The sequence below is a fragment of the Felis catus genome, chromosome A2, assembly GCF_018350175.1.
Source record: "Felis catus isolate Fca126 chromosome A2, F.catus_Fca126_mat1.0, whole genome shotgun sequence".
NCBI lineage: Eukaryota > Metazoa > Chordata > Mammalia > Carnivora > Felidae > Felis > Felis catus.
In genome coordinates, this window is record NC_058369.1 from 72,839,503 (window position 1) to 72,911,591 (window position 72,089).

Below are 72,089 nucleotides of genomic sequence, written 5' to 3' on the forward strand. Positions count from 1 at the left end.
TAACACAAATTACTCTGCTAAGGACAGAAAGAAATGGGAGAGGGCTGTTAGTGGGGAGATAAAAGGCAGATAGATAGCAAGAGCAATCTGTTCTTTCAAGGAAAACAGAGAGTGCCTGCAAAAGAAAGACCAAGTGCAGTTTTCACACTTAGGAGAGACCAGCCCTTGTTTGTTAGCCGATGTCAAAGGGCTGACAGAGGACCGGCCAGATGCAAGATTTAAGGAAGGGAAAGAGAGTACAGTAATTAACAGGTTAAGGCAGCAGAGGAGGAAGTCCGTGGCACAGATAGAGGGCAGAGTTTTGGTTGAGAGGCAGCGTTTTCTTTCTTCAGGCAGCACAGAAATTGTTAAATGGGGGTATTGATCTGTGGCGGTCACAACACTGAGGGTGCCCACGTCTGAGATGTGGGAGGACAGTGCTGGACACTTGGGAAGGGTGACTTGGGATGACACAGGAAGGTGATCACGGAAGAGGACAGCTGAAGACTGCCGAGCCAACTGAGGCTGGGAGTCTGGATGTGGTAATGGCATCATCTGCCTAGGCTTATGAATTCCTAAGGCAACACTTAGCTGCTTCCCTGTGAGGGTCAGGAAGGCAGAGATTTTGACTATTCCAGCTTGGGTGAAAATCCTTTTGTCTCCGGGAACTCTGAAATTGGGGCACCAGGCACAGTCACTTAAACAAACATAGTGAGCTCTCATTACCCATTTGTAGGGCCCATAGATTTAAATACACGGAGACAACATTAGGTAAAGTGTGTAAACCAGAAGAAGTATGCATTGATGTCTTGACCCTATACAAGTTTAGAATGCCTTCACTCTATACAAGTGCCCATAGCCACCCTATATAAGTCAAAAGATAGAGAGGAAGAGAGACGCAGAGAGACAGAGAGACAGAGAAAGAGATCAGGTTCCAAAAGCAAACCACTAAATAACTTTAGCAGAAGGGTCCTACTTTTATATTTCATTGCACTTGTTAAAGTAAACAGATCACTTTAGGGATAGGCTAGATAGATAGCTAAGGAGGTGGCCAAGTGTTGCCTCAATTATCCTGAGGGACAGGGGTCTGGAAAACTGATGACTCATACTTGGTTTAGTAAATCAGCGAGCTCAGAAGCCTGGCTGTGAAGTCTCAGGGCAGTGATGTGTCTCTGTGTGTGTGCGTGCACACGCATGTAAAACAGCCAACAAGTAAGTTTCTCTGAGACCTATCCCTTTCATCGACTTAAGAGATTCTGCAGGAATCAATTAAGTCTTGCATGTTTTCCGCCAGAGATGAAAATCTGGCAAGTAATACCTTCTAGGCTTCTTTAAGAATAAAAAAAAAAAAAAAGAAAGAAAGAAAGAAAAAAAATACCCAGAGCTAGGATTCCATTTGCTGGTGTTCATTCACATCAGACTTTCCTTCTGAGGTAAACACCTTCCATGCTGGGTATTGGGCATTATGAGCCAAAAAAAAAAAAAAAAAAAGTGTTTTCTTGCCAACATGGCCTAGCAAGCCTGAAGAAAGTGCTAGAATGGAGTTCCTGATAATGAATACCCCCAAGACCACAGGGCCAAGTCAGTGGTCAGTAGTGGCTGGTTTTTGTTTTTGTTTTTGTTTTCTTAAATCTCCTCTATGATTCTGAAATATGGCATGTGACTATATTTCTTGAAGTTTAACAGATATTCTGCTTATTCATGAGTTACATACCTCTTTATTAGACTTTCTTGTTATGTGCCTTAAAATCTGACATAAAATCTCATCCACAGCATTTGAATTTGGGAGATAGAAAAACTCTGTGGTGCCTCAGACTTACAGTCATAAAATTAAGTGCCTGAAGGAAACTTTGAGATCTCCTAGACTAATGGTTCTCCATCACACTGACAAGACTCACTGTTGAGTCATGACTAAAACAGCAAAAAAGATAAACAGAGTGAAATATAAATATATTTTAAATGGTGCAAAAGAAACCATAAACAAAACTAAAATACAAACCATAAACTGAGAAAAATATTTTCAACACATATGGCAGATAAAGGATTTATGTCTATAATATACAAAGAACTCTTACAAACAACCCAAAAGTGAGCAAAGAACATGAATAGACTCTTTCCAAATAGCAAATCCGAAGGTCAATAAACATATGAAAAGATGCTCAACTTCACTGCAGGTCTAAAAAGCAGAAATTCAGAGTAACAATAAAATATTTCTCACTTGCAAATATGGCAAATATGAAAAAGCATGGGAACCCATTCTATCAGCTAGGATGAAACAATAAATAGAGAAATGAGTCCATTCATACGTTTGCTAGTGAATAGGCTAGCAATCTGGAAATGCCTATTAAGAGTAAAAGCACACAAAATCTTTCACCCGATAATACCAACCTTGGGAATGTATTCCATAGAAACTAGAGCAGATGTTAAAAATATGAGTACAAAGATGTTAATTGCAGGATCATGGGTAGTGCCCAAAGAACTGCAGAGTGAAGGCTTAAAGACAGGAGAATAAATAAATAAGTTGGGGGATGTTCATAGCATAGGATGTAATCAAGACATTAAGGTAAAATGAATGAGATTCTACCAGTTTATTTGGTAGCTTTTTATGCATTAAGTAAGAAAAAAGCAAGGAGCCAGGACATGGGCACCATACAATCCCATCTTGAAGAATAAAGGATCATTTGTACCTATATGTATAATGTATGTACTTTATTGCATGATTGCATGGGTATATAGAGAGATTTATAAGAGTATATATCAGGTTGATAACACTGATTACACTGAGGAGGAATAAGGAGAAGTCAGAGGGAAAAAAACCCTCAAATAATATCAATAACAGTAAAACTGCTTTCCTGGTATGATTTATTTTATGTAAAACGATTTTATTGTTAGAGAGAGAGAGAAAGAGGCAGAGAGAGAGAATCCCAAGCAGGCTCTGCACTGCTCTGTCAGTGCAGAGCCCGATGTGGGGCTTGAACCCACAAACTGTGAGACCATGACCTGAGCCGAAGTCAAGAGTTGGAAGTTCAACCAATGAGCCACCCAGGAGCATCTTTATTTTATTTTTATAATTATCATGGGAAGGATGCATACGCCTGAACCCCACACCAACCCAAAGAGGCAGAGTCTTTCAAGGTGAGGCCTGGTTATTCAAGCCCCCCCACCCCGCCAATGGATTCTCATGTACATTAAAATAGTTTGATAGCCAGTGATCCAACCCAAACTCTCAGCAGCTACAGAGCAGCCCTCAAGGGCCATCCTCACAGATGGTCTTCCAGTCTTCTTCTTGAAGGCTTTCAGAAGCGAGGCACTCACTACCTACCAGAGTAGCCCTTTTCCTTTTGGATCAGGTCCTACTGAGAGATTTTTTTTTCTCCTGATAATGAGCTGGAATCTATTTCGTATGACCCACTGATGTGATACTAGAGTGTCAGGGGTCTGAGACAGCTATCATGGTCAGGCCATGTTGTCTTCCTCCTGTGATAACCTTATCCAGAACACAGAGATTTGAGGACCTTGAGGAAAATCAGTGTGGTGACTAAGGACAGTGACCGTATTATTTATCGTTTGAAGTGGGACAACAGATAGGAAGTGGGACCGACCCAGGCAAACTGAGATGTCTGGGCACCCTATGACAAGTTTATTTGCTCCGTAAGGAATGTACAAATATACATCTGCTGATGTGTCTAACGTATTTCCTGCTTCTAGAAGCTGCATGTGGGTGGCTACAGAAAGCCAATCAAAAATGGAAAAATTAGCCAGTGGCAATCTCCGAACATTAAATACATTCAATTACAATAATTCACCCTTATTGGTGGCTCTTAAAGTGGTTAGTCGTTGCTAGGATAGCACTACTTTAATGTATTTCCATTATTGTCATCTTTTTTTTATGTTTGTGTGTATAACTTTCTACTTGAAGGTCAAGGACTATTTTTCTATCTTCTTTCTAATGAATATCTGAGAATTAGCTACAGTCTTAGGCTTCTATAACATAGTCTCCACCATGAGTGATAGCAAGCCCAGGGCGGGGAACTCTGGGAATTTACGAACTTAACACTTTATGGGCCTTTGTAACACAGAAGAGAGTAGAGACCCAGACATACACCAAATATTTAATCCATTCTTTATCGATCAGCATGCAAATCCCTTTGAACTGTGTCTTCCTTGTTTTCTCAGGGATCAAGCTATACTCCATTATATGGACAGAGCCTCAGGATGGATGGAAATAAGGTTAGAAAAGATGTTTAGACCCCATGGGGACATTGACATCACTGGTTGATTGTTTCCATTCTAAAAGTTGGTCAGACTCTGAAAAACAGCCAGTCACCAGCAACAACCGAGGGTTTTGTTTACACTTGCAAGGAGCTTCTGAGCACAGCAATGCCACTTCTTGCATTCTCTGGCTGTCCGTTTTATGGTATAAATTAATGGCCTTCTTGGTTTGGCCGAGACCAGTGAATTCCTCTTCACAGAGTCACTTTTCCTAGCAAGACAGTCATCTTCAACACATCTTCAGTCCTAGGCTGGCAAAAAATAAAGCAAAGAACATGAAAGCTCAGAGGCTTAGAGAAGAATCTCGTTCGGAGCCTCGGTCCCACCACTCATAAATATGACAAGTGTGAAACTGGTACCACGCTTGCAGACATGCTCCTCTGAGAGAAATTAATGCCAGCGGGCGAATGTGGGATTCAGGCTTGCCAGGTTCTCCCTTCTTTTCCATGTCTCTGGAATCTCTTTAGCTTGGGTTTATTGTGACCACCTGTCTTGCATTCCATGGTCTAGTCCCCAAAGTCAGTAATTGGACAATCATGTCCCCATATGCTGGCCCTCCCATTTCAGCTTCACCCACTCACATCATAGTATCCCAACACCAGCCTCACTTCAACATCCAGCCTTGGAATGCCAGTATCCCACTCATTCCACCTTGGCATTCCCAACTGAAATATCATATGAGAGCTTTATGTCAGATATGACTGGTATTTCTGTATCATGAAAAAAGCCGTCATGTCTACTGCTTTTCATGGCCACCTCTGGGCAACTTTTCCCCATTCATGTGGTAGACCTTGGAGGGACCTGAGTTTCATTTTTTTTCTATCCATTAGTCCCCCTCCCATCCTACTATGCCCCACTTATCACCTTCATAATTTTACTCACAACTCCTGAAAGATACTTCACCTCCTTTTTGTGACCAAGGAATCTAAACACTGACTCATTTCAGCTCAGATGTTTGACACAATTTATTATAGAATATTAGGTTATGAGTGAAAAAGCGAACTGAATTCTTTAGATGTTTGGAATTACTTAACAAAGGATATTAGTTTGGAATATTACGATATATATTTCAAAAGTTATATCTACTTCTGGCCTGGATTCTTCTTGATACCCAATATACTTGCAGTGGGTCAGGAAATACCTGCTAATTTCAACATAGGAGCAAATCAATAGAATATTAATAATGCATTCTAAATCAAGATAAAGCTGATTTTTCAAAAGTAAAATATCTACTTAAATATTTGCACCATTTGTCTTTTCTATTGCCTAAAAACCCAGAATTGTTTCTGCTTGATAAATCTTTAGCCACTATAATAAATATTTTTACCCTGTTTAACTAGAAACCAAATGAACGGGACTAAACATAAGCAGTTGTGACCCTGGGACATTCAGCAACACGGTTAGGGCATCTGATATGTGTTTAGTAGGGACGAGGAATCTTTCTTTGCAGAGTCTGCATCCTGGAAATCTCTGTCTTAAATTCTTAGAGGTACTTATCTCTGACTCTCCATTTTGCCTATTCCTTTTAGCAATACCTGGACAAATTTTCAGTTATCCAAAGTACGGAAGATTCTATGACTTTGCCAAAAGAGAGACAAAAGAAACTAGTCATCTAACCATTCATCTTCTTATTCATTCAAGATAAATTTATTGAGCAGTTTCTATGTTCCAGAATGTTAGTACCTGTGTGAACCATACTAACATCATCTTGGACAAATCCGCCATGATGACAGCTCTGTGACCTGAAGCCTTCTTGAGCACAGAATCCCCCCCACACACATTTTTTCTTTCTGTTTCACCATATCCTTAAATATACCTTCGAAGCATAATGTCCTTGACTTGCTCTGGAGATAGAACTCTGACACACACCTTTCTTGAACTTCTCCACCCAGGTGGTCCTCCAGCATGTGACTCCAGCCTCAAAGTCTTATGGGAGGTAGGTTTGTGAAGGTCTGGTCCTCCTGAGGCAACCTAAGACAGGTTTATGTCAGAAAGTCCCAATAATAAACCATTTCTTGTCAAGGTGGGCTTGTCAGCCTTTTTCTTTGGTCTTACAGATCTTTTGGAGATGCTTTTGCAGGTATTTCTCTTTCCTGGAACAGTTCTCAATACACAGAAATTCAAGACATGGTCCTTGTCCCGAAAAAGCTCACCATCATTCAAAGTTTGCTATATATGCTCAAATTTTCTCTTATGAACCAAAGCAGGGAAAGACCCACTTTTTAAAAATTGTTCTTTTTCCCTTTAGTAAGAGGAATCTCTGGCTTCAAACCCTGTTCACAAAAGGTCAGTGTGAGAATTACAGCTTTATGGTAATAGGGCAAGTTCAAGAGTGAAGCAGAGGCCTTGGAAAGATGCTCATCTGCTCTGTGAGTCCATGGCCTCTTGGTCCTCATGTTCCAGGTTTTTTTAAGGCTTTTCTTTGATTAACTGTTTTATTAGTTAACATACAGTGTCATCTTAGTTTCAGATGTGTGGTATAGTGATTCAACCATTCCACATCACTCAGATCATGTTCTCCACTTTCTACACGGGTATTTCAAATTTTCCTTACTCTGATAGAACTCCTTTAACATATTGCCCAAAATGAAATCCACCAAGGTCTGCCCCAGGCTCCATTTTTCCCCTTCTCCATTAGATGTGGCTATCCTTTGTCCTAGCCAAGGCCACTTACTCTATCTAGATGCTATCTGTAACTTCTACCTTGTGTTGTATATCCAGCTGTCCTTCTTGAATGGATTGTTTCTATTGACATGAAACATGCTTGGAATTTCCCCATATTAATTAGCTAATTAGTTAACTCTCCCTTGTCTATAATAATGGGTTACATTTCTTCACCCCACTCACTCCTCAATTCATTCTAATTTAGCTTTAACGCCAACACTGGTGAAAAAGCTCTTGCTGAGGACATCTATGATATCCATGTTCCTAATTCTGATAAAGGTATAATTATTTCAATTTATTGAAGAAATATTTTCTTAAAGCAATTCCTGTGTCTACTTTAAATGTCAGGCTGTATTACAAACCACTACCACCCATGTCTTCAGAATTTATAAGACATGGATTCGATACCTTCTAGTTTTTGCTGTGACTTCTGACTGGTACGGGCATCACTTTGATCCCTGGTACTTTGACTGTGACCTGCTTTTTCTTACCGTTTTCTTTTTTCCCTTCTCTCTGGAAGCTTTAAGATCTTCTTTTAATCCCTGTTGTTCTGAGTTTTCCCAAAAGATTGTAGTGTGGTTCTGTTTTCATTCATTTTGGTGGGCGTTTTTCAGTACTTTGAATTCAGAAACCCATGTTTGATTTCTGGGAATTTTTCTTATATTATTTTTGATAATTTTCTTCTATATTCTTTGTCTATATTCTCTCTGTATGAAACTCTCTGTATGAACTCCTGTGTGAGCTATGCCCTCAGCATCCTCCAGAGAAACAGCACGAAAGGATGTGCCTATGTATATGTATACATACACACACACACACACACACACACACACACATACACACACACACATACATTCATATATATGTATACATACACATATGTTTTAAAACTATATAACATATTATATATATAATTACATTATGTGTGTGTGTGTGTGTGTGTGTGTGTATTTTTTTTTTTAAAGAATTGGTTTATGTGACTGTGGATGGAGGCTGAGAAGTCTCGAGACCTGCAGTTGGAAAGCTGGAGACCCAAGACAGTGTAGTTCTAGTCTGAGTCCAGAGGCTTGAGAACAAGAAAAGCAGATAGTGGAAGTTCTAGTCTGAAAGCCAGAAGACTCAAGACCCAAAAAGAGCCAATGTTTCCATTGGAATCCAAAGGCAAGGAAATACCAATGTCCTAGTTCAAAGTAGTCATGCAGGAGGAGTTCCTTTCCCTCAACCGTTTTGTTCAATTCAGGTCTTTGGCTGGGAGGGAACCAGTCTTTACTTATTTCACAGATTCACATGTTAATTTCATCCAGAAATGTGCTCACAGACACACCCAAAATAATGTTTGACCAAATGGTATTCTGTGGCCCAGTTAGGCTGACACACAAAATTGACCATCACACCTATTTTTTCTTCTTCTCACCTACTCTCCATGTCTATTCTTTTGTTTTTATTTCTTAAAGATTTTCTCAATTTATCTCCTATACTTCCTTTAAATGTTTTAATGTCTATCATCATCATAGTTTTAAATCACAAGAGCTCTTTCTTGTTTTCACAATCTTTTTTCTCCTTTTTATTTTTGTTTATTTTTTTTAATGTTTATTTGTTTTTGAGAAAGAGAGAGAGAGAGAATATGAGCAGGGGACGGGCAGAGAGAGAGGGAGGCACAGAATTCAAGGAAGGCTCCAGGCTCTAAACTGTCAGCCCGGTGCAGGGTTCAAACTCGTGAACCGTGAGATCATGACCTGAGTTGAAGTTGGACGCTTAACAAACTGAACCACCCAGGTGCCCCATTTCTTCTTCTTTTTAAAAATAAATCCCTATTTGTTCAATGGATTCTACATCTTCTATAATGTTACTTTTTGAAGTTTTTTTCCTTAGTTTATCAATATATTCTACTCATCTTGTCTTCTGATAACCTATAAAGCTCTATATAATTGCTATCTATCTCCATGGCCAACACCCTCTCCAAACCATCATTTCTTTTCACCTAGACCCTTGTAACTGCTTATTATCAGTCAGTGGCTTATTCCACTGACCTTTCACACTGTCGATAGAGTGATCTTTCATGGTGTAAACATAGTCATCTCATCCTCCTGCTTCAAATCCCTAGATAGTTTCCCCTGTAAACTTCTCCAGCACCTTCTCATATCACCGTCTATTCCTCCTGTGACCTGTGGCCATATATTTCTATTCAGTTTCTTAGATTTGTCATTCTCTGTCTTCCATGTAAGGATTTTTCCCCATACCTCTCCTTTGTCTGGAAGTTCTCTTCACATACAGATATATATACCCTACATACTTTGCTTTGTATTTAAACTTTACTAGCTTTTTACTTGATTTATTTTTTTTTAATATTTATTTATTTATTTTAAGGAGGGGAGGGGCAGAGAGAGAAAGGGAGAGAGAGAATCCCAAGCAGGCTTCATGTTCAGCACTGAGCCCAATGGGAGGCTCCATCCCATGACCGTGAGATCATGACCTGAACTGAAATCAAGAGTTAGATGCTCAATAGACTGAGCCATCCAGGCACCCCTAAACTTCACTAGTCTTTTAGATTTCAACTTATTTGTTCTTCCATAGAAATATTTCTTAATGCTCTGTTCCATACAAGTTTGTTTTTATACATACTTACAGGATCAAGTTCTTTTTCTGGGACACTTATTTCAGTATATTATTCTGTATTCATTAATGTGGTTAGTCTTCCCCCAGGAGATATAAGCCTCTTGAAGACAGGGGTCATGTCTGTTTTGGTTTGCCATTATATCCTCACATTCAATAAATGGATGAATGGGTCTTTCATAGACTATCTTAGTTACTAACTCAATATTTATTGTTGTCTTGTTTCTTGGTTACAGAAACTCAGTTTTATTTGGTAGGCAATGTGTCCAGATAAACCATAACTTCCCTGAGTCCACTGTAGCTACAATATCCACATATCACAGATTTGGCCAATAAAGATGTAAGCTAAACTCTAATTGAGATCCTGGGAAAGTTTTTGCATTCTTGAAAAGGATTACTCATATTTTTAAGTTTTTATTTAAATTCCAGTTTCGTTAATATATAGTGTAATGTTATTTTTAAGTGTACAATATAGTCATTCTATACTTTCATACCATATCTGGTGTTCCTCACAACAAGTACACCCCTTAATCCCCATCACCTATTTAACCCATCCTGCCACCCACCTCCCTTCTGGTAACTATCAGTTTGTTCTTTAGAGTTAAGAGTCTATTTTCTGGTTTGCCCTTCTCTTATTCCCCCATGTTCATCTGTTTTGTTTCTTAAATTCCACACATGAATTAAATTGTATGGTATTTGTCTTTCTCTCATTGAGAGAAAGAATGAAATCCTATGGTATTTGTCTTTCATTGAGAAAGACAATATTCCACTTAGCATAAATTCTAGCTCCCTCCACATCATTGCAGATGGCAAAATTTCATTCTTTTATGTGGCTGAGTAATATTCCATTGCATATATATTCTTTATATTCTGTATCCATTCATCAGTCGATGGACATTCCTTTTTTATTTTATTTATTTCTTTTGAAGTGCAGATTTGAAGCTGCACATGGAGCCGTTGTCATGCAAACTTGTAGCCACCTCTGATCGTTGAGATTGAAATTAGTTTATCAGTGTCCTGGCAGGGCAGCTAATAGTATTAAAACTGCTATTTAAGTGAAATCTGGTGGTTTTTTTTTAACAGATAATTTCCATCAAAGAATAGGGTGCCCAAAAGTGGTTATCCATATTAATCAGAATAGAATGACTGGTATAGTAAATTCACAACCTTAATTCTTAACTCAATAAAAGCTTTAGTGTTTAATCTTAGTCCAATTGTGTGTCCAAAGAATGACCTTCCATATGGCCACTCAGAGGCTCTAGTAGCCTCCATCCCATGGTCTCGTGATCCAAGGGCACCCAGAATCCTCATCTGGGTCCTCTGCACATGACTGGTAAATAATAAGGGACACGAGAATGTGGAAGATCACACACAATGTCCTATGACTAGACTTGGAATTGTTGTACATCACTCTCTGTACATCACTGACCAAAATTCAGTCACTTTGTTCCACTTAGAGGCAAGGTGGGCTGAGGAATGAAGTCCACATGTGAAGTCAGGAGAGAAAGCAAATAGTTTGGTAAACACGTGGCATTGCCTTTCCTACGATATTAAAGCACACCTAGAAATGTTTGTCTCCATGTCTTTGCTGACATTATTTTCTCAGCACAGAATGCTCTTAACCCTGATTTTCACTAGCCAAATTGACCTGTTTTCCAGGAACAAATGAAGGGCCACTTTCTTCACCAAGTGTTATTAGTATACTTACTCCACTAGCTATGGGAAACCAAACCCCCATCTGTCCTGAAGATGTGTGCAATGAGGTTGAGAAAAAAAAGAAGGTCCTCACCAAATAGTTTAAATAATTATTCAGGGCAATAGTTGCTTATGAATGCAAATGAATGGCACAGATAATACGTTAGGTACCAACTGTGAGGCCTCCATCGTGCACTTTCTTGGTTTTAAATGAAGTTTATTCAGATACTTATTTATTGACTGTTTTCATTTTCTAAACAATAGATCATAGAGTCAGAAGGACCTTGTGAGGGGGCACCTGGGTGGCTCAGTTGGTTAAATTTCTGACTTTGCCTCAGGTCGTGATCTCACAGTTCATGGGCTCAAGCCCCATGTCGGGCTCTGTGCTAACAGCTCAAAGCCTGGAGCCTGCTTCAGCTTCTGTGTCTCCCTCTCTCTCTGCTCCTTCCCTGCTCACACTGTGTCTCACTCTAGCAAAAATAAATAAAGGAAAAAAAAAAAAAGAAGGACCTGTGAGGACAGAGATCAGCTTGTTTGCTCTTCAATGTATTCTTGAAGCCTGGCATGGAGGAGGCCCGCAGCAGATTTGTTGAGGAAAGGAATAAACAATTTAATTAACTAATGGAAGAGATGTTCAAGAAAGGAAGGAGCAATTGAGAAAAAAGAATGATGAGAGAGTAGAGCTTTAACATAAAAATATATCAAGATATATTTAGAGCTTTAACATAAAACACATTATGCTTTTGGTGGAAAAGAAGAGTCTCTATATGTTTAGATTCCATCTATTAAGTCAGTAGTTGTAAGCAAAGATATCTACCAAACAGAAGTCATGTTTCAATGAATAAGTGAATGAATGAATTCTTGCTAAATAAACATATGTGTGTAGCTAACACAGTACGTTCAAATGTAAGTACACTGTTTTGAACAGTTATTTCCAATTGTTTGAGGAGATGGCATATGCAATTTTGTGAGAAATGCGGGGAGGGTACAAAGATAAATTGGGCATGAGGCTCAACGTCTCACTCCCATCCCCTTTCCTCCCTTTTCTCTCCTTTTCCTGCTTCTTTAGGAAAGGTCTAGCTATTCTTCTCATTGTTTCATAATCAAATTATCAGCATCACTCTCTTACAATAGTTTGTGAGACTTCTGTACGTTTTAACTCACTTTAATATGTATTTTTGAGCCAGTATTGTTCACAGTATTGTATGAGGGTGCGAAGATGAGTAAGTCAACTTTCTCTTTCTCTCTTCTCTCTCCACCTTATTTGTTCAGTTACAGGCATTTAATTCTCCGTTATGAACATAACTGGTGCCAGGCTCTGGGAATACAAAAATAAATAGCATAGGTCATGCTCTTAAGGAAATCTGAGTCCTGGCTGGAGGGAGGCAGATGCATCAGTTAGCTAATGGCAGAATGAGACAAACTCGAGGACAGAGCCCAGAGAAGGGTGTCACAGGAGCAGAGGCACAGAGGAAGACAATACTGGCCAGAGAAGCACTGGAGAAAAGCTCCCTGGAGGAAATGATCCCTGAGTCACGAGTTCTAGATTCACCCATGGAGTTTGAAGTCCGGCTCCATCATTTACTCATTGTGTCACTGTAGGCAAATTAACTTTTCTGTGCTAAATTTCCTTTTAGTAAAATCAAGATGGTAGAACTTTTTACCTCAAAGATTGGGAAAGTTAAATGAGATGCATAGAGAACAGTGATTTGCACCCCATAAGCATTCATTAAATATTATTATTATTGTTATTATTATTAGTTATTGGAGAGAGCCTGGGAAACATAGTAGAAAATACCATTCCAGCTTGATGGATCAGGCTGTGGGGTGCAAGGAAACATGATAGCACTACAGGAGCTGGAAGGTTTGTGTGATAAGGTTGGGAGAATGGCAAACTAGGACAAGATGGTACCAGTGAGGGCCCCAGGAACACAAGGAATTCCAATGTCAGTCTGCAGGAGCCTCTACTTTAGGAAGGGAATGGCGTGATCAGATTTCCATTTAGAAAGGTCACTTTGATGGTAGAGGATGGACTGAAGGGTGAAAGAAAGCAAAGGCAGGGCAACAATTGGGAAATTGTTGTAAACATATGACCGCCTGGTGAAGAGGTATGAATGCTAGCAAAGTAGGTTGATACAGAGTTGTGACAGAAATAGAATCGAGAGGTCTTGAGATCCATTGGCTGTGGTAATGAAAGACTCCAACCTTGGGTTATAAAGTAATAGGATAAAGGTCATTGATGACTGATGATTAAGACATTAATAAAAGCCAGGAAGGTAGCTGGGCTTTTGCTTGTTTGTGTGGGTTTTTATTTTGCTTGTTTTGGTGGTTTGGGTTGAGAGGCAATGAGATCAGTTTTGGTTATTTTAAGTTTTAGTATCTTGTGTAACATCTATTTAGAGATATCAAGTGGGAAGGTGAACTTATAAATACAGAAAGAAGAGAGAGACCTGAACTAATAAAACATTGTGTGTCAACTATACTTCAGTAATACACACACACACACACACACACACACACACACACACACAGTTACTGCCTGGAAAAAGAAAAAAAGAAAAAGGAAGAGAGAAAGAGAGAGAGAGAGAAATATAGTACAGAGAAAGAGAGAGATCTAAGTTAGAAATAAAGATTGGGGAGACACAGTGGGCAGGTAGGAGTAGAAGTCATGTGTGAGCACGAAGGAGTTACTCCCAGAAGCACTGTGAACCAAAGACAAAGCTCAAGGCCATCCATTTTCAAACAGTTTGTCAAAGTGTGGCCCTTGGGTCTCTAGCATCACAATCAACTGGAACACTTGTTTAAAAAGCATGGTCCTGGGCAAACCTCCAAAGTTGTGTGGGTGTATTTATTCTTTCCAAATATACATCTGATTGTATATATAATGCTTACATTCATTTATATCCAGTAAGAGACTGAGGGAGATGTCAGGAATCTGCATGTTTTACAAGTACCCAGGTGATTCTGAAGTGCACCAGTGATTGAGGCCCCTTAAAGAGGGGATTTAAATCCACAGAGGGAATCAGGAAGGGGTGGCTAGAAGGATGAGGGGGAAACTGGGAGACCGTATGTCACAAAATAAGACCTTTCTCAAGGGAGTGGCCGGCAGGATGATGTGCCGCAAAGATGGCAACCCAGGCTAGAAATGAAAACCTTTCCTTGGACTCAGCAAGAGGAGAATTCACAGAGATGCTGGCCATGCTGACTCAGCTAAGTAGAGGGGCTGGGAGTGAGGGAGCAGAGAAGGGAAGCCTTTAGTGTTCTGACCATTTCAAGAAGCACAACTTAAAGAAAAGGGAGAGATAGGGTAAGAGCGGAACGGCTAGAGGGAACAGAAGGTTGAGACCAATGATTTTTGTTGTTTTTCAAAGAAAGGAGGTGAAGAAAGCAGTGTTCCCAAGAAGCTTTAAGTTTTAGAGTGAAGAGCACACAGGTAGAGGATTAGGTTGCACAGAAAGCACATCCCTTTCATAAAGACAAGAAGAAAGAAGGCAGGGAAGGATGCAGGTCTGCAAGATGGAGGGGAGAGGGGATGGGGCAAGAATAGGAGCAATTTCCTCCAATCTTCTGAAACCTTGGTGGAAAGAGCTTAGGGTCGGAGACTCAAAGGAAACAATGAAGTGAAGATATGCAGCAATTATTGCTAATTATTGCTATTTAAAGAATGTTCCTTGTTGTTCCTAGACCTGGAGCTAGGAGGCCCAGGAGCGTCTGTGAAGGAAAAGGAGAAGGCTGCATTTGGCTTCTTCCTCTACTCAGATGTTTTACTGAGAAGACTCCATTTTTATTAGTGATTATTTGTGGCCCAGAGTAAAAGGGGAAATGAAAAAGTGCTGTCTTAAGAGGGTGCTTTGGCGGTAGCCACTAGAACGCCATGTATCTAGTTAACTTCTTCATTCATCCGAGGGCCCTGAAGTGGTTAACGCAGCTTCCCAAAGTGCCCTGCTTCTAACTTGGGAATAGTTTTTACTCTAGGAGACTCTGACGCAAGGCTAAGTTCATGGAACATGTTGATTTTCATACCACTTCAAATGGAGCCTAAATCAGCTGTCAGATATTTACAGGCAATTTTCCTCATTACACAGAACTCTCTGTGATTATTATACTTGGGCAATGCTTGCATTTATTTGCACATAAGCATGTCAAGGTAGGGGAGAAGACGCCCTGAGCTGTGCCAGGAATATGTCAAGGCACTCCAGCATTACTCAAGATTGGATGGGATGAAATGTTGGGCTGTTCCCCAGAGCCTGTCATCACCCTTGCTCAGGTACCTCGGGTTACCGTTTCCCCCATAGACTTCCCTTTACATACCCCGTACCAAAAAGGCAGAATTCCACCCAGGCTATTTAATAACCTCCATGAGGTCTCAACTTTTACCAACGGTGCGTTTTTCAAGGGACTCTGGAAATTTCTGTGTTCAGGTGATAGGAATGCAAATGAAATGAACCGAAAAAAGACACCTCCCAATCTAAACACAGATGACCAGGGACACCAGACAGATGACTAACAGCCACAGAAAGAACGGGCCCTTAAAAGGTCTGTGTGAGTCCATCTTGAGGTCTTGGCAAATGAGTTCAATGAAAACAAAAGATGAAAATGTTTCCAACAGCTCATCTTTTATTTTGCGAATTGTGAAACAGGCTAGCCAAAGGGAGGGTGTGTTTACTAACCCATTTGGTGTGAATTTATGCCTTTCAATAGCAAAATTAATACATTTGAAGGTAATTTGAGTACAGAATGCAAGCAACATGACATGGTGTGAAAAGTTTCCCAGCTTTACAGCCAGACAGACGAGGGTTAAAAATCTTAGCTCTGCCACTCCCTGGCTACATGACCTTGAGCAAGTTTCTTAACCTTTGAATCTCAGCCTTTTATATCTACTGGAGAGGAACATACTCAACACATAGATAAGTTTAACAATAACGAGAAAATGTATGTATCGAGAGAGTAAAAATGGACACGTACTGTAGCTGGCTTAATACAGTCAACTCAACAAGTGACATGAGAATGGCAGGCACAGATTACAGAGGATAAGACTGCCAGCTCCGGACTCACATGGCCTGTCCCCGAAGGCTAGTGTGGCCAGCTTCCCAATCTTTAAAGAGGGGCAAGCAACGGTGCTATTGTAAGGGTTCAGTGAGATGATGCTTACAAAGAACTTGCTACAGTAACTCACATATGGTTAGTATCCAATACCTGGTAGCTGTTATCATCAGGGGATACCTCCCTTTATCACTTTCCTTTCCATCCAGTTAGCAGCGTCTCTGTCCATCTCATGAGCCCCAGGCACATTGAGGCCTTTCATCTGTTTTTCCAGCCTATCACAGTGCCTACATACTGGAATTTAGTGGGTCCTTAATAAAGTCTTGTTGCCTGTTAAGTGAATAAATATATAAAGTGCTCGTCACTTAGGAGATAGTAACATAAGTGCTTTTTCCTTTCTGACATCAGCTTCTCTTTCACTGATTTGAATGGCAGAAAATACCATCTCAGCTTGTCATATTTTTGGAGAAAGGAAAATGAACCACTTCCATGAACAGTGAAAGGGTTTAGTGAAAGAGAATTTAAAACCAACAATCTGGTCGATTCTGAGGGTATAAATTAAGCTAGTTAAGCAGCCTTAACCCAGGATATTGGCAAGATAACTATCAGACTCTGGCAGCTTCATTTCTTCATTCTTCTGTAAGGTTAGGGCATAAAATGTTAACCCAAGACATCAGAGGTTTAAAAAGAGCCCATGATAACAATAAAATAATTCTAAATAGTTCAGTGTGGATTGGAAACCAAGAACAGGGCAATGACTGTCAGCCACATCTAGGTCCTATATTGCTAACAGATGGTGAACATTTTCATGGACTTGGGACTAGTTTAGATCAGAGTGAGATTCCCTCCCTCCCCCCACAAGAGGCTCTAATTAGTAGATAGGACATTAGACCATGTTAAAATTCCAGGCTGACATCTTATTTGTTAGTTTTAGATTGAACTCATGCCTTAGGGTGACTGAATTTGCTTGTCGAAACACACACATGCTCACGCACACACTAAAAGAGTAACTCTAACTTTCTGTTCTATGGGGATCAAAATAAAGATTTTCAAAGTCCTCTAGAAAAGGGCTCCAAAGATTTGTTGGATATCAAATAGCTCCTTCAAGACAACATTTTGATGAGTTAAGTGTAAATGAATCAGAAACATATGGATTAAGTTTCCCTTGAAATACACAGGGGCTTAAAAATCAAAGAGGAAACAGTGCCTGGCCCAGGGTCTTGCAGGTTGTGCCAAACCCAACACATATGAGCTGCAGTTCAAGATATTTGAGGGATCCAAGGACGGGGCTGGCCTGACCCACGCCTAGTTCCTACCGTATTGAAATAAAGAACATAAGTCATGCCATTTATATTGCATTATTACTAAAAATTCCTCCTTCCTTGTGGTTTGAAAATTAACTAAACCAAGACTTACAAAAGAAAACCTTATAAATGGTGTCTGCAGCACAGAAAGCTCTCTAAAGGCTAAAAGAGCAAGTTCAAAATGTTCTCAGACAGTGTAGCTGTTATTGTCTGACGATGCAATAGAAGTTGGACATCAGCACAGCACCGAAGACCATTCGATGGTGGTGTAACTTCAGATTTGCTTTCCAGAAATTCTCCCCAATATTGCCAGAAATGATATGTTGGAATAAAGACTAATTATTTCTAAAGATAAGTCATACATTCATCAGCATTTCCAATCACTCCTCTTATTTGCTATAGATGGTGGATTTTAAAATCTTCTAATTGGTTAATCAGTAAATTGCTGATGTAGGAAACTTACATTTAAATCTCATCATAGAGACATATGCCCCAAATAAATTTGATCAGTTAAACACATAAATGCTATCTAATTTTAATTTAAGTAGCTCTTATAATTAGCTTGCTTTCATCACTTGGGATAAATAATTAAATCTTAACATAACCTACTTTGAAGATTTACCAATCTGGTGTTAACCAACCACATAACTAAATCCAGAAGTAAGCAAGGTGATACAGATTTATTGATCCACTTGGAAAATAGACATATAATTATTCATATTATCACGTTTGGTTTGTTTTAAACGTATCATTTAAAAAAATTATAGGTAATACATATTCAGAGAAAATTAAGAAAATACAGAGAAAGCTTAACATTGGGGAAGAGAATCACCATGAATCTTGCCATCAAGAAATAATTTTCTGGGTGCCTGGGTGGCTCAGCAAGTTAAGTGTCTAACTCTTGGTTTCAGCTCAGGACATGATCTTGCAGTTTCGTGAATTTGAGCCCTGCATCAGGCTCTGTGCTGGCAGTACAGAGCCTGCTTGGGATTTTCTCTCTCTCTTTCTCTATCTCTGTCCCTCCTCCACTCATGCTGTCTCTGTCTCTCTCAAAATAAATGAATAAACTTAAAAAAAAATTTTAAAAAGAAGTAACTTCCAACATTATGGTGCCTTTCTCTATAGATAGACAGATATAATATTGTAAATACATTTTGTGCCCCCAATTTTTCAGTTAATATATTGCAAACATATTTCCAAGTCAGTAAACATATTGCTACTACATCACTGCTTATAACATGAAATTTCAATGTATAAATCTACTCTGATTTATTTAACCAAGCATTCTTTAATGGTTTCCCATATTTAGCTACCAAACCCCCAAGTGAGATGAACATGTTTTATGACTAGTTGTTATCTGTGCCTTAGGGTAAGTTCCTAGAAGTGGAATTTTTTTTTCTTATCTGGGCCTTCAGGTAAGTTCCTAGAAGTAGAAAAGTATTTGCGTGTTATGAAGTTTATTGATATATGTATATTGATGAATTGTTCTCTGAGAGATGGCTTGGCACAGAGCTGATAACTGTAACTGTTTGGTAAATGATGAAATCACCCCTAGAAAGATGGTCCCTAGAAAGGACAGTAACAATGACCACTTTTTTGAGATAAGAAACAATCTCCAGCAAAATGAAGTATTACTGGTCTTTTTAATCTTCGCTCTTCAGAGTGTCAAAAAAGCATATTCCTTGATTTAATTTGCCTTTCCTGGACACTAGTGAATTTGAATGTGAGTCCTGTTTATTGGGCACTTGTATTTCTTCTTTTGTGACTTATTTTTATAAGGCTTGTGTTTGCCTTTTTTTTTTTCAGTTTTTTTTTTTTAATTTTTTTTTTCAACGTTTATTTATTTTTGGGACAGAGAGAGACAGAGCATGAACGGGGGAGGGGCAGAGAGAGAGGGAGACACAGAATCGGAAACAGGCTCCAGGCTCCGAGCCATCAGCCCAGAGCCTGACGCGGGGCTCAAACTCACGGACCGCGAGATCGTGACCTGGCTGAAGTCGGACGCTTAACCGACTGCGCCACCCAGGCGCCCCGTGTTTGCCTTTTTTTATTGATATGTTTACTTCTCATTGATTTGTAGGTGTCCTTTATATTTTAATATATTAACACTTTGTCACATAGATTGCAATGTTGTCTGTAGCATTTAGAGACGTTTACAATGTTTATTTAAATCCATCCATCAGTCTTTACATTATGTGTCCTAATTTTGCTGTTCATTTTTAACAGTCTTCCCAAACTCAACAATTATAAACTATCTTATTATATATTTAGTAGTTCTTTAAAGATTTTTATGTTTAACTTTTTATGTCATTTGTTTTGGTGAATGGTATATTAAGGATATATTTTTAGATCAATTACTTAATTCAGCAAAAACTTACTGAAGTGTTTGGCATTTAGTTGGGCACTGGCTATCCAAAATGAATTCCTGTAGCGCACTAGGACAGACCCTAAAGTGGTCCCCATCATCCCCACCTTCTGAGGGTCAGTTCTTTGTGTAATCCTGTCCCCTTAAGTACACCAGGACCTGTGACTTGCTTGTAACCAACAGAATATGACAAAGGTGATGGAATGTCACTCGCACAATTACCTGGCATTATGTAAGACTGTGTCATGCTAACCAATTCACTCCAGGGATTTTGTTGGCTTCATAAAATAAGCAGCCATCCTCAGAAAGCCCACATGGCATAGAACTGCCAGTAGCCTCTGGGGGCCATTGAGGAGCTAGGTCCCTCGGTTTTATAGCTACAAATAAATGAGTTCTGCCAACAACTTGAGTAAGCATGAAAGATCATTCTTTCCCAGTGAAGCCTCCATAGAACACAACCCAATCAAAAACCTTGATGACAACATTGTGAGACATCGACATTTCACTGGGCTAACCAGTGCCCAGACTCCTGATCTATGGAAACTGAGAGATAATAAACGTGTCTTGTTTTAAGCTGCTAAGTTTGTGGTACTTCGTTATGCAGCAATTAAAAACGAATACACTGGGCATTACTTATGGAAATCTGTTCTTTCTCTCTTGATTTTAGATACCATTTTTGGCACAAATAAAATGAATAAATTGGGAGTAATGCATCCGAGCTTGTAAACCCCAGAAACATTCAAACAACCCAACTGTTCTGGGTGATCATTTAATAGTTATTCATTTAAATATTATTCTAGTTTAGCATTTGTAGAATAAATTGTGTGGTGATGATGTCATCTGCTAAACTAAGCAGGACAGTTATTGTGGCCATGGTGGCCCATCAGCAAATGTGGACAAAGTGTGCTGATCCTAAGGGGACCCTAATCAGAACTTACTGATAAGCTATATGATACTATATAATAGTATCATATAGATGCTATAGATACATATAGCATCTATATGCTATAGATACACATAGAGTGTACATATAGAGTAGTTTCGTTACCCTAAAAGTTCCATTTGATTGGCCTATTCATCTCTGCTTCTCTCCAGAAATCACTGATATTTTTACTGTCTCCATAGTTTCACCTTTTCCAGAATGTCATATAGTTAGAATCATACAGATTTTTTAGATTGACTTCTTTCAGGTAGTAATATTCATTTAAGGTTTCTTTATACATTTCCATTACTTGATAGATCATTATTTTTCCTGCTGAATAGTATTTTATTGTCTAGATGTACCTCTGTTTATCCATTCACCCTACTAAGACATCTTAGTTGCTTCCAAGTTTTGTAAATTATTAATAAGTTCCTATAAACATCCATGTGCTGGTTTCTGTGTGTACATCAATTTTCAACTCCTTTGGGTAAATATCAAGGAACATGATTGCTGGATTGTATGGTAGGCATATGTTTAGTTTTGTAAGAAACTGCCATACTGTCTTCCAAATGGAAAGCAACATTTTTTATTCTCTGAACAAAAGTTCCTGTTGCTCCATACCCTATCAGCATTTGATATTGTCAGTGTTTTGGAATTTGACATTTTGATAGGTGTGTAATGGTATCCTGTTTTAATTTGCAATTCCCTAATGATGTAAGATGTTACACATCTTTTTATATGCTAATTTGACATCTCAATATCTTCTCTGTTGAGGTGTTTGTTCAGGCCTTTGGCTCATTTTGTGATCAGGCTGTTTGTTTTCTTACTATTAAATTTTAGGAGCTCTTCATGTATTTTGGACAGCAGTTCTCTATCAGATATGTCTTGAAATATTTTCTCATAGGATGTGGCTTGTCTTCTCATTCTCTTTATAGTGTCCTTTGCAGAACAAAAGTTTTTAATTTTAATGATGTCCTGCTTATCAATTATTTCTCTCATGGATTGTGCCTTTGGTGTTGTATCTAAAAAGTCATCACCAAATCCAAGAACATCTAGATTTTCCCGTCTTTTCTCCTAGAAGTTTTGTAGTTTTGCATCCTGCCTTGAGGTCTATGATCGTTTGAACTAATTTTTGTGAAGGGTCTGAGTTCTGTATGTAGATTCATCTTTTTGCATGCGGTTGTCCAGTTGTTCAAGCATCATTTGTGAAAATGCAGTCTTTGTTCCACTGTAATGCCTTTGTTCCTTCGTCAAAGATCAGTTGTTTATATTTATGCAGGACCATACCCAAGCTCTCTGTTCTACTCCATTGACCTGTTTGTCTGTTCTTCATTCTTTTTGTCATTGTCTTTAGTGTCCTTATTAGAATATATATGCCTGACAAACCACCGTACTTAGAGGGTGTTGCTCAGACGAAGGCAACAGTACTAAGAACTATGAAACTGTGTTTGGGAGTCAGATTTCTTTGTAAAAACATTTAATTTTCAAGGTATTCACCAGGGAAAACCTCTCTGTCTAAAGTCAAACTACTAGGAATCAGTGGTGTAGGCCTCAAAACTAGGTCATTAGACTTCAAATCCAAGGCTCTTTATGCTACATTAAACTGTTTCTTTGTGTGATAGGATTTAAGGGATGATGACCGATTTATTCCCAGCAACCCTTTTGGAAACTGGCAAAACTGAGGCTGTACTAATCCCACCGGTCTCTCCTATTTCTGCCAAACAACCTCTTCATTCACATTCTTCATGGCATTCTTCACTTCCGTCTGTCTCAGGATGTAGATCAGAGGGTTCAACGTGGATTCGTGATGATGATGTTAAACAAAGCCACCATATGTATTGTCTGCAGTAAAAATGATGGAAGACCCTAGGTAGAGGAAAGTGCAATGGACAAAAAGCAAAATGAAAAATCATTTTGTTGACAGAATAAATTGTTGGGATTTTGAATCTATAGGTCAATTTGGGAAGAACTGACACATTGACAATATTGAGGCTTTCTATCTGTGACCATGTAATATCTTTCCATTTTTTTAATTCTTTGACTTTTATCATCAGAGTTTTGAGATTTCCTCATAGGTCTTGCACATATTTTATTATAGTTATACCTAAGTATTTCATTTTGGGAGGAGAGATACTATGTAAATGGCACTGTGCTTTTAATTTCAATTTTTATTTGTTCATTGTTGGTATGCAGGAAAGTGAAGATTTTTTTTATATAGATTAACCTTGTATACTACAACTGTGCTATAATCACTTGTAATAGCAGAAGTTCTTTTGCTAATATTTTGGATTTTCCACATAGTTGATCATACCATCTGGGAACATAGTTTTATTTCTTCCAGCCCAATCTGTATGCCTTTCATTTCCTTTTCTAGACTTGTTGCATTAACTAAGACTACCAAGTACAATATTGTAAAGCAGTAAAGAGAGAGGACATCCTTGCCTATTCCTTGCCTTGCTTCCCTTTAGTGGGAAAGCATCAAGTGTCTAACCTTTAAGTATGGTGTTAGCTGTAGGTCTTTTGTCGATCTCCTTTATCAAGTTAGGAAGGTCTCTTTTATTCCTGGTTTGTTAAGAGTTATCATACAGAAGTGTTGAATTTTGTCAAAGCTTTTACTGCCTCCATTAATATGATCATGTGATTTTTTGTCTTTTGCTTGTTGATGTGATGGATTACATTAGTTGATTTTTCAATGTTGAGCCAGCCTTGCATACCAGGGATAAATCTCATTTTATCATGGCATATAATTATTTTTATACATTGTTGGATTTGATATGGTGGTATTTTGTTGAGGAATTTTACATGGAGGTCCATGAGAGGTATTTGTTTGTGTGTAGAATTAACTTTTTTCAGTGTTTTTGTCTGATTCAGTATTAGGTTAATGAGAATAGAATTATCCTCATATAATGAATTAGGAAGTATTGCCTCTGCTTCTACTTCTGGAAGAGATTTCAGAGAATTGGTACGATTTATATCTTAAATGTTTGATAGAATTCATCAATGAATCTCTGGACCTTGTGCTGTTTTGAAATTATTGATTCAGTATCTTTAATACATACAATCCTATTCAAATTGCCTATTTATTCTTGTCTAAGTTTTGACAGCTTGTGTCTTTCAAGGAATTTATCCATTTCATCTATGTTATTAAATTTGTAGCCATAGAATTGTTCATAATATTCTTTCATATTCTTTTCATGTCCATGGGATCTGTGATGGTGTACCCTCTTTTATTTCTGATAATAGTAATTTGTATCTTCTCTCTTTTTTCTTAATCTGGCTAGAAGCTTATTGGTTTTATTGACCAACACTGGGTTTCACTGATTTTTCTTTATTTATTTCCTGTATTCAATTTCATTGATTTCTGCTCATTTTTTATTTTTCTTTTTCTTAAATTGTATTTAATTTGTTTTTCTTTTTATAGTTTCCTAGAAAAATTATTAATTTTAGATTCTTCTTTTCTAATGCATGCATTCAAGTCTATAAATTTTCCTCTAGTCATTGCTTTTGCTGCATTCCCCAAATTTGATAAGTTGTATTTTAATTCATTTAGATAAAAATATTTTAAAATTTCTTTTGAGACTTCTCCTTTAACCCCTGTGTTATTTAGAAGTTTTTTTGTTTAATCTCCAAGTATTAAGTGATTTTTTCCATTTATCTTTCTGTTATTGATCTCTAGTTTAATTCCTTTGTGGTCTGATTGAAGCAATTATATGATTTTTATTCTTTTAAATTTAAATATATTAAGGTTTGTTTTATGGTGCAAAATATAATCTATCTTGGTGAATACCAAATGTGAGTTTTAGAAGAGCATGTATTCTGCTATTTTTGGACAAAGTAGTCAACAGATGAGCATTATATCCAGTTGATTGATTGCACTGTCAAGTTCAGCTATGTCTTTACTGACTTTCTGCCGGCTTGCTTTCTCTATTTTTGAGAGAGGGGTGTTGAAGTTTCCAACTGTATTTTTGGATTCATCCATTTTTTTCTTGCAGTTTTAACAGTTTTGGTCTCACATGTTTTGATGCTTTGTTGTTAGTTACACTCACATTATGGATAGTTCAATCTTCTTAGAAAACTGACCCCTTCATTATTATGCAATGCCCTTCTTTATCTTTGATAGCTTCCTTGCCCCAAAAGTCTTCTCTTTCTCTGAAAATAAGTTATTTTTGCTTTCTTTTGATTAATCTTCGCATGGTATATCTTCCTTTATCCTTTTAGTTTTAGTCTATATATGCCTTTATATTCAGAGTATGTTTCTTATGGACAACATATAGTTAGGTCTTGTTTTTGTTTGTTTTTTTAATCCAATCTAACAATGTCTTTCTTTTTTGTTTTCTTTTTTAATTTTATTTTAGAGAGCAAAAGAGAGAGAGAGAGAGAGAGAGAGAGAGTGAGCATGAGTGGGGGAGAGGGGCAGAGGGAAGGAGAGAGGGATAATTTAAAGCAGGCTCCATGTTCAGTGCAGAGCCTAACATGGGGCTCAATCCCACCACCCTGGGATCATGACCTGATCTGAAATCAAAAGTGGGACACTCAACCAACTGAGCTGCCGAGGCACCCCAATCTCTTTCTTTCATGAGGTACATTTAGGTCATTGATTTTTTTTTTAATGTTTATTTTTGAGAGAGAGAAAGTGGGGAAGGTGTGGAGAGAGCGAGACAGAGGAGCTGAAGTGGAATCCATGCTGACAGCAGAGAGCCCAATGCAGGGCTCAAACTCCTGAATCATGAGATCATGACCTGCGCTGAAGTCAGACGCTTAACCAACTGAGCCACCCAGGTGCCCTGGTCATTGATTTTTAAAGGAATTGTTGGTATAGATGGATTAGTATCTACCATATTTTTACTGTTTTCTAATTGTTGCCATTTTTTTTGTTTTTATTTTTTATTTTCTACTTCTTTTCAACTTTTGTGGTTTTAATTGGGCATTTTATATAATTTCACTTTCTTAGTGTAGCAGTTACACTTTTTCTCCCCACTTTTTAAAGTGGTTGACTTCCAGTTTGAAAGATAAATTTACAACTAATATGAGTCTGCTTACAAATAACACTGTGTCACTTCACAGGTAGTGCAGGTACTTTGTGATAACAAAATAATGCTAATTTATCCTTCCTGTCCCTTCTACTGTTGCTTTTATTAATTTCACTTATACATAAACATTAATAAGCATATATACAAACACACTCTTGCCATTGTTATTTGAAACAAACTGTTATCTGTTAAATCAATTAAAAATAAGAAAAATATGGGGTGCTTGGGTGGCTCAGTCAGTTAAGTGTCCAACTCTTGATTTTGGCTCAGGTCATGATCTCATGGTTTATGAGGTCAAGCTGTGCATCAGACTCTGTGCTGAGTGTGGAGCCTGCTTGATATTCTCTTTCTACCTCTTTCCCTGTGCCCCCAACCCCATCTCTCAAAATAAATAAATAAACTTTAAAAAATAAGAAAAATAAGTGTTTATTTTACCTTCACTTATTTCTAATTCAATGTTCTTCCTTTATGTAAATACTAGTTTCTGACCTATATAATTTTTTTTTCTAAAGAATTTCTTTCAATTTTTCTTGCAACACAGGTCTACTAGAAAAAGTTCCTCACCGTTTGTTTGTCTGTTTGGGAAGTTCTTCTTCATATTTGGTGGATGATTTCTCACAGTACAAAATTCTAGGTTGGTGGTTTTTGTCCCCCCCCCAACTTTCCTGCCAATACCTCAACTATTTTATTACATTTTCTTCTTATTTACATGACTTTTGAGAAGTTGGATCTAATTCTTATCATTGTTCCTTTATAAGTAAGTGTCTTTCCTTGGGCTTCTTGCAAAATTTTTCTTTACTTTTGATTTTTTGCAGTTTTAATAGGATAACCTAAGATGTAGGGATTTTGTTTGTTTGTTTTTGGTATTTATCCTGTTTGCTGTTCTCTGAGTTTCATAGATCTGTGGTTTGGTGTTTGACATTGATTTGAAGAAATTCTCAGTCACTGTTGCTTCAATGATTGTTTTTGTTCTTTTTTTTCTACTTCTGGTGTTCTAATAGGCCTTTGAAATTTTTTTATGGTTGTCCCACAGTTCTTAGATATTCTGCCTGTTTTTTTCAGTCTTTTATTTCTTTGCATTTCCATTTTGAAAGTTTCCATTGACATATCCTGGAGCTCACAGATCCTTTCCTCAGCCATATCAACTCTACTAATGAGCTCACCAAAAGGCATTCTTCATTTCTACTATAGTGTTTTTCATCTCTAAAATTTCTTTTTCACTCTTTTTTAGAATTTCTATTTCTCCGTTTCTATTGCCCATTTGTACTTCATGCTGTGTACTTTATCAATTAGGGCCCTTAGCATATACTAATCATGCAACAACTAATCATAGTTGTTTTAAATTGCCAGGTTGAAAAGTCTAACATCCTTGCCATATCTGAATCTAGTTTGGATGCTTGCTTTGTCTCTTAAAACTGTATATTTTATCTTCTAGTATGCTTTGAAATTTTCTTCTTGATACCTGCACATGATGTGCTGGGTAAAAAGAAATACAATAAACAGGAATTTAGTAATAAGATGGAAAGTAGTGAGGGAAGGGAAGTATTCTACAGCCCTGTGATTAAGTCTCAGTCTTTTAGTGAGACTGTTTCCCTGGACACTAAACTTAACAAGTGCTTCTCAGTTCCCTTCCCCCTGAAATGGGACACAATAGCTAGAGAGAGAGCTGGAGTTGTGTATTTCTCTTCCCTCATTGGAGGGCTAGATTCTCCCTTCCCCTAGGTCAATTATGTTCTGAAAAATTTCCAAGAGTTAAGGCTCTGGTAAAATACTTTCTCTTGAGGGTAGGCTTCATTAAGTAGAATAGAATGTTCTGGCATGTATTAAAATGATTCCTGGAGTGCCTGGGTGGTTCAGTTGGTTAAGTGTCCAACTTCGGCTCAGGACATGAGCTCATGGTCACGGGTTTGAGCCCCAAGTCAGGCTCTGTGCTGACAGCAGAGTCTGGAGCCTGCTTCGGATTCTGTGTTTCCCTCTCTCTCTGCCCCTCCTCTGCCCATGCTCTGTCTCTGTTTCTCTCAAAAATAAAATAAACATTAAATTTTTTTAAATGATTCCTTTTCATTTTTTCCTACCATAAAGCTGACAAAATTTTTTCTCTGATATTCACTGTGAGAAGCTGGTTGTGTTCCTTCCTAGAAGCAAAACTCACTAACTTGACTGGGGTCCCTTGGAGTTTTTTGGTCTCTCAGATGTGCCCACACTGAACCTCTAGCAATTCATCAATTACATTTAGCGTTTCTTACCTGGCACTGGTTCCCATGAAAGTTTGCTCATAGGTCCCTGCTCTGGTATATTTTGATTATATTATTCACCTTTCTGTATCTCCAACTTGGAAGTTAGCCATTTGTCCTATGACCTCACTTCTCTGGTGGATCTCAAAAGAGTTGTTGATTTTTCAGTTTGTTCAGCTTTTTAAGATGGAGTGATGACTCCCAAGCTCCTTATGTGCTGGGCCAAAAACTGGAAGTCTTCTTTCACCATTTTCTAAGGAATAAGAATACAGTGTAAATCCTATGTTCAGTGAGAATTGAAAAGCTAAAAGGTTCTAATTTACTTAAGTCACTAAATATTTATAGTTTTACAAAATTAAATACTTGGGATTAATGCAAAATGTTGACTATGCTTAGTATAATCTTCTGTTGACACAAAAAAGATGTAATATGCAAAAAAATACACTTTGGTATACTACATTTTATTCCTATACTAAACACCAGTACTTATCAAACTGTAGTCTTGGGGCATTAAAACTGGTTTCATAATATTATTAAGACATTATATTCTTTGTTTGCTTTATCAGACAAGATGTTTGATATTATAAAAGATGAAATGGAGAAGCAAATATGATGAATCATCCGCCTTCTTTTAGAGATTTGTAAAAATATTAAATAAATAATTTTGTCATTAATTTTTGGTAAAATGTAATTATTTTTCATAAAATATTTTTAGCATGTAATGGACTTGATTTTTATTATTTAAAAATTAATAATCCAGTACTTTAGAATTGTCAACTTTAATTTCTAATACATTAAATAACAATATATGTAACACACTTAAACAAAACTTCTTGGGGTCCTCAAGAGGTCCTAAAACCAAAAATTTATGAATTACCCATTATCTATCTATTTAGGTATCAATGAATAGATATCCAGAGATCCGTAAAGAGGAAGTTAGGGTTCTAAGTTTTCAATTTCTTCCACTTATTCACCTATTGCTTCTAGAACCCATACTACAGGATTATAAAAATTGCAGCTTTATGTTATTTTTTCTTATATTTCATAGAGCAAGTGGTACCCACTCTACAACACTTAATTCTGCTTCTTTTAAAAGGATTTCTTGTCTATTTAATCACATTTAGTTTTCAGTTCAACTTCAGATTTTTTTGTCAAAAGCCACTCTTTTTTTAAATTTTTTTTTTTTTTTTTTTTTTTTTTTAAGACACAGAGAGAGACAGAACATGAGTCAGGGGAGAGGCAGAGAGACAGGGAGAATTTGAAGCAGGGTCCAGGCTCTGAGCTGTCAGCACAGAACCCACCACGGGGTTTGAACTCACAAACCACGAGATCATGACCTGAGCCAAAGTCAGACACTTAAACAACTGAGCCACACAGGTGCTCTAAGAGCCACTCTTGATACACAAATATCTCTTTGGGCTTTTCACTTCAATTTTATTAAATTTATCTTAGCACATCTTATTGCATCTTGTTGGGTGGCTCACAATTTTGATTTTTCCCATTACTGATGATCTCCATTTGTTTTCATTTGATTAAGATGGTGTCTTTCAGGTGTCTCATATATAAAGTTGAACTTTTTCCATTTGTAATTAAGAAGTTGTATGGGGAGATACTATGAAATCATGAAAATATCTTATTCTTCACCAAACTTTATTAATTAATTTAAAAATATTTCCATGGACTCACAGTTTTCTATTTTATTCAATAGGATATAATCTGTTGCTACTATAATTTATTACTCAAATGCCCCCTCCACAGCTTAGTAATGAGAGTTCCTTTAAGCTGGCATCTGTATCCTTTTGATATGTCTCCATAATTTCTGGCACAGTAAGATGTTCCAGATTTACCTAGTATTTTTCTTGCCCTATTTCTGAATCAGCCGTTTCTTCAAGGAGCCCTTTGCACTAAAAGAATGGTATTTAGAAGCCAAGGTCTGCATACTGTGTGTCCTCATTATTACTGGGGTATTGTTGCTCCCAACCTCTCTCATTGGATTGAGAGAGGAAACTTATGTACACACACACACACACACACACACACACACACACACACTTTTAATCTGTAGGGTCTGATGATAATGGTATCAGAACCCAGTATTCATCCACTGCATGGAATGAGAGGGCTTTGGCAGCATTTCTTTGGCAGGGGATAAGGAAGGAAGGAAGGAAGGAAGCCAGTAACTTTCCTTGTCATGGTGGGTGAAATTACAGTTGTCAAATTTGGGAAGCAACTGTTATGGGAGGTTTGTGGTCTGATCAGATTAATCTATCTGGAGTATGCATGGAATTGGAAAATATCATCACTGACATGGAGGACCAGGACAAGAAACAGAATGCTAAGGAAAAGAACGAAATTCAGGGAGAAGTTGACCATTTAAAAAGAAAAGCCACATTGGGGAAAAAAAAAAAAAGACCATATAGTAGAGAATAGAAATAATACAGAGGAACCAAAAATCACTCTTTTGTCCTAGAGAAGGACTTGAATTGGGGTAAAGAGTCCACTGGTTATCAGTAGATGAGTTAACACAGATCAATGCCTAGAAATGCGAGTAAAATTCTTAAATTATTATTATTACTACTAGCTACATGTATACATGTATATTTCTAAATATACATGTCAGTACCTGACCGTAATACCATTCCCTGGTCTTTAAACTAGGACGTGTTCCAGGATTTTCTCTGTTGTCTTCTTAAGAAGCCACATTGTTTTCTTGGCTTTCATGGGAGGTGTTTCATATCAGTCCTCAGTGTCCTTTTAAAACTTGATTCCATCTGTAAGACATCTAGTAGAAATTCTTGGAATTTTCCATCGCTTGGGAGGCACTCTTCCCTAACATACAACAATGAGGCAAGTTTTGTGATGTTAATGATGATGATTTTATTTTTCCCTCATTGTAAAATTTCTTTGGGAATTGATTTATTTTGGACTTGGAAAGGAAAGGGTCAAATATCTCCTCTCACATCATACAGTTTGCAAACATCTATTTGATCATTGCACAATTTTTCCTTTAAACCTCTCTGATATTAGGAAAAAAATGTCAACACTAAGACATCTGAAAGTAGACTAGTCCGAAGTTTGCTCTTCTTATAGTATCCTTCGCACAATGGATTGGCACAGATCGTTGCCCACTTGTAAAGAATTACTCCGTGATGACAAGCGGTCATGGGTTATTTGGCTGAAGTTTTGCCAAGGGTGGGCCCTTGACCATAGGGGCTTCCAAATAAAGACCCCCTGTTCTCTGACCCATTTCAAATGGTAGATTTCCAATATTCCCAAGGTGTCAATGGCCGTTTCACTTTACACAATGTGTCTGGCCTTCTTTTAAAAGCTCTGCAAAGTTTTGCTTTGCTTTGTTTTAGTGATCCCATAGAGGTTAATGGAATATTCTTAGGAATTAAAAACAGAACTTGACTTCAAGGCCAAAAGCTGAAATTTTGATAGCAGAAGTCCACTAGAATACCAGATCTCTTTAAAATAGTGATGCATTCTTGTGAAGATCTGGATTCCAAAAAGGTCTAAAAATACCTGACCTTCAGAAGAGAAAATGTCCTGTTAGAGTATTATTTTTTATGCAGAAAGGCTAAATTTAAATGTAGCTTTAAATTTTAAATTGAAATATAAGAGAAAAACAACTCGAGTTTTTAGCTATTGATATAAGATTGACTAATTAAGGTTATATGGTTATAGAAAATTCAGTACACCAAGGGCCCAAGTTTGGAGGAACATATTCATAAAGTACTACTTATGTGAAATTTTATAAGATGTGTAATATTGCTATGCCTCAGTTTACTCATTTGAACAATAAAATGATTTTATCTGTCCTGCCTTTTTCACAGGGTAGTTCTGGGAATCAGATATAATAATGCAAATTAAGATCTTCCGTAAATACTAAAAAGCACTACACAAATGAGTAGTCTTATTTTCTTCTATTACTGTCCTAGCATCTTCCTAAGATTTATGCTGTGACCTATCGCAAATTTTAGCTTGTGGGCCAGACTCCATTCTGCAATTTCCTGAAATGGCGGTTTACCATCCCCCCTCCCCCAAATTCACCTCAATCTCAAAAATTGTAAATTATATTTACAAGATAGTCCTATGGTTGGTTAAGAAATTATATTAGAGTCTGTCGTGCAACATAAAGTCCTAGAAGTCTAACAATTAAACCAGATTTTGGAAGTGAACAAGGCCAATGGCTTCAACATTTTGGCTGTATAAAGTTTAGACAGGTGAAATTTACTCAGAGGCCCGCTATGTGACACAGATAGTGTCGAGTGGCTCTGCTAAAGTGAGCCACCCTTCTTGGTTTTCAGTTCCCGTGAAAGAGCTCAGCTTGGAAGCTACTGATCTTCAAAATGCTTTATTTGGCCTTGGGATCCCTGTGCAAGGTATGCCTTGCATGGAAGTGTAGTATCAACAATATATGAAGGGAGCCATTGCTGTGTGGAAGCAGTGGGAGTGTGGGGTCCATTTCACCCGTGCCACTCAGCTTTTTTAGCGCCCTGAGAGGAGGGCCAAAATACAGAAAATAGTTTGGAAATCTTTCTTTGATCTCTTCATTTTTCCACCCCATCCAAGAATCACTTCTATAGTACCTTCACCTGTCCATTATTTATTATCTACTGCTTCCTCTCACTGCTTAAGAAGGCTCTGATAGCCAGCGATTCTGGTTTTGGGAAAATGGATCCCTAGGTGGGGCTGAGAACGCGATCCATACAGTGTAGACCTTCTGTCACTAGTTCTGTCATTTGGAGCCACTCAGACCCAGGCTCCCCTCTCTTGTCCATGATTGCTTCCTTCCAGGTGTAGACAGCTATCATGCCTCCTACACCGCCTCGCCAAGGCAAGCATTTCCAGTTTCCTCGATTTTTTCCAACTTCCTCATTATGCCAGCTACCTTCCATAAGATTAATAGTTATTTGTCAATCTCCTGATTAAAACTGGGGACTCACACTTGAACTCAACACACCTGATTTGGTCACCTCAGCACATGTTCTATAGAAGCATTGCTACCCATGAACTGGGTCTTATACATCACCTACTCAGGCAAGTTTCTATAGTTTAGAGTCAGTTTCTAGCCTTAAAGTGGTTTAATAAGTAATACACTGGGCTAAAATTTGTTACTAAGTGCAGTAAACCTAATATTATTAGATATTATTGTTAAACATAGATACAGACAATATTAGTAATATTATTGTTACTAAGTGCAGTAAACCTAATATTAGAGCATGTTACCAAGAAATGATGCTACAAAAGTTCTTAACTGTCCATTTTCATTTTTTCCCTGGGTTTTCTCAAGATTTTTTATTCTTTCTACTTTAATTGCTCCTGAACCACCTATTTGCTTTCCTGATGACTATGAAGGAAGCCTGTTTACCTTACTAGATGTTGACAGTCTTGACCCTTGGTAGTCATGTAGGGGCTAGATTTTACCACTAAGATTTTCACTGACCAGTGGGGCTTGCCTGGGCCCAAACACTTGGTAATTAAACTAGCCTTGTGGAAAAGGCTTGAACCTGTTTAAAGACATTTTATCTCCTTCACAATTATGAGCTCCATCAAAAATAAGTAAATCAGTATATTTTAGAAATTTCAAAGTAGGGATTTTTGGCTTTCACACTGTAACCATTCAGTGTCCTTCTGGCACCCCAGATGGGGATATTTTGAACTAATCAAATACTGTATTACATTAAACAGTTGAGAAAAGTCTATGAGTGTAGTAGCAGCTGAACAGGGTATTATTGCTTTTTTCCCCCCAAAGGTCCACATGTGTAAAAATATTTACTCTCATTTTAAGCATTTTTTCTTGAGTCTCTGTGGAATTGGTGAGTTTTGAGACACAAAGGAAGGAAAAGAGAAGTAAACAGTTTCTACGGCATGTCGGCAGCCAGCTCTTCTGGAACCTTATTTCCCCTAGGGTGACAATTGAAGTCTTGTCCTGAGAACCTGTAGTGGGTGGAACAGCAGTTAAATCCTCTCATTTTTGCAATTTTCTCTTATTTCCGGGATCATACCATGTGGCAATTCTAAAACCTCCGAATGGAAATGCTGCCATGCTTGAGGTCATGCTGTCGTCCCGCCAAGCAGCACCTTCAGATTCCCATCTTTTCATAATTTTGAATCAACAACCACATTAGTGGCAGAACTAGATAAGATGTCCCCAAATAATGAAATCCGAGAAGGGAATGCCCTTCTGCAAGTTGGCAAAGGCCAGAGTCGTCTTCTTGTGGATCCAGACAGCTGAGCTGCCTTCCCATCCCTCCCCCTTCCTGCCAATACAGGAACTGGCCCATTGAAGCAGAAGTTACTTTGTGACAAAGGGACACAATGGTTTATCTATAATGAGTAACAGAATGTGAACATTTAAAATGCACATGTAGTTTTCAGTATGTCAAATCCAGAACTTCTCACCATAGCATTACAGTACATCAGAAGGAGCAAAATCAGTGAGAAACAAATTTGGGGGATAAAAATATTGAAAACGTTTCTGAAGTTATGTTGAAACATTTTTTACTTGGTTGGTTATCAACAGACGGCTGCTTGTGTTGAGTAACTTAACCCAAGCCAAACTGTACTTGTATAAAATATTACTATTTCCTGTGTTTGTGTCCAACATAGATGACCTTGAGTTCTGTTGTTTAGTTTGCTTTGTACAAAATCAATTCTCTCCTCTCATCCTCAGGCTTCCTTTTTTGGGAGCCAATGCAGTTGATCCTCCTTCTGGATGAACTGGTAGCAAAGGGAGAAAAAAGAAACCAAAAATGCTTTGGTAGAAAGGATTCTTAAGTAGTACGGCCTAAGGGACACTTCCAAAGATAGAGAACTGTATATTTTGAAGTGGAAATAAATTGTGGAGAAGATACCACATTGTCTCTACTCATTCCCCTGCCTTGCTTAACCCTGACCTTTCCTGAACAATCCTGGAGCAGGGCAGCCATGCTATCCTAGGAGAAACTAAAGAACCACATGGTTTTCAGGGCTGGGAATGAGCTACTGGTTTAAATAAACAAATAACCAATGCCATTGGCTAATTGATGATTATGTCGCAGCCTCTGGTTTGAGTTTTGACATGAAGTGAATGATGTTATTACTGAAAGACAGCACAGTATCATGGATAAGCCCACAAGTTCTAGAGAGGGGCTGCCTCTAATGAGGGGTTATTTCCCTCCTCAATGACACAGATTCCTTCTCTGCGAAAGTGTCCAACCTCATTCTTTATCCCCAATTTACAGACAAGGCAACAGATGTTGAAGACCTTGCTTGAAGTCACGTGATGAGTTAGTGCGGAGACTGGAGCCCAGGCAGCCAAAATCTGCACATTTGAGCTCACTCTGCCCGCCCTCTGCCAGCTACTTTTATAAAATGCTGTTTTCTCCTTTTTAATTTTCTCCTGAAATGGTATCTATAACTGTGTTTCCAACACTAGATTATAATCAGAAATTTCAAGCAGAAAGCAGCAGCTGTCTTTACATTTAGGTTCGTGGTTCCTAAGGTTTTCCAGACGCCAGGCCCCTTCCCAGAATAGGTCCCTGACATAGATTCACGAGGTGTGAAAGGCATGTTGATCAGATTGGGGTGCTGCATTTGCTAGCCAATGTGCCAAAATAAACTACCCCCCAAATTAGTGATCTAAAACAGCGATAAGTATTGCTACCTTACATAACATCTGAGCATGAGAAATCTACAAAGAGCTTAGCTGGATGGTTCTGGCTCAGGATCTCTTATAAAGTTGCAGGCAGGATGCTGGCCAGGCTGCTGTCATCTGAAGGTCTGACTGGGGCTTACTCCAAATATGGCTGACCTTGGGTGGTCATTGCAGGAGGCCTTAAATCCTTGCCAGGTGGAGCTCTCTTTAGGGCCACATGAGTTTCTCCCCCTGAGCCACATGAGTTGCTTTCCCCTGAGCAAGGGACAAAAGAGTGAGAGACAGAGAGACAGAAACAGAGACAGAGATAGAGCAAAGCAGAAGCCTTAGTATCACATATTAGTACTTCTGCTACTTTCTCTTTGTCCCACAGACAAATCCTGCTATTGTGAGGTAGTGGTAGAGGGATCTACACCAGACAATACACAGGAGGCAGGGATTATCAGGAGCCATCTTGGAAACCGGCTACCACAGCCACTGTTTTATCCTTGAGAAACTAGTCATCTATTGCTGGTGACAGAAATGTACCCTGTATAACCACTTATTTGCTTAAATTTATTATGGTATTTAAGGGTACATATTCTGGGTCAGTTTTATACCCATAAGGTGAGAGTATAAAATTTAGTTGGGTGTCTTCTCTTTATTTTGCCTCAGAGATCCTGCCTCCTCAAACTAAAAAGATGAAGACAAGAGGTAGACTAAACCATCTCAAGTAACATTTAAAAGAAGGGAAGGCAGAGGAAATGGTGGAGAGCATCAGAAAGAGGAACAGCATACACATTTTAAATAGAAAGAAGGAATGGTATGCTTGGGAGGAGTTCTAGTGTATACGTTAAAGAATGGGGAGAAACATTGGAAAGATTTAATCCAGAATCCAGATTAGGCAATGAGAGGAGCCAGAGTTCAAGTAAGTAAGTGATACTACAACAGTTATGTGCTAAGTACATCCCCTCAAGGAAGTTAAGGCCAGAGGTCCAGACCACTTGGAAGGTCATTGCAGCTGTAGGCACATGTGGGGGTTCCAGAAAGGGTAGATCTAGCAGTGATGGAGATGTTGGGGTGGATTTACTCAGCAATTAGGAGGAAAACCAACAGGATTTGGTGACTGGGTGGGTCAGGGCTACAAAGACAACAGGAACATGAAGAAAATATCAAACAAAGTTTTGGTTTTTTTCAACTGGAAAATGATTTATAATATCCTTCAGTGTTTTCATAAAAATTAGAGAATATGTGTGAGATTTCTAGTACACTGCCTGGCATGACAGGGACACAGTGAATTGTAGCTATAAGTAAGTATAAAGAAAGAAACCATGGGCGCTTGGGTGGCTCAGTCAGTTGAGCATCTGACTTCGGCTCAGGTCATGATCTCACAGCTCATGAGTTGGAGCCCTGCATCGGGCTCTGTGCTGACAGCTCAGAGCCTGGAGCCTGCTTCCGATTCTGTGTCTCCCTCTCTCTCTGTCCCTAACCCACTTGCATTCTTTCTCTGTCTCTCTCAAAAATAAACATTAAAAAAAAAAGAAAGAAACCAGTGAATAAGAATTGTTTAGAAGGACACTGTGTGTGTGTGTGTGTGTGTGTGTGTGTGTGTGTGTGTAGACTAATGAAAAATACCCCAAATAAAGGATCCAGCATCCAAACTATAAGATTTATTTTAACAACGCTGATGTCATCTCTGGACAATACATAGGAGCTTCGTTCCAAAAAAGCACTGTGCTTGGCAAAGTCACAAATGCCAAGATTGAGGTCAAATACAAAATAGAAAATTAGAATAAAAATAATAAAAATGGTATTAGGTCTACAAGATGTCCCTAAAGTTTGGAAAGATAGATGAGCATGCATAATGTTGTCAAAGACATATTTAATTTGTCGAAAACAAAATTGTCTCCAGACTTTCTGGACATACTGCATGTATGCATGCGTGTATGCGTGTGTGTATGTGTGTGTGTATGTGTGCATGTGTGTGTGTCTACAATGGGCACATATATTTATACTCACATTTTTGAAAGCAAATTAAATAAAAATTTGGGAAGAAATTTACCCTTAAAACAAGCAAAACATGTTGGTGCTGAAATGTTACCCAACAGCCAATCCTCAAAATTCAACTTTTCAGTTTTTACAAAAATCCTCCTGCATTGACACAGAAGTTGGGGAGGGAAGATTCTCCTCCATAATTTTTCATTATGTAGCCTGCATCTCATTGTAAGTTTTGGAATTAGTGTCAACTGCTTGAAATTTAATGTGTTTTAGACTTGAATTCCCCTTGCTTCATTCTTGCTTGCCTTGGAAAAATAGGTTGCCTCAAAGCGAGTTGTCTCTTGGACCTTTTCAAAAATGATCTCCATAGGTAAAGGCCCATTTTGCTGTGTTTAATCTCTGCAGGAGCTGAGAGGGTGGAGCTAGCCCTGCTTTCTTCTCCCTGTTCCACACGCCCTCCATCTGCCCACGTGTATGCTGTGGTGGGGGTGTTGGGGGGCACATACTGATAGCTCCTTTTGGTTGAGGGGACTGGACCATATCATGCACAGAGCACACACATATAAAACTGCTAGATCACGGATTGCCACAGAAAGCCACTCTGGGGGGATTGCCATAATACAGTGTAAGAGAAATATCCAGCCTGTTGCTGCCCAGGGTCTTAATGTTATGTGGTAGGAATCTCTAGGACAGAACCTGGCAAATCCAGCAGAGGTTATTATCTACCGTTGAATGAGTCGGGCTTCTTGAACTTTTCATTCTGGTTTTGTAAACCTTGATCTCTTAATATTTCTGCTTCAGATCCCCCTTTAAAAATGAGTCATCAAGTGTTTAAAACATAACCAGCTGTTTGGAATGTAAGAACATGGATTATTATATTATAACGAACTCCAAAATGCAGAGAGGCAAATTGTAGGTATGTAGTTTCATTTCAGATCTGGGTTCCTTGGGCCTTTCTTTCCTTCTTTCTGTCTCCAGTTTCTGTTTCCAACACTAACTCAATTATGTCCCAGACCCAAACTAAATTCTTTTCTTTCTTAGCCCCTATTTACCTCTAAGGCAGCATGTCTGTTTCTTTCAATCTGTGGACTTCATTTCCCTTCTGACTCTCCTCTTAGAAGCTTCTGGGCGTATTGGGCAGCAAGGCCCTGTGGCATTTTTGGACCATAAATTTCTCTAACAGCCTGTGTGACTTGTTCTCCTGGGACAATTTCAATTCATGTGTGTTGTTCTGATGTGATTATAAACAGTGGTTCCTTTCCGTCTCAAAAATATTCTGGTTTTGGTGATAAATTATATGATCACGTTGTTCATAAGGCACCTTTCTGTTTTTAAATTTTATTTTATTTTAGAGAAAGAGGGCATGCAAGCAGGGAAGAGAGGCAGAGGAGGAGGAGGAGGAGGAGGAGGAGGAGGAGGAGGAGGGGGAGGCGGAGGGAGAGAGAGAATATTAATCAGACTCCAAGCCTGATATGGGGCTTGATCCCCCAGCCCTGGGATCGTGACATGAGACTGAAATCAAGAGTTGGAGGCTCAACTGAATGAGCCACCCAGGCACCCAGTTTTTAAAACTTTGTGGGAAAGGAGTCATGGGACACACTGAGTTGCTACTTCCTGGCAGAATAGAACATGGTGTCCTACTCAATCCTTCATGTAAAATTCATATCAGTCCATGTTTTGGGGTTAATATTATTTCCGTTTTTCTAACCAGGAAGCAAAAGCTCAAAGACACCCAGACGTCTAACAGTAGAGCTGGTTAACTGGACCCAAGCCTTCCTTACTTATAGACTATCCCTTCTGTAAACCTTGAGCTTCATTGTCACCCCAGTCACCATGGGCCTACCTCCAGACCTATCCTGTCTCTGTGGCATCCTAGTTTTATCCTTTTGTTACTCTTACTTTTGCCGTTCCTCTAACTCCTGGAGTCAACCTTGGAGGTATTCCATTTTTTTCCCCTTAATTTCTGTAACCTTTGGTGTGCAGGATACGGTTATATGTATAAAATTCTGTCTGTCTGCCAAGATCTGGACAAAGTGCTTAGGGATATCCTGGTTGGAAATAGAGTTGTTGCGCACTCCCTTTCTTCCCCTTTGCTCTGCAGAACTAAGAAAGGTCTAGGAAGGGAATTTTGAAATAGAAAGCCTCCGCAATCTCAACCATAGTCATTTGCACCAGGGGCAGGCGAGGACCTGTAACAGGTGGGCACACCGTTTTGAGTAGTGGAAAAGCCACTTCAGCTGTTTCCTTCACTTCCTTCACTGGGGAACCAGGAGTAAAGACTGTATTAGCTGACAGAACTATAACTTATACAATGTGCCCAACACAGTGTCTGGTACAAAAGAAGGGCTCACAAAATGCTGACTGCCCTTCCACCTTCTTGAAATGGTCATTACTGCGTTTCCATTGGTCTTGAAAGGTTTTGGTAAGAGGAGAGAGAAATAAATTTGAATTGCGGAATTTGCAAACAAAATTAGAGTGTACTCACCTGCTAGTTAGGGACTGTGGGAAACCATCTCCTTTTCTGAAGGTCTTACAGAGACTAAGGAAAAAGTACATGGGGTAGAATCTCTCCATACGTGGGCCAGAACTAGGCAGGGTGGCGGGCAAAGCCAGGGAAGAAGCGTGAAGGCAGCCACACACAGAAAGGCCTTCTCCCCTCTCCTGGACTCTTCTGGTCAGGTGGCCCCGCATTCCCTGTTAGGCTCCGGGAAACCGGAAGCGCAAACAACGCGAGACTTTAGAGACCGCGAACTTCATTTGTCAGCATTGCTCTACGGAGGTGTTATTCTGTTAAGAGAAAGCTCTTTGGTGTGAGTTCATGGTAGAAGGTAGGATCCGGAGCCTGGCTGTGTGCCTGTTGGAAATAATGACACTTTTTTGAGCATTAAGTGAGGCAATGCGTGGAAAGTGCTCGGAACGGTGGGGCGAGTGCCATGCAAGCGTTTGCAGTTTCTTGCTGCTGTTTATGCATTATTATTATCACTCTCAGCTACTGACTGGTGCCCAGGTTTCTGAGTTGCCTCTTCTAACTTTTCTACCACTAGTATGGGAATGCCTTCCTCTTTCTTATTTTCTTTCTCCTTACTTAGAATTGACATGTAACATTGTGTAAGTTTAAGGAGTTCAACATGATGATTTGATACATGTATACACTGTGAAATGATTACCACAATAAGATTAGCTAAGGCATTCATCACTTCACATAGTTACATTTTCTGTGTGCATATGGTGAGAACATTCGAGATCCACTCTCTTAGCAACCCTCGAGTATACAATACAGTATGATTAATTGTAGTCACCACGCTGTGGTGTGGAGGTTACATCCTCAGAACTCACTTTTTTTTTTTTTAATATTTATTTATTTTTGAGAAAGACAGAGTGTGAGCAGGGGAGGACCGAGAGAGGGAGACAGAATCTGAAGCAGACTCTAGGCTCTGAACTGTTAGCATAGAGCTGGACGCAGGGCTCAAACCCACAAACCATGAGATCATGATCTGAACTGAAGTCGGATGCTTAACCGACTAAGCTACCCAGGCACCCCAGAAGTCATGTATCTTATAACTGGATGTTTGGACCGTTTGACCAGCACCTACCTACTTTCCCCAAACCCCAGCCTCTGGCAACCACCATACTATTCTCTGCTTCATGAGTTTGGCTTTTTAAAATGCCATGTGTAAATGGGGCACCTGGGTGGCTCAGTCGGTTAAGCCTCTGACTCTTGATTTCAGCTCAGGTCATGATCTCATGTTTGCAAGATCGAGCCCCGTGTTGGTCTCTGTGCTGACAACAAGGAGCCTACTTGGGACTCTTTCTCTTGCTCTTCCCCTCCCCTGTTTGCTCTTTCTCTCTTTCTCAAAATAAATAAACTTTAAAAAAATTCCATGCATAAGTGATTCCATGTATACAATATCTGTTTTTCTCTGTCTGACTTATTTCACTTCTTCCCTTTTTTTAAAAATTAATTTAAGTTATACAAAGTTCATGAACAATATCCTTGTAAATTTTTAAACTATCATGGATAAGGCAGAGACCCTTACTACCCCTACATCTTTTATCACCCCCTTCTCCACAGAAGTAACCATGGTTTTAAATTTTTGTATATATTTTCAAGAACTATTCTCATCGGAGTATCTTTATATTCCTATAATGAAAGAAAAAAGCTATATCTCCAGGCTCTGTTCTCAATCTCTCTCTCACATATATGTGTGTGTGTGTGTGTGTGTGTGTGTGTGTGTGTGCGCGCGCACGTGTGTGTCAAAAATACTAGTATTGTTACTTGTCTACGTATTTTTTTTTCAATGTTTATTTATTTTTGGGACAGAGAGAGACAGAGCATGGACGGGGGAGGGGCAGAGAGAGAGGGAGACACAGAATGGGAAACAAGCTCCAGGCTCCAAGCCATCAGCCCAGAGCCCGACGCAGGGCTCGAACTCCCGGACAGCGAGATCCTGACCTGGCTGAAGTCGGACGCTTAACCGACTGCGTCACCCAGGCGCCCCTATTTTTAATAAACAGTAAGTATTAAGCTCTCAGCCTGTAATCTGCTTTTCACACCACAATACATTTAGAGGGTATTTCTATATTAATAAAAGGAGATTCATTCATTCTTTTTAAGTGCTACGAAGCAGGCCACAGAATGAATGCATACAATTTAAGTAGGCTTCCACCACTGAAGGAAATTCAAGTTGCTTCAGCTTTTTCCCCTGGTTACAAGTTTCGCTACCATAAATTAAATATCCTTGCGCACACGAGTGAATGTTTCTGTAGGGAACTTCTGTACAACACAGAACACTTTGCATTAGTTGAAATATAAATGAGAAGCAGAGAAGAAATATTTACAACATACATAACAAGCTGCAACATGTTCTGGATTATTATCCAGAATTATGTATTAAAAACAACAACAACGAAAAACCTCCTACAGATCGATAAGGGAAAGGCAAACAGGATAGGAGAAAAAAATGAAAACATGGGCAGAAGGTATAAGCAGACAATTCAGAGAAGAAATAAAAACCGTTGCTAAATACACAGAAAAATACTCTTCCTTTCCAGAAAACAAGGAATACTAAGTCAAACGGTGAGAGAATGTCCTTCCTATGCTAATTTGACAGAGATAAAAACACCTGAAGATGTCAAGTGTGAGTAGAAGGAAGCAGGTTTTCTCAAACCCTGCTGGTGGGGCAGGGACAACTCACTACACTTCAAAACAGAACCCCCCCCCCCAAAGATAAATATCATGTGATTTCACTCATATGTGGAATTTAAGAGACACAACAGATGAAAATAGGGGAAAGGAAGGAAAAATAAGATTAAAAACAGAGAGGGAGGCAAACCATAAGAGACTCATAAATACAGAGAACAAACTGAGTGTTGCTGGTGGGGAGGTGTCGGGGGGGGGGGGACGGGCTAAATGGGTGAGGGGCATGAAGGAGGGCACCTGTCGGGATGAGCACTGGATGTTATATGTAAGTGATGAATCACTAAATTCTATTCCTGAAATTATGATTACCCTATGTGTTAACTAACTTGGATTTAAATAAAATTTAAACAAAAATTTAAATAAATAAAGCAGGACCCTCAGCGGCCCAGCAAGCCACGAGCACCAGGCTTCCTTTCCTGGCCACATCCTTTGCCAATCAGGTCTGTACTGTGGGGTTCAGCGTAGGTGAGCTGGATTAGCCTGGAGGCAAATACCAAATACCTGAAGACCAACCAGAATGACTATCCTCTCAACCTCAGGCCCTGTGGCTGGCTAATCACACCTCATTCCTCCCCGCCCCCCCCACCTCAGGATAGAATTGTCCTCCAGATTCCTCCAGGATCCCATTAAAATTTAGATTGTGTCAGCCCCTCTATGATTCCACTCCTTCTCTGACCTTCGAGACAGCAATACAGGAGCTTTCAACACCCTGACTGCTTGAGCTCAAGTCCCACCATGTGACTTTGGTCACAGCATCTAATTTGCCTCTGTTTCCTCTCTGACCTGCCTCCCTACCTAATGTGGGCGTATTCAGAGGACCTGCCTCACAGGATCCTGGTGATTACACAATGGAATGCATCATTACTGCTTTAGAAGAAGGCCTGGGGGGAGTAAGATACAACAAATTAAAAATTATCGTTATTATTAATTATCTGAAGTCTAGCTGTGGACAAGTTTTCAATTATTTTTGGGAACCTCCTAATCCCCTGTGCCCTGCTGTTCCTCCACCCAAAAAAGCAAGTAAAGCAGGATGTAGTGGGATGTGGGGATGGGGTGAGAACAGCAGGAGGGGGACCCCAAATGTATTTCCACCCAGCTTAAGCTTAGCATCTCTTGCGGCTTTCTCTTATGAAATTACAGCTTTCTTTGGGACAATATGACTAATTTTGTGCCTATATAAGAGCAAAAAAACACAAAATAGGACTTGTGAATCATGTACTCAGCACTTTAAAAAGGTAAGGTATTTGTTGAATGTACTGCACGATGAGTGGATACTTGGGAGAGGGGAAATTGGAGTGCAAAACCTTCATTCAGAGAAAACATCGATTTGGTAGAAGGTATGTGGACAGTGAGAGGAGGAGGAAAAGTTATAAGAAATAAGAGGTGGGGCGCCTGGGTGGCTCAGTCGGTTGAGCGTCCGACTTCAGCTCAGGTCACGATCTCACGGTCCGTGAGTTCGAGCCCCGCGTCGGGCTCTGGGCTGATGGCTCAGAGCCTGGAGCCTGCTTCCGATTCTGTGTCTCCCTCTCTCTCTCTGCCCCTCCCCCGTTCATGCTCTGTCTCTCTCTGTCTCAAAAATAAATAAATATAAAAAAAAAAAAAAAGAAATAAGAGGTAACAAAGTCATGCTTCCAAGCTCAGGGATTGATAGTAAAGGGGAGAAAATTGCTGCTTTCTGAGCATTTGCTGAGTGCCAGGGACGTGCTAGATAAGCTTACATACGTAACATCTGAGGTCATTATTGCCAAACCCATCATTTTTTAAAATGCTTATTTATTTATTATTTTTGAGAGAGAGAGAGTAAGGGGAGAAGGGCAGAGAGAGAGAGAGAGGGAGACAGAATCCCAAGAAGGCTCCATGCTGTTAACTCAAAGCCTGATGTGGGTCTTGAACCCACGAACCATGAGATGATGACCTGAGCTAAAACCAAGAGTCAGACGCTTAACTGGCTGAGCCACTCAGGTGCCCCCAAACCCACCATTTTTTTATATTTGCCTTTTGTTTTTGTTTTTATGAAGGAACGGGCTGACTGAAGATCCATACTGTTAGATTAAGTTACAAGGAGGCCATTAGACTAAGACTTTAATGCCTTCGTAACCCATATAAGCAAACTAAATCCTATGCCTGAAATGCTTCGAGGTTAAAACATCAAAACCTAAGGACAACCAATCACAAACAGCCAATGGGACTTTCCCCAATAAGTCAGCCACCTAAGTTATGGCCAATCAAATAATTTCCTTGCGTTGCCCCTGCCTCTCTTCTATAAAAGTCTTTCCCTTAGCTCTTACTAGTGGAGGGCTCCTAACCACTCCGACTGGGTACTGTCCAATTTAAGTCAGTTTTGCTCAAAACAATTAAAAATTTTAACATGACTCTGCTGACCTTTTAGCAGTTCTGGTGTCAGAAGAGGAATCTGAAGGAGACCCCAGTGGTCCCCCAGGGGCAAAAGCAAAGAGCAGGCATAGGTACCCACTTAGCCCATGGCACTCACTAATTTTTTCTACATCTGGAAGTCCAGGTAAGTCCCGTTCAGGTATCCCAGCTCCACAGCTTTTGCATCATGAACTGTCAGACTTTATTTGAGCATTTCTTTTACCAGACTGAGTCCAGAGGCAAACTGAGTCCAACTTAAAACTGACTGGGTCCAGTGGGAAGCCAAGTCTCAGGTAAAGTTTTGTGTTTTTGTTTTTTGTTTTTGTTTTTTAAAGAAAGGGGGAAAGGAAATGGGTTCCTTCAAAGGCAGAGAGTCTGGGACTCATCCATGTGGGCCTACTGTCTCTAACTTTATGTATAAAGATTATAGTCCCAGACCTGTATTTGAACAAATGGGCTAATCTTACCAAACATAATCTAGAGTTACCGTTGCCACAGTGGAAAACTTGTAACCTGAATAAGCTTATCCATTTATAAGGTGGCCTGGAGAAAAAGGGTTCTCAGCCAACAACTCAGAAATGTAGAGAGAAAATTATTTTTCTTCCCCTACAGTTTCTGGCAATGCAGATGGGAACACAAAGACACATCATTCACTCTGGAACCTGCACATGGGATCCTGGGAAAATTAGCAGAAACCGTTGGAGAGTGAGAATTCTTAATCAAGTCAGCTTCCTGGATCTCTATCTGTAGGGCCCAGTCAAGAGAAGGAGGTGATATTTCATATTGTCCCTTTTGTTCTAAATTAAGACTGTTGTGAATTTGGTTTTGGGGTACCCATTGATTGTCAATCCTGTCTCTCCCAGGGACAGCTGTGGCTTTCTTGTTTGTCTCATTTTGTGTCCTGAGAACCCACCTGGCTTTAGGTCTGCCTGGGGCAGGGAGGTTCTTGCGTTAGGGATCCTGAGAATATGATTTTCAGTTTAGCATCCTACTGACTGCCGGCAGCTCTCATGGGAATTGCCTAAGTCTTTCTTTCTTTTGGTTATCTTTGCAAGCGGTTCTGGATCTTGGTACAGCTGTGTCTTTTGCATCCAAACTGGGACGCTTATGTCTGTAGTTAAGCCATAGAAGACTTATTGGTTCTGATTTCAATTCACTTCCTAGGTATTCTTTTGGTTTAAAAGGAAAAGGGAAAAGAGTTAAAGAATTCCAGGAATATTTACTGTTTGTCCAGGTTAAAACCTGATAATAAAATATTTGAAAGGGATTTTTTTTTTCAATGAGTTCTATGGTCAGAGGTTGGTCAAATTGGAAGTCGATATTCAGAATCTAACAGGACCTTCTCACCTAAGATAAAATGGGATAGAAATTTTCTGATTTCCTTCTTAGTTGGAAATCATCTCCCTGGTGTAAAGAAGCAAATGGGAGATAATGTGGTTGGATGGATGCATGAGCCCTTCTATATAATTTTCATTGCAACCCCATTTTTTTTTAAGAATTAAAAGCAACTGTGTTGGTCTTACAAATTTAGTCTGGTTCAAAGCCCACTTGTTATTTTTATTAATCCCCAAGCCCTCCATTTTCATATCCAAATGCTTGCAGATATTGTCAAAGACCAAGGCACTGGAAACAAAACTTCTTGGAGAAAACATGTCTTTTCTCCGTGCCTTTGAGATACAAATGTTCTACCTGGTTTTCTGTAGGGACCAGAGTGATATCTTTGGGTGAAATGCAAGCTTCAAGGAGATCGTTTTTATTTGGAAGAAAAGCTATTTGGAGACTAAGTGAATGAAAAATCTTTAAGGGCTTCTCCACAATTATTAGCAAAAAGTCTAACCCATCTAAGCAGGTAAGTTTAACTCATCCCATCTGCCAGAAACACAATTGGGGCCCAACCCTTCTTTTGTAAACTAGTAAGTTTTATATTTATCATATCTGTTCAATGGCTAAAATTTTAAAATAAAAGCTAAAAATCTCTTTTTTTATCTGTCTACATGTTTGTGTATCTCATAGATGTATCACTATTGTATTGCCAGATGATATCACCAGACTTCATTTGTAAAAGCTCTAATTGGTCTAAAGAAAAGTAAGTGCTCATATAAATTAAGTGTTCGCTCAGAAATACAGAAGCTAGTCCAAATGTTTTTCAAGTTTACATCATCTAGGGAAGTCTTTGGTAAATAAAAGCTAGTGTAAGTTTTGTTGGTTTAATTAAAACAGGCACATCTTCAGAGTTGTCAACATTAAATATAATGCACACATACAAATTTTATTCTACCTGGGCTTACAAAAGTCTCATATGCTTATATTATCTGTTACAAAATTTGTCAGGAAAAAAAAAGAACTTAAGATGATGGTTAGTGTTTAATGTAAAATGAAATTTTCATGAGTTAGCTAATTTATAACAGTTAAGAACAGATAAATTAACTCTAAAAAAGTAAACAATCCAGTTAAAAAATGGGCAGAGAAGCTGAATAGACATTTTCCCAAAGAATACATACAGAAGGCCAACAGGCACATGAAAAGATGCTCAACGTCACTACTTGTCAGGGAAATGCAAATTAAAACCACAATAAGCTATAACGTACACATGTCAAAATGGCTAAAATCAAAAATACGAGAAATAAAAAGTATTAGCAAGAACGTGGAGAAAAAGAAACAATGTACACTGTTGGTGGGAATGTAAATTGGTGCAGCCACTGTGGAAAATGGTATGGAGGTCCCATAAAAAATTAAAAACAGAATTACCATATGATCCAATAATCCACTACTGGGTATTTTCCCAAAGAAAACAAGAACAATAATTTGAAAAGATATGTGCATTCCTATATTTTTTGCCACATTATTTACATTAGCCAAGATATGGAACCAACCCAGGCTTCATTGGTAGATGAATGACTAAGAAAGTTATGATATAATATGTGGAATGGAATATTATGCAGCCATGAAAAAAGGGAAAGGATGAGATCATGCCATCTGCAGCAACATGGATGGACGTAGAGGGTATTATGCTAAGTGAAATAAGTCAGCCTGAGAAATCCAAATGTGTTATGATTTCATTCATATGTGGAATCTAAGAAAAAAGCAAGCAAATAAACAAATAAAAAGCAGAATCAGACCTATAAATACAGAAAACAAACTGATAACCCTAACCCTAACCCTAACCCTAACCCTACCCCTCACTGGTTACCAGAGGGGTTAGGGGAAAAAGGATGTGCAAAATGGATTAAGGGGAGTGGGAAATATAAGCTTCCAGTTATGGAATGAAGAAGTCATGTGAATAAAAGGTACAGCATAAAAAAATAGATAAAATAAATTCTATGGAAAATGTGTTTTTTTTAAAGAACAGGTAAATATATGTAAGCAAGATAAAAGTTTATAAATAAACTTCTCAACAAATAATTGTGTTTTGTGTTAGGCCACCTTCAAAATAGTTTCCAAATTTCTTTGGTAACTTGAAACCTTAAAGTTATACTAAGTTAGGTTAAATGATGGATATTGACTGAATATCTAGATCATTTCTAAATAAGATAAAACACTAAAACATTAATCACTAAACATAGATTTATCTACTCTTGACTTTTTATTATAGATGAATTGAAGATATTTGGGTCTGTTAGTAAACATGTCTTGTGCCACATTGAAAAATTTGCTAAGAATGTACTTTCAGAAATTATGGAATGTACTGATAAATTTGCCAACCCACAGAATGCTGGTGAAACACAATTGCTCATTTTGTTTTCACTAGAAATTAAATTTTCTAGCAGTTAAGAATTCTAATCAATAGGGGCACCTGGGTGGCTCAGTCGGGTAAGCATCTGACTTCAGCTCAGGTCATGATCTCATGATTCATGAGTTCGAGTCCCACATCAAGCTCTGTGCTGACAGTTCGGAGCCTGGAGCCTGCTTCGGATTCTGTGTCTTCCTCTCTCTCTGCCCTCCCCCACTCACACTCTGTCTCTCTCAAAAATAAACACCAACAAATTTTTTTAAAGAATTCTAATCAATATATGTAATTAAAACTACTAGAGATAATAAGGGTGAAAGGTAACAACTGTGTATGAAAAGGAGGTAAGGTAAGTAAGATGTGTTTTTTGAATAAGGAAATATACGGAGGACATGTTTTTGCTGAGGGAAAAAGAGAGTAGTAATTTTGACCTAAATTAGAATGGTTGTTCCAGAATGAGAAAGAGAAAAATTTAGCATGAAACCTGAATAGATACAAAAAGTTGCAGAGGGCTTCTGGAAAAGGACCACTGGATAAGAAAGTTGATGTGTGGTCAAACTGGCTGAGAGAAAATGGATTTATTTAAGTTTGTAAGAGTGAGCCTTAATATCCAAAGTACACTGGTACAAAATTAAAATTTGGCTTTTCTCTCTGTTAAAAACAGAGAGATTTCTTGGCCTATCGGACTGCTCTTGATAAGGTATCGTGCAAAGTTTTTCTTTACATTTTGGGTAATCTCCCTGGAAAGTAAAGATTTTGTGTCTTACCAACATAATTTCCTGTGCTTCCTTTCCTTTTACCAGGTCTTTGATTACTTGGGAAAACTAGTCATCTCAGTATTTAAAAAAAAAAAAAAAACATTAAGTTTATTTATTCTGAGAAAGAGAGCGGGCACACACAAGAGGCAGAGGGGCAGGGGCAGAGAGAGAGGGAGAGGCAAAATCCCAAGCAGGATGTGCTGCCAGCACAGAGCCGGATGCGGGGCTTGAACCCACAAACCGTGAGATCATGACCTGAGCTGAGACCAAGATTCGGATGCTTAATCGACTGAGCCTCTCAGGCACCCCACTAGTCTTCTCAGTATTAAAAGAGCTCATTTTTTTCACAACCATGTAATCTTCTTTATTTGCCTTTACAATCTTCTATTGTCACTTCAGTTAAATAGATAATTAAGCATTATTTCACAATGATCTGTGATCTTATTTAATCAAATGTTCAAAATTTTTGACATTTTGACAGTTTTCTAAAAATAAAAGTCTAATTGGAGCTCTTTGACCTCAGACTAACTTTGAGGTTTGTCAAAGGTCCCTGGAAAATCTCAATGGATTTGTCTTTCACCTTGTAAAGGAGATGTTAGACTAATTAGGTGTATTTGTCATGTTCAATTACATGGGAAGCCTTGTCAAATAAGAAGTGATGATAAACCTTCTGAAGCTATATGTGCATGGACATTTGCTACGAATAAAGGTGTTCCAGAAATTGAAGTTCATAGTAACTTGTCAGTACCCTCGATGTCTAATTATTATCGTAAATTGTGGTATGCCACAGAAATCCCTAACTTTTCCTGTGAAGTGAACTCTCATGAGATCTGCAGCCATGGCCATTTATTTAAGTCTTTTCGTTCTCTACAGACAGTTACCGTTTGACTTTGCAAAAGTTCTTTGTCTTCAGGGAGATTCGTGGAGACATCCTGACAAGTACTCTGGAATACAGGTTTCTGGTGACTTGGAGATTATACCACTAAACAATAGGGTAAGAATTTCCAGAAGTCTAATGGGAAAGCTGTATTCGGGCAGAACCAGAACTACTAACATGAGATTGAATGAACTGAAGATGATTATAATTTTTTTTTAATTAAAAAAAATTTTTTTTAACGTTTATTTATTTTTGAGACAGAGAGAGACAGAGCACGAACGGGGGAGGGTCAGAGAGAGGGAGACACAGAATCGGAAACAGGCTCCAGGCTCTGAGCCATCAGCACAGAGCCTGACGCGGGGCTCAAACTCACAGACTGCGAGATCACGACCTGAGCCGAAGTTGGATGCCCAACCGACTGAGCCACCCAGGCGCCCCGAAGATGATTATAATTTTCAATGACTCTCCATTTGAAACATTGCTGGTTCTTTAATGATTTGATTTTGTAGGTTTAAGGAAACCCTTTTCTCTTTTCTCTTAAGCCATCTATGACTTACAGCAGTTTGGTACAATATACCTTTGAAACAAAATTGAAACATTTACTTTGTCTCCCTACCTGATCCCTCCAGAAACTTATTGACTCTTCTTAACTTTATAGTAATATGGTTATTTGCTTATGTTCAGTAGGAATCTGTTCTCCTTCTATCAGGACACAATAAGAAATACTGGTTATATTACGAAGGCTTTGACTAGAATGTCATCTTTAAGAATGGTGTGCATATAATCAGATGTGCCCAGACAGTTTTAAGGAACTAAGGTTGATGGAACCAATAAAGCCTCTTAGGAAAACCACCTGGTATCTTGCTTACAGGGTTCCAAGCTTTTCCAGGTGAGTAATAAAGGTCACTTCCTGGCAGGCCCAGGGTACCTGAGAAAGAGAGCAATTCACCCAAATCTATAGATATTCTAGGAAAAATCTGATGGCTTGGCTTCTTAGTCCTGAGATGCCTTTTAAAAGTCCAACCTTGAATTCCTTAATGAAAAGTCCCAGCAAAATTACCTTAAAAAGAGCCTATATGGTCAGTCACTATTCTTGCTGCTCTTATGTAAATTGGCCAAATTTAATGAAATGGGACTTATTTTGCAAGCAAATTTAGTCTTGCTTTGATTAACCTTGATACAAGTGGGTGTAGCATTGGCAGAGAGAAAAATTATATGTCAATGGAAAACTGTATAGCACACCCTTGTGGGTATTAAATTCTAGTCCTGTTCCCTGTCATTGAGGTTTTGTTATATACTTGCAAACTGGACTGGATTCTGAATTCTTCTAGTTTTCTCAAATATCTGGGTGTGACTCCCCAAAGTAATATTTTCCAATTTTTGCCTACCTTTCTGACTTGGAGTCACCAAGAACAAAGACTGCCCTTGAACCTTGTAGGAAAGGACCAAACCTGGAACACTACCCAGATGGTAAACTCCAAGGCCAAACTCCAGGGCCTTGACACTTGGGTCCATATCTCCCAATTAAAAAGGCTTCTCTCGACTCTTGGAACTACACACCAGCTGGAGATCTAAAATTAAAATTGACTCGGGAGGAGTTCTCCCCAGAAGCAGACAACACTTTAAAGTGGACAGTTCTCCCAAGATCACGGATCGAGGTCTTCATCTCCAATATGAAAACTCTCTTCCTTTTGCTCTTTTGCCATTTGCTTTTTCTCTCTGCTAATGCATGGAAAGACACCGCTCCTTAACCCTGGCAACCACTGCTGACTAAACTGCTAAGGCCATAGCTGCGCAAAAGAAGTCCCTAGGCTCTCTTGCTAAGGTGGTTTTAGATCATAGAATTGCTTTAGATTATTTATTGACTGAACGAGGAGGAGACTGTGCCATAGCAAATACCTCCTGCTTTACCTGGACCAACATCTCTGGGATTGTAGCAAATGTAAGACATTGGAAAACAGTTCTCTTGACTAAAATAGGTTGATGCCCCTTTGGGTACATTCTTTGATTCATTTGACACCAACTGGTTTGGTTCACGGGGGCCCTGACTAAGGCACATATTTTAGTCTCTTGTCTTTATTCTCCTGAGAGTCATCACCCTAATCTCCCTGGTGTGTTGTGTTCTCTCAGGAGTCTTAAGTACATGTTCATGGCCATCATCAGTATGTCAGATGGTCTCACTGTGCTTAGAGAAAGAGAAACAAGATGAACAGTGAGATGAACAGAAAAAACAATTCTTCCATGGGCCTGACATCATAGCCTACTGCTTTTGTGATAAGACAGGAACAACTTCACCCTGATGGTGACTAAGAATGTCACTGAGACCAAATCCTTGGCCAATCTCTCACGTGTGAGAGGATGATCAAAAGGGGGGAATTGTGAATCCGAGAAGGAGACCATTAGACTGAGGTGGCTTTGAGGACTTAGGAACAAAAGTAAGCAAACGAAAACCTAAGCCTGAAATGCCTCACAGGTAAGAGATCAAAAACCTAAGGACAGCCAGTCACAAATAGCCAACCAAGTTTTCACAAATAAGACAGACACTTGTGCTATAGTCAATCAAATAATTTCCTAGCTTTTCCCCTTCTCTAGAAAAGTCTTTCTACCAGCTCCTGTCATTGGAAGGCTTTTAACTACTTCTGGTCTGGTGCTGCCCAATTTTAATCCATTTTTGCTCAAATAAACTCTTAAAATTTTTAATATGCTTCATTTTTATTTTTATTTATTTATTTATTTTTTTATTTAAAAAAAAATTTTTTTAATGCTTATTTATTTTTGAGACAGAGAGAGACAGAGCATGAATGGGAGAGGGTCAGAGAGAGAGGGAGACACAGAATCCGAAGCAGGCTCCAGGCTCTGACCTGTCAGCACAGAGCCCGACGCGGGGCTCGAACTCACGGACCGTGAGATCATGACCTGAGCCGAAGTCAGACGCTTAACCGACTGTGCCACCCAGGCGCCCCAACTTCATTTTTATTTTTAACAAGACTCATCTCTGACTGATCCCAACCCCCTGCACCTGTTTTAGAAATGCCTCATTTTGGAATCTTTTCTGTGAACTCTTGGTGGAGGTCTAGATCGTGGGATTGCGTGTGAAGCATAAGACTCAAGAAATTAAGCTAAATAAATCTCTGGCAACATGAAGAAAGCAGTTTGTGCCCCAACAATTAGTAGGTAGTTTATTTGACTTCCTTGGAAGGCAGACACACTGGCGAGTATTGATAGAAGAGGAAAGTGGGCAGAAGGTTAACAGAGAGAAGCAATGAGGGAAAGGAGCTTAAGAATGGTTTACTAGGGAACCTGCAGGAGAAAGAGAAGAAACACAAAATGCCCCAAACAATTTCAAGCAAGTTGGAAGCAGTTCCTAAAGAGAGCCAAGAAAATGAAGGGTATGTGGGAAAGAAAATGATCAAGTGCACAGGAGGAAAATGAGAAGAGGCAGCCATGGGTTTGACCCGGGGACACCTCTAAGTATCCACTTGGTAACCTTACTCTTAATGAGTATAGCTCAAAGTTTATGTTCATTAGAGCAGCTAGATGGTTTCACAGACACAATTGCATTGACAGAGGGTGTTATTTCAGTAGATCCATTACATCATTTTCCAAAAACAACAGTCCAGTACAATGCTGAGAAATGAAGTTTTCCAGAAGACCCTGTGTTTCAGCAGGACAGCGTTCCCTGGTACCGCAGTAAGCTGAGCAATGTAATCTTTGACTGGGTTTACCTGGACCACATATCGTGGAGACCTTGAAAAGGAAAGACGCTGACAGCACGAAAAGTGCCTCTGTTTCCCCCTCCTGAGCAGTTACGTCTGCTCCACCTTTGATGCTACAAAGAAGAAATCACTAATGTCCACTGGCATTGTGAAATTTTCTTAGCCTCTAAATTGGTTCTCTTTACTCTTCCTGTTAAAACTCCACACAGTCAGTCACCTTCCAAAGTCCACATTGCTGGGAATTATTTGGAGGACAAAAGTTCCCAGGACAAAGTTTCATGCTTTATGTCAACAAAACCTCATTTCTATTATTTTCTATTTAGCCATGAGCAATTAAGCTGGAAACACAAATGTGACATATATTTGTGATGACTTTGCATGTCCTCTGACACAAACTTCATTCTCTTTGGGACCAGCAGAACCCTTATGGGCAGTCACAGATATCTCTATCACACCCCTCTATTCTTGCATGATCAATTCATGTATCAACTTGATAAAATGCAACTTTTGCCAGCATAAGGATGGGGTCCCAATCCTAAATTTATTTTCTTGCCTAAAACAAACTTCTAAAGGATACTTGCTGGTGTGAGGGATATTACCTGCTCTTTCTTTGCCGCGTCCTCTTGGGCGGTGATTGCTGCACATGTGGGTGAGAATGGGCCTAAGGAAGGGCAGAGTTTTCTTTCTCACTTCCAGCCTAAAGATGCCCTGTAGAGAACTGTGACCTTTGTGCCACTTGAGATTTGGAAGAAGAAGAAGGATGTCAAGGGGATGTGAGAAGATAATGAAAGAGGAAAAAAATGTAGGAATCTCTAGAGAGATTCATTTTTATTGGCAGTACTGGAGGAAGTCTATAAATCTTGCAATAACTTAGATATAACTGGACGTCAGCTGCCATCAGACAAAAAGAACATAGAATGGCTTAGAGATTATAGAAATATCCTAAAGAAAAAGAGATCACCTTGTCCTCATGCTCATTAACTCTTTACCTGACTCCTGATATTAATATGACTAAACAGCAAACAAGTCTATCCAGAGCAGGCGATTGACCAACAGAAGAGAATCACTAAAAAACATAGCTCATTGGAGGGATGAGTGGGGAGACAGAATTAAGGGGCCAAGGGACTACAAAAATTCCAGACCCATTGGCAAGATTACCCTGCACGTGGGGAGAGATGGAGAGTATTATAACCAACGGAGCTCAGGGGTTGCTGTGTTTTTTGGCAGCAAAACACAGTCTTCCTGTGGTGGAATGGATTAGGTTGATCCTTGCAAACATTCCCTTCCAATCATTCTTCTTTGTTTGATTCCATGTTCAGCCAAAATCTCGCTCTGATCATGCCCTTTCTTCCTGTGAAACTCAGCCTACGGCGTCACCGTGCACTGACCCCACAGGCGTGGAACATGGAAACGCTTGTAGTCACCTGCACTGAAAATCAGTATGTGGGCACTCCCTTCATATTGCTGTGTTATTACAGTGAGATAAATAGTACACGTATGGAGTCCTATAGATTACACGAATACCTCTGTCTGTAGCATTCTGGTATATACATCAGTCTTGTCAGCTTGCTTAAAGTGACTCTGCCCTAGAGAAGTGGATACATCGTCAGAGTGTCTACAAAGGCATCTCTGTCTGGATGGTTTGGGCTGCACCCAGAACCAGGGAAAATTCCCTGAGATAATAAATGTTTTCCTGCTTGATTTCTTAGGAGACAGCCTGCGGACATCCAAGTCTCTGAAAGAAGAGAGTTAAATTGTTCTCACAGAAGGGATAAAGCATGGTTTCTTCTAATCAGCGAAGGGACCGGACTCTGTGTGTAGGACACCATGTAGCCACAGTCCCTGGATTCAGCAGAGAAGCATCCATTCTTCTCCACCATTGCAACTAATTATATATGATGGTAGCTTATATCTAAAGAGCATTTGCCATGTGCCAAACACTGTACAAAGATCTTTGTGTGCATAATTTCATAGATTCCTCACAACAATTCCAAGGGAAGATCATGCCCCATTTTACAGATGAGGAAATTGGGTCCCAGAGAGGTTAAGAGCTTTCCCTAGGTCACACAATGGTGCGGCCAGGAATGAAACACACCAGGCTGCCTTTCTCCAAAGCCCGCCTGCTTCCTGACTCTCTTATTCCAGTGGCTTGTTTCTTTTCTTTTTTAAAAAATATGTCTTTAGTTACAGAATGGCATCATTGAAGCCAGTGGCTTGTGGTCAACCGAACGGGCTAAACCACTCCATACCAAAGGGATGCTGTGGTCCCTGGTCTTTGGGTGTAACTGCACTGCTGTTCCATGGTGCCTGCCATGGCTCACCGGGGCTGAGTCTATGCTGCCGGTGAAATAGAGCGAGGCTGACCTGGTTGCCGTGCGTATTAGGTGTGGGTCAGAATGCAAAGAGCAATATCACTTTATGAAAGGGCCGTGGGTCTGTCATTTTTACCTCAATTTTAGCCTATAATTTAATCACGATCATGAATGTATATATATATATATATATATATATATATATATATAAATGTATATACATATATATATATTTTTAACATCCATGTATATGTACATATATATGTATGTATATATATATATATTTTTTAACCTCTACTTTGAATATAACTGCTCTCTGGTGGAATTTCTGGTCCTGCTGCTCTTTAATAAATATTTACCTTCACTTAATATTCTCCCAAACTCCTGTGCCCCTTATAGACAACTCTACCCTTATCTTCATATGACTCAGAATGCTGCTACACTATTTTTGTAGATCCAAACTGGCCGGGACCTCTAAGTTTATACTATATTATGCAAATATAATCCCAGGGCCTGATGTGTTTTGTGCACCTCCAAATGAATGGGTAAGTTTCCAAAAATTGTGTTGCTATGACACAACTCCAAAGCGGACATCTCTCAGACATGAATAACTAAGGCCAGAGAGCCTGCATCTTCCCAGAAATAGAAGTTGGCCTGTAGGAAGGATTTTATAGGTAAGGAAACAGAACCACAAAAACCATTCAATTTGGCCCCCTCATTAGCTAGTTACAGCTGAATACATAGAGCGTACTCAATACCTATTTTTTAAATGGACACAGAGAGAGAGAGGGGCAGAGAGAGAGGGGGAGAGAGAGAATCTCAAGCAGGCTCCATGCTGACAGCATGGAGTCCGATGCGGGGCTCGATCCCACAAACCTGTGTCAGTCCTTCTGCCTGGAAATATCTTTCTCAGAGCTTCATGAGACCCACTATTTCACTTCATCAGGTGACGAGGCCATCTGGTTTCTGCTCAGTGGTACTCTTTCACTCAGGTGTAATCTCTGTCTGTCTCCCCTTCTCAGACCAAAGGTTCCAGATGTGGCCTACTGATAGCCAACATCTCTAGCACCTGTACTTGTACCCAATACATGGGACACAATAAATGCTTAAGCCATATTTGTTGCATAACATATTATGTGATCTTCTGTCTCCACAATAACATATTATGTGATCTTCTGAGGCCATGGACATTTCAATTTATAAATAAGTGAAAAACAGTGCAAAGCAAAGTGAGTCCATCAGATACCAAACACATAAATGTGGCCACTTATAATTATTAGCTTTTTTGATGAGCCATCTCTTCAATTTGGAGCTTTCACCAGATTTATAACTTGAAAATGCACATATTTCTACAACTGTGTATATCGTGACATAGAATAGCACACATTACATGTAGAGAGTGATGACCAGTAAATTTGGAACTTACCTTTTTTTAAAAAAAAAATTGGAAAAGAACATTTAAAATGAGATCTACCCACTTAACGAAGTTTTAGATATGCGCTACACAAATTACCTCTGGGTGCCATGTTGTAAGCAGATCTCTAGAACTTATACATCTTGTATAACTGAAACTTTATACCAGTTGAAAAGCAATCCCCATTTTTCCTCTCCCCCCTTGCCCATCCTCAGCAAAGAATCATGCTACTCTCTGCTTCTATGAATTTGACTGTTTTAGATATTGCTTGTAAGTGAAAACATGCAATATTGTCCTTCTGTGACTGGTTTATTTCATTTAGCATAATGTCCTCTGAGCTCATTTACATTGACATAGATATCAGGATTTCCTCTTATTTTTAAAGCTGAATAATATTCCATTCTCTCTGTCTCTGTTTCTCCCTCTCTTAGACACACACACACACCCCATGTCTTCTTTATCCACTCATCTATTGATGAACAGTTAGGTTGTTTCCATGTCTTGGCTGTTGTGTATAACGACCTTATGAACACGGGGGTGCAGATATCTTTTTGAGATAGGGATTTTTGTTTCCTTCAGGTATACACCAAGAAGTAGGATTTCTGGGTCATATGGTATTTCTGTTTTTAATATTTTGAGGCATCATGTGTTCCATCATGGTTGCACTAATTTCCATTCCCACCAACAGCGCAGAAAGGTTCCAATTTCTCCACATCCTCACCAACACTTGTTATCTCTTATTTTTTTTAATTCTTTTTGGTTAGAATGAGAGAGAGTGAGTGCACACACAAGTGGGGGGAGGGCAGAAGGGGAGAGAGAGACAGAGCATCCATGTTCAGAGTGGAGCCCGACACAGGGCTGGATCCCCTGACTCCAGGATCATGACGTGAGCCGAATCCAGGATTCAGATGCTCAACCAACTGAGCCACCCAGGCGCCCCATGTTATCTCTTTCTCGTCTTACTATAACTAGTCATTCTAAGAGGTGTGAGATGACATCTCACTGGAGTTTTGGTCTTAATTTCCCTGATGATTACTGATGTTGAGCGTCTTTTCATGTACTGTTTGGCTATTATTCTTGGCTCTGTGGCTCCCACAGTTTTCCACTGGTTATAAAAGAAAACCAGTCTCAGTTTCTTAAAGTCACAGGACTTTTCTCATCTAGATGGCCTTGGCCCCATACATCCGGGAATGTTTGCTCGGAATGAATTCATTTAATTAGTGTGTAGTCAAACGTCGATGCAGAGCTAGCTCCCCCTGTGCATTTGGCTAATCACTCCTGGGTTCTACAACGAGGAAAGCACAACCCCTGCCCCTAGAAGGGCCCGCGCGAGGGAAAGAATGAGGCTCTGAGGAGAGTGGGTGCGAAGTAGCACACACTTGGCGAGTGATTCGTTGCCCCAGGCCTTTCGTTTCATCACCATGCACTGAGCCTGCAGTCCCATGCCTGAGAAGCAGCTCCCAGGACAACGTTCTTCAGAAAAGGAATGAGGCAGAGAACAAGGCTGTGACATCCTCCTGGAGACTCGTCACTTTGTCCCTTACTTATTTTTAAAGCACCCCTCCACCACCCCTCTCTGGAGGCTCTGCAGGGCACCCGGCGTCTGAGGAACCACACGCTGCTGGTTCCCATGTCAGATGGGGACTCCCCTAACCCTGCTGAGCAGCTTTGGGGTTTGAGTGTCCCCTGCCCCCTCCCGAGGGCCCCTGCAGCTGCAACTGGTTACTTCTTGGCCCCGAGCCGGGCCCTACCCTGGGCATAGCCAGTGCCCTCCCTGAAACCATGGAGATGTTCTGATCCCAGATTTGTTTTTCTTCTTCTTGTGGCTTTTCAGAAGAGAGAAACCTAACGTTACTTAGGCCTTCTGGATTTAAGAAACAAACAAAAAAAGTCATTTCCTGATTCTCTAGGTTGTATCTTACGAGTTGGAGGAAGAGGGTAGCTCTCCAGCCTGAGGAAGGAAGAGTCATGTACCCGTTAGGGCCATCCCAGGAAGGGCACTGTGGGCCGGGTGGTGTCCTTGTGGCTTCTCTGCCTGGTGCAGGACTCAGGGATCACAGCACCTAGGTTCCTGGGCTGGCTGTGCCTTCTCCAGCTGCCTGACCCTGGGCATCACTTTCGTCTGGGGTGTGCAACTGAAAGAAAGCCTTTCTCACAGTGAATTAAATGGATTCATGCCTGTAAAGTGCCCAGAACAGCAATGGGCACACAGCCTGCACTCTGTGACTATTAATTATTGACATTATATGGTTTTTGCCATTCCTGTGGTTTCCAGAAACAAAACTCTGAAGATTTAGTAGTTCAAAAACTAGAATATAAGTTACTCATAATTTCCAGTGCAAAAATAAATCCTGGGTTATCCCTTTTCTTGAGAAAGTTAAATGTTGGAAAGACAGCTTCTGATTCAAGATGTGCCTCTCCTATTTCCTGTCCAAAAATAGGTGGTCATGTAGAGACTGAAGTGTGATTATTTATTTCCTCATTAAGTTTCTTCCTTATTGATATTTTACTCAACATGGAATGGGCAATGAGTAGTTAAAAAATGAAAAACACTTGAATATTTGGAACCTAGCCTTCCCTATACTGGGCGGTTTTATTTGTGCTTTGAGATCTTCACGGTCATTTACTGACAAAGAGAAAGAAAGAAAGAGAGAAAGAAAAAACGAGAAAGAAAAAGCAAAAGGAGGGAGGGAGGGAGAGAGGAAGGGAAGAAAGGAAGGAAGGAGGAGGGGAAGAAGGGAGAGATCTTGAGTAAGGAATGTTGCCCAGAACCCAGTTTTTAGCTTAACTGAAATTCAGGGTCTCACTCCTATCTCTCTTCAATAAATATTTTAGGATTCGAAGTACACAGAGAAGGACAAAAATAAGAAAACAAATATTCATATCACCACATCCACAGTTAACTGTTAATGCTTTGTGTTCTTTGCTTCTAAGCATACAAACACAATCATAACAAGTTGTGTCCAGTGCTGACCATGCCCTCGTCCCCCTCCACCTCTAACACCTGTACACACTGTCCAGTAAAGAAGAAGTCCTACCATGCTTGAGGTATGGATCTTTAGTCTTGCCTATACTTTCAGACACACATATTAACATGCATATCCATAAACAATTTAGAGTATTTTTGTGTGTATTTTTAAGCCTCATGAATAATATTATGCTGTATGCACAGTTGGGCAACTTATCTTTCACTGAATACCATGGGTTGATCTAGTCTCGATGATACAAATAACTTCAATTTATTTCTCCCAGCTGGTGTATATTGGTCCATGTGAACACATCGCATTTTGTTTTCCTATTTCCGTCCAGATGAACATTATTACAAGTCATGCCTCAGTGAACATCACTTAACACATCTCATGCTCGCATTCGAGAATCTCTTTGGGTTATGTTGAAGTTAGAAGTTGAAATGTTGTAGATACTCATTTTTATTAGATGACCAAAAAATTTTCTCCAAATCACCTATGCTAATTTAAATGAGATACATTGCAGGTGACTTACAAAATGGAATAACCGTTGACAAAAGGAGAGTTATCGATTGTTACCAAAAGTACAAAAGCACTTAGCTCTCACCCCAGTGATTCCCACGTCTAAGAATTTGTCCTCCAGGTATCCCTGCACACACTTCATAGTGTATGAGCAAGACCATTAACTACAACGTTGACAATGACATCAAGAGATTCGATGGGTAATCTACCCAATGATCCACCAACAGGAGACAGGTTTAACAAACTTGCTGTATTTACAAAGCTGAATACCATATAGCTATAAAGCCAGAGTATTTTTTATGTACTCACATTGGAAAATGTCTCTAGGATACAATTTAAAAAGGCAAAGTGCAGAAATAGTGTATGTTAGTTTTGGTGTGAGAAAAAGGGAAGTAAGAGCATGTAATCATATTTACTGGTTTCTGCATACAGAATTTAAAAAAAAATTTAACATTTATTTATTTTTGGGAGACAGAGGGACAGAGCATGAGTGGGGGAGGGGCAGAGAGAGAGAGAGGGAAACAAAGACTCTGAAGCAGGCTCCAGGCTCTGAGCTGTCAGCACAAAGCCTGATGCGGGGCTTCAACCCACCAACCGTGAGATGATGACCTGAGCTGACGTCAGATGCTTAACTGACTGAGCCACCCACGGGCCCCCAGAATTTTTTAAATGAGTAGACTAATAAAAGTGGTTACCTAAAGTTGGGGATGGGGTCAGAGATGGGAGCAAGATTTCTATATTGTATTTTATTATATTATGTTATATCATATCATATCATATTATGTTATATTAATTTATGTAAGAGAGAGGGTGCAAGCAAGGGAGAGGGGCAGAGAGAGAAAGAGAGAATTGCAAGCACGTTCCATGCATAGTGTGGAGCCCAATGTGGGGCTCGATCTTAAAAATCTGAGATCGGGGCACCTGGGTAGCTCAGTCAGTTAAGCGTCCGACTTCAGCTCAGGTCATGATCTCACAGTTCATGGGTTCGAGCCCCGCATCGGGCTCTGTGCTGACAGCTCAGAGCCTGGAGCCTGTTTCAGATTCTGTGTCTCCCTCTCTCTGCCCCTCCCCTGTTCACACTCTGTCTCTGTCTCAAGAATAAACATTAAAAAAATTTTTTTTAAATAAATAAATAAATAAATAAATAAATAACAATGTGAGATCATGACCTGAACCGAAATCAAGAGTTGGTCATTCAACTGACTGAGCCACCCAGGGGCCCCTCAATTATATTTTATATTGTTTTGATTTTTATGACACCTGAAAGTATTACTCATCTAAAAAAAAATGCATGAGTGTGTATTTCCCCCATAATTGCCACCATTCATATTGTTTGCTTTTCAAACTTTTGCATTTTCTACATTGATCTGCATTAATTTCTCTACATTATTCTTTAGTAATAATAACATCCCTAAGAATAATAATCATGCTTCTGCTGCTGGTGATGGTAATATGGTTCATACCTACACGGCACGCAAAGCACGGCACACTGGCACTGTTGTAACCATTGTAGATGTATTCACTCCCTCAATCATCACATCACAACAGCTTTGAAGGAGTGCTTACTATCATCTCCATTTTACAGATGGGAAAACTAAGAAAGAAACATGTCCAAAGTGATTGTTTTAGCCTAACTTCCCTTCTGACTTATATTAATGTTGCTTATATTATTATCATTATTAACATTATATTAACACTGCTGTAGTGCCTTTTGGGGAGATAGGTGTTTTTCTGAGATATATTTTTCCTTGTATTCATGTTCAACCATTTTCTATTTTTAGAGGAATAGATTATAAATACTTACAACTGGATTTTTTTAAATGTTTTCTTTTTTTAAAAAATATTTATTTATTTATTTATTTATTTATTTATTTATTTAATATGAAATTTATTGTCAAATTGGTTTCCATACAACACCCAAAGCTCATCCCAACAGGTGCCCTCCTCAATACCCATCACCCACCCTCCCCTCCCTCCAACCCTCTCATCAACCCTCAGTTTATTCTCAGTTTTTAAGAGTCTCTTATGGTTTGGCTCTCTCCCTCTCTTTTTTTTTTTTTTCCTTCCCCTCCCCCATGGTCTTCTATTAAGTTTCTTAAGATCCACATAAGAGTGAAAACATATGGTAACTGTCTTTCTCTGTATGACTTATTTCACTTAGCATAACACTCTCCAGTTCCATCCACGTTGCTACAAAAGGCCAGATTTCATTCTTTCTCATTGCCACGTAGTATTCCATTGTGTATATAAACCACAATTTCTTTATCCATTCATCAGTGGATGGACATTTAGGCTCTTTCCATAATTTGGCTATTGTTGAGAGTGTTGCTATGAACATTGGGGTACAAGTGCCCTTATGCATCAGTACTACTGCATCCCTTGGGTAAATTCCCAGCAGTGCTATTGCTGGGTCATAGGGTAGGTCTATTTTAACTTTTTTGAGGAACCTCCACACTGTTTTCCAGAGCGGCTGCACCAGTTTGCATTCCCACCAACAGTGCAAGAGGGTTCCCGTTTCTCCACATCCTCTCCAGCATCTATAGTCTCCTGATTTGTTCATTTTAGCCACTCTGACTGGCATGAGGTGGTATCTCAGTGTGGTTTTGATTTGTATTTCCCTGATGAGGAGTGATGCTGAGCATCTTTTTATGTGCCTGTTGGCCATCTGGATGTCTTCTTTAGAGAAGAGTCTATTCATGTCTTCTGCCCATTTCATCACTGTATTATTTGTTTTGAGGGTATGGAGTTTGGTGAGTTCTTTATAGATTTTGGATACTAGCCCTTTGTCCAATATGTCATTTGCAAATATCTTTTCCCATTCCGTTGGTTGCCTTTTAGTTTTGTTTGTTGTTTCCTTTGCAGTGCAGAAGCTTTTTATCTTCATGAGGTCCCAATAGTTCATTTTTGCTTTGAATTCCCTTGCCTTTGGAGATGTGTCAAGTAACAAATTGCCGCGGCTGAGGTCAGAGAGGTTCTTTTCCTGCTTTCTCCTCTAGGGTTTTGACAACTGCACTTTTAAAGAGCCCTCTGTGCTTTAATTGATGGAACCCAGTTACTCTCATTATACTTGTTAATATTTATTTATTGTTGCAACATATTTTGCACTTTATGCTTACGATTTTCTCCTTGTTTTACTTTTTGTATTTGTTGAAATGCTGATGGATCGATTGCATTTTAATTAAATTTTCTATACTCTTCCAATCTCCCTTTCCTCCACTTAGGAAACTATGCATTTTCTTTACCATTTACCAATTTCCTTCTAAAGTCTTGTTCTTTGTAAATAGTAAACTATTTTAGGTTTGAAACATTTTTAGTTTTTAATCTTCCTATGAATGATGTTTGTTTGTATGTTACATAATGTAAATTATAATTATGTTTTCCCTCAATGCCTTGAAGCTAGTATTCTATTGCCTTAGGTTATATGTTGCTACTGTTGAGAATCGTCAGTCGATTTGGTGTTTCTTTGTAATGAATTTTTTCTATTAGCTTTTAGGATTTTGTTTTTACCTCAAGATTATGTCTTTTCACTATATTGACTCTATGAATAGTTTTTTTTGTTTTTTGGGGTTTTTTGTTGTTGTTGTTTTCTTCCCCTAAGTGTCCCAACTACCGATGAACAGAAGACATTTGGGCTTATTTTCAGTTCTGGAAGATTCTGAGCCATTATTTGAACACAGTCTCTCAACTGTTCTCTCTATTCTTTCTGAATCTGTATGAAGGTGTAACTGCTCTACCTCTCCTCTGTGTCTCGCCTTCTATCCACGTTTCCAAAACTTCATCATTCTGTAATGCTTTCTGCGATCTTCTTAGTTTTGTGTTCCACCTGAAAAATTCTGTCTTCATCCCTGTTCACCCATCAGTTTAATTCACTTCCTGTCCTTGTGTTCTGGGTTAGTCTCAGCCTATCAATAGTGATGACAGGGATGCTATTGGCTGGAAATGCCTGGGGCGCTCACCTGGGCCCCACCCTTTTAGAGGCAATGCTGTGGCTGGACTGGCCCTGTGGGTTTTATCATGACTGCATGATTATTACTCATAAATTCTGTCATGTACAGGGGATAGCCAGGACCACAGGGTGGCTGCTGCCTGGGGTTGTGCCTTTACTGGGGCTGAGGGGGGGGCTGTCTAGGGGTCCTGTGGGTTCACCCTATTGGTAAATTTAAAACATAAGGAGAGGAACTAAAACTCAGAGAAGGAAAAGCAAGTGGTCAAATGGTCAGGGAACTTGAGGAGTGGGGCAGCCTGGCTCTGCCTCTGGTCCTGTGGCTGGCACTATGTTTATTGGAGATGGGTGTCTTTGAAGTGGATGCCTTGTCAACCCAAAGCTTACTGTCAGGTATTTACCTTACAATCAAAAAAGCTAGTTGCCAGGTGCTTACACTACACCTTTTGCACTAAATGGATATTATTCCACCTTTCATTTATTTGAGACCATTGTATTTATTCTATGAAATGGAAAATTTTCCATGACATCTATTTTTACATGCGAAATTTTGTTTGTTGGGTCTGTTGATCTTTTCGTGCTGCTAGACTTCCTCTTTTGCTTTGTAATTCTCATTTCAGAACCCATCTGTGGGAATCTTTCCCAGTTTATGGGATGGCTTTGATTCTACTTTCACCTTAACTCTATAAGGCATGTGGCTTGAAACTGGATTTTAGACTCTCCTGCCACAGGGATGACAGAAATTCAGGCCTCTTGTTATACAAGGAGGGGCTTAGCTTTAAGTGGCAAATCTGCTTCTATTCCTGGATACGGGAACTCCTTTGGGCCTCACAGGTAAGAGTCAGCTTGGTCCCCACTCCTGGCTTCATTCAGAGTGTCTGCCACATACTGGGTGTTTGTCCCCTGTCCCCCTGTGCCTGTTAGACCCTAGCACCAAGGGCAATGCTCTGGTTTCAGTTCCTACTGACCTTTAATCCCTACTTATTTTTTTTTTAAGTTTATTTATTTTGAGAGATCACATGAGAGAGAGAGAGCAGGGAAGGGGCAAAGTGAGAAGGAGAGAGAGAATCCCAAGCAAGCTCTGCATCTTCAGTGTGGAGCTGGACACAGGGCTCCAACTCGTGAACCGTGACACCATGACCTGAGCCAAAGTTGGACACTTAACTGACTGAGCCATCCATGTGCCTCCTTTAATTCCTACTTCTTTAAATTTTTTTTTAAATGTTTATTTATTTTTGAGGCGGCGGGGAGGGTCAGACAGAGAGGGAGACACAGAATCCGAAGCAGGCTCCAGGCTCTGAGCTGTCAGCACAAAGTCCAACACAGGGCTCAAACCCACAAACTGAGAGATCATGAGCTGAGCTGAAGTCAGATGCTTAACCGACTGAACCACCCAGGCACCCCAATCCTTACTTCTTGATTTGAGCTTGGTGTCTGGTCCTGGTCCACAGTGCATCTTTTAAGGCATTTAGTCAATTATTTGTGTTTGTACTGAAAGCTTTAAGCTCTAATGAGTGTTCAATCTGCCATCTTGAATTTTCTTTTCATCGTATTCCCAATGTTTTCTTCTAGAGGGAAGAAATTATCTCAGATGAAGGATCATAATGAAGGATCATCATGGTCACAGTTTGGCTGGGATTACATTCATGACAGAGAAGAGCACACAGAGCATGGCTGCAGTTCTCACTTTGCTGTAGAGCTTTTATCCTGAGTTTGTACAAACAGAAATCTCCAGTGTGCCTCGTTGGTGGTGGAAGGGGGTAATGCATGCCCCTTCTCATCTCGGCCCACACTGCTCTTTGCCCTACTTACCTCATGGTAAAGAAATAATTTTCTGTAGCCATGTCTTTGGCAAAAGTCAAAAGGGGAGGCCAAAACATTCTCAAGAATATGTTTCAAAAAACAAAAAAAGTGAGAGTTTCTTTTTTTTTTAATTTTTTTTCAATGTTTATTTATTTTTGGGACAGAGAGAGACAGAGCATGAACGGGGGAAGGGCAGAGAGAGAGGGAGACACAGAATCAGAAACAGGCTCCAGGCTCTGAGCCATCAGCCCAGAGCCTGACGCGGGGCTCGAACTCACGGACCGTGAGATCGTGACCTGGCTGAAGTCGGACGCTTAACCCACTGCGCCACCCAGGCGCCCCAAAAAGTGAGAGTTTCTATATGGAAGCAAGGAGGACGTGTTTGTGTTCCATGTGTAGAGTTGTGTGTGCCTGCATCCAAAGAATCATGCCGCCCCCTTTGTCCATTGAGGTTGGCGGGCCACCTTTGCAAGATTTGGGGTTTGCCATCCCCCTTCCAGACTTTGGAACTCAGACGCACCAAGTTGCCCATCAATTCTCAGAAACTCTGTTCCTGGTGGGAGAGACTCCTAGAGATTGAGAAATATTCATTTTAATTTTTAAAAATCATAACCTGAAAATTGTGAACATATGTGAACATGTGTATAACATGTGAACATATGTATAAAAACATATGATAGATCTTCTCACCAATTAACACTCTGTGGTACACATTGCTTTGGGAATGGGACTGATTTCACTATTTGAATTTTTTTCCCATTAGCATCTTGATTTTTTTTCTTGAAGTCTAGTTGGGGCTAATTGAGACGAGTATATAGTAAGTAGTTGGGAAATACTACTAAGCAGGGAGAGTGGGAAACAAAAATACCCGGGTGAAGAAACATCCGAGTAACTGAGTTCATTTGTTCCTCTCTACACACCTCTAGCAGCCCCCTTTTAAGGGGCTATTGTCTGATAAGCACGGGAATGCATGGGAATTTCCTTTGGGAACTGGAAGAACTTTACTAGAAGACAGATAAACTAGGCTCACTCACTGGCTCTGCCTCCTCATGGCCATAGGATGGAAGAGGTTATTTCACCTTTTTAAGGTCACGTTATCATCTACAAAATGAAAACACTGAAATCAGCCATATTGTCTGCAGAGTGCCTGACACACAGTGGCGCTCAATGTCGTCATGATTATCAGGGGCACAGCATGATTTGACTTTGCCCAACTAACAGTAACATCACTATTCAAAATGGACAACAATAGGGGCGCCTGGGTGGCTCAGTTAGTTGGGCATCTGACTCTTGATTTCAGCTCTGGTCATGATCTCACGATTTGTGAGTTTGAACCCAACATCAGGCTCTGCGCTCACAGTACAGAGCCTGCTTCAGATTCTCTGCCTTCCTTCCTCTCTGCTCCTCCCATACTCATTCTCTCTCTCTTACTTTCAAAAGAACCATTAAAAATTTTTTAAAATGGACAGTAATATAAATAAATATGGTATTTTAAAATATACAGTGTATTCTCCAAGGTATGTTTCTTGACTCTTCTCCACCTGCACAGAAGTAGAATGAAGAATTACTCTGAGGAAAAGGGTGTTGACTAAACCCATTGTGGTAGTGATTTCACAATCTATACATATATCAAGTCATTGTATGTTGTGCACCTTAAACTTACATGTTTGTGTAAGTGCATATATCAAGTGTTATATGTCTATTATATTGCAATAAAATAAAATAAATAAAAGTGTAAACAAAGGAAATATAATGTGATAGTGAGAAAAGAAAATCCTAAAACCCCAGGCACTGTAAGAAGTGTGATGGGTGACAAAGAAAAGAGGTAGACTTCTCTTTCCTGACAATCTCTAGACAGGATTTAATATTACATGGACATATTGGGGCCTATCCTGGCTCCCTGAATTCAATTCTTTAATCTAACTCCTTCCTATCTCTTCAACTATATCACTGTTTTCGTTCCTAGTGTTTGCTTTTGCTGGTATTTTTACTCCGCTGTCTCTCTTTGCTTTCCCTCCACCCATCTGACATTAGCAAATAATAGTGGTAATAATAGCAACAGCAATCAAAATAAAAAACAATTGAAAAACTATAATGATGGGATGTTTACTGTGCACTTGACACGTATTATCTGCTATATAACAGCCACGGAGGGTGGGTAGGATTCTATCAGACTTGGACATGTTGAAACGGAAGCTTAGATCGACCAAGTAATTTGTCTGCTATCATGCAGAAACTGGGAGTAGAATTGGGATTTGAACATACATTCATAATGAACATACTAGATGTAAACTAGTGCCTCTCATAAAATAAAATAAGAACATCCACTTATTAATTATATTCTTTTCTTTATTGATGGGTACTCTTCTCCATTCTACAGATAAGGAAACTCAGACCATGCAAGTAGTTTACTTAAGGTCAAATACTTAGTAACTGGCAGAGTTACGACTTCACTCACCAGCTCTGCTTTGATTCTAATGCTATATATTTTTTCACTGTATTGGACCTTAACCATCTTTGGAGGTCTAATCTTTTCCAAGAAGCCATCTCAATATTAGACGTTCTTTTTCAGAAGTGTTATATCTTGTATTTACTATTTCTGCTATTGAAAATAATGATTTGGAATTTTCTTTAATATTTCTCTTATGTTCCGTAATTTGCAGTTTTAAAAAATCCTTATTGAGACTTGGAATACCCCGAGGCACACACAGAGGGTTCTTTTTGTGTTGTATGGAAAGCCACTGGGTACAGGTCTAGGAACTCAATTTATTTTTCTGTAAATCAATCAGTGCATTGATTTATTATTGTTTAATTCCAGCACAATTGATGATGCCCTCCTCCTAGAGGCTTTTGGATAAGACAAGTATATTTCTGGGTTAGTGCATTTTAGATATAACAACTATAATTCTGGATGAAAGGATTTTGTATACAGCAAGTATATATCTCACTAACCTTAAGAGAAAAAGGAGACTGCTTTCATACGCGAGCCAGAGGGAAAATTGCGAGGGGTCTCACTCCTGGTGGGGCAGAGGACTATGAAATACCAGCTGATGACTGGGTCAGGACCAATTGCTCATTTATACACACATTAAGGGCAAGCATTTTTTACAAACCTCAATTTGTATACGCCTCAGTCCTTTGTAAGAATCATCTCCTTTTTTCCCAATATCAAACCTTTTACATGCCTGTAACTAAAGCTGTCATAGGTCAAGGGACTTCCTCAAATTCACAGACCTATTAAACAACCAGGCCAGGATTTGATTCTTGAGTCACCCGACTCCAGAACCAACTACAGCTACTCTTCACCACCTGCACTTGGCAGGTAGCAGCAGGCAAGGGGCCCGCTTGGTACTCTGTCTGGATTATGTCAGAGAAGCAAGGAGAATGTGCATAGGGCAGGTCAGATGGGGAGCAGGTTGAGAGACATGTGAAGGGCCCAAGCTCTGAAATCTGGCATTAGGAAGAGGACCATAACATATGGCACAGAGACCACCACTCACTCACACATCTGAGGCCTCTGCAAAGCTTCTGTGTTTCCACGTTGTCTTCGAGACCTTTCAACTTCTGCATTCCAGCTACCCTAGAGCTCTGGGCCTTTGTACCTGTATTTCTTCTTCCTGAAACCCTGTGGTGGTCTTCCACACCACACATGTGCCCATGCGCATGCACTCACACACACTACGCACCCTTTGCCTAGTTAGCATCTTCTCATCTCTCTTAGACTCCAGGTCAAGATCTCTCTTAGACTCCAGGTCAAGAAGACTCCATCTTGAACGAAGCCTCCCCTGATGACCACGAATCCAGCCCTCATCCTGTCCAGTAAAGGTCACGTTCATCGGTTACCTGGCCTTCCAGGAATGGGTTGCTTCCTTCAGAGAGGGCCCTAAATTTGCAGTTGAACAGTTATCCATGTGAGTATTAAGTTAATGTTTCTTCTTTGCCGACTACAATACAAGCCCCTTGAGAATAAGACATTAATGCTTTTGCTCTTTATTCTATGTCTTCCACCTGGCAGTGTGAAATTGTATGTGTTCAATAGCTATTTGTTCAATGAATGAATACATAAATTAATGAAATGTTCCACTGACAAGTGTGTGGATTTAAGCAAGTTGCTCTCTGAGCTGCACTTCCAGTGTTCAGAATGGAATTAATACTCTCAAAAGTGCCTGGTATATAAATATGCCCTATAGACATTCTTCTTATTGTTATTATTTCCCTCTTCAGAATTACCTGGTAGCCGAATTCACACTTCTTGTGAGATCTGCATGGCTTTTTCCAGTTTCTCTACATGTTTCTCTATTTTATCCTCCTTATTCCTCTTCCTTAGCCCACTGATTTTCCTCCCATTTTCAGTAGGGTGGGAGATGAGTTAACAGGACAAAATGCTGGGGGACCATTCCAGGGTTACATGGAACGGGGCAGCGTTCTGAGTTCTGTGATTTGTTGGCCCACAATTTCAGATTCATATGCAGGAATCATTATCAAGGCCAATACTTTTCCCTGTTCCAGATCCCAGAGCCTTCTGTGACTGATTTTAAGACCGTTTTTATATTTGAGACAGGAGGCAAAACCATAGAGGGGCATCATTTTTATTGGCATCTTTTGAGACTTTACAGTTGAATTCAAAGCTTCTGTCTGGGCAAGGCGAGGGAGCCACATATTAAGGCCTGGTCTTCTTGTCATCCTATTCCCATCCCTTCCTCCTGCCCCCAGTCCCTTAAACACACACACACACACA

The 72,089-nt window shown here is 39.5% G+C and overlaps 2 long non-coding RNA genes across 5 annotated transcripts; one reads left to right on the forward strand and one right to left on the reverse strand.

Annotated features, from left to right (window-relative positions):
- Positions 1-16,097: 16,097 nt before the first annotated feature.
- On the reverse strand, positions 16,098-40,572 carry LOC109497773. Its single transcript, XR_002154197.3, has 3 exons — positions 40,226-40,572; positions 28,134-28,374; positions 16,098-16,596 (listed from the first exon to the last, which is right to left on the reverse strand). It is a non-coding gene; the product is annotated as an uncharacterized LOC109497773 (long non-coding RNA).
- A 4,265-nt stretch (positions 40,573-44,837) lies between these two features.
- On the forward strand, positions 44,838-56,340 carry LOC109497774. Of its 4 annotated transcripts, XR_006594079.1 has the most exons (7): positions 44,838-45,606; positions 45,926-46,083; positions 47,017-47,162; positions 47,327-47,399; positions 50,672-50,792; positions 51,385-51,564; positions 56,101-56,340. It is a non-coding gene; the product is annotated as an uncharacterized LOC109497774 (long non-coding RNA). The 4 variants fall into 4 exon arrangements; XR_006594077.1 differs by lacking the exon at positions 51,385-51,564; XR_006594078.1 differs by lacking the exon at positions 47,327-47,399 and having other exon boundaries at positions 51,363-51,564.
- The last annotated feature ends 15,749 nt before the right edge of the window (positions 56,341-72,089 follow it).